At 48.4% G+C, this 72,089-nt stretch overlaps 1 protein-coding gene across 2 annotated transcripts; it reads right to left on the bottom strand.

The window, feature by feature from the left end:
• Positions 1-21,073: 21,073 nt before the first annotated feature.
• Positions 21,074-39,635, bottom strand: LOC149435328 (protein phosphatase 1 regulatory subunit 35-like). Of its 2 annotated transcripts, none has more exons than XM_089662781.1 (5): positions 39,439-39,635; positions 31,823-31,997; positions 28,572-28,776; positions 28,373-28,485; positions 21,074-21,373 (listed from the first exon to the last, which is right to left on the bottom strand). In XM_089662781.1, exons 2-5 carry the CDS (start codon positions 31,994-31,996, stop codon positions 21,194-21,196), a joined length of 672 nt encoding a protein of 223 aa, XP_089518907.1. In that variant the 5' UTR covers position 31,997; positions 39,439-39,635; the 3' UTR covers positions 21,074-21,193. The 2 variants fall into 2 exon arrangements, with proteins under 2 accessions (XP_089518907.1, XP_089518906.1); XM_089662780.1 differs by having other exon boundaries at positions 39,460-39,634.
• Positions 39,636-72,089: the final 32,454 nt, after the last annotated feature.

The raw sequence follows: 72,089 nt of genomic DNA, 5'->3' as shown, positions 1-72,089 counted from the left end.
TTACAATGTATCCCCCCCATGTTGTCATGTTACAATGTATCCCCCCCCAAGTTGTCATGTTACATTGTATCCCCCCCCATGTTGTCATGTTACAATGTATCCCCCCCCCCCATGTTGTCATGTTACAATGTATCCCCCCCATGTTGTCATGTTACAATGTATCCCCCCCCATGTTGTCATGTTACAATGTATTCCCCCCCCCCATGTTGTCATGTTACAATGTATTCCCCCCCCCCATGTTGTCATGTTACAATGTATTCCCCCCCCATGTTGTCATGTTACAATGTATCCCCCCCATGTTGTCATGTTACAATGTATTCCCCCCCCATGTTGTCATGTTACAATGTATCCCCCCCCATGTTGTCATGTTACAATGTATTCCCCCCCCCCATGTTGTCATGTTTACAATGGATTCCCCCCCCCCCCATGTTGTCATGTTACAATGTATCCCCCCCCCCATGTTGTCATGTTACAATGTATCCCCCCCCATGTTGTCATGTTACAAATGTATCCCCCCCCCATGTTGTCATGTTACAATGTATTCCCCCCCCCCATGTTGTCATGTTACAATGTATTCCCCCCCATGTTGTCATGTTACAATGTATCCCCCCCATGTTGTCATGTTACAATGTATCCCCCCCCATGTTGTCATGTTACAATGTATCCCCCCCATGTTGTCATGTTACAATGTATCCCCCCCCATGTTGTCATGTTACAATGTATCCCCCCCCCCATGTTGTCATGTTACAATGTATCCCCCCCCCCCCATGTTGTCATGTTACAATGTATGTATTGGGATTGGATGTGATGGACGGACACAAAGTAGCCCATCATTGTGAAGTGGAAGGAACATGAGATCTCCATCCATTTTTTGTCATTCTGGGTAATGTGGAGAGGAGGATGAAATCTCTGTGTCCCCACTAGAGGGATTCGTCTTCACTTCCTGTCCCGGTGGACACAGCAGGAAGTATTGTGGAATTTGATTTGTCGGTGGGCACACCTCTCCCCCCCCCCCCCCCACCACCCGAGGACCCTGCTTCCAGAGATCTTATCTGGGAAATGTGAATATCCATGTTGTGCAATCAGCGTCTGCTGAGACGTGACCCCCGCCCCGTTTTATATCTCCGCACTCCGATAGTGTCATCGTCACAGGTGACCCATCGACTCCCAGAGAGAATTCTGTACATTTTGTGACGTCGGCGTCTCCCTTCCACTTATTACACCTATTATCCTGTATGGTCTCCCCTAGTGTGCTACAATCATTCCCCGCTTCTAGTTTACTATATCTTCAGTTTGTAGCAGATTTGGGTACATTTCATAGTATTTTATTGGTGTTTTGTATGGGAAAAATAATCATTTAAAAATACATTTTACGTAAATTGCACATCATTGGTGGTCAGTGGTGCGAATAGTGCCCCATCATTGGTGTCAGTGGGAGGAATAGTGCCCCATCATTGGTGTCAGTGGGAGGAATAGTGCCCCATCATTGGTGTCAGTGGGAGGAATAGTGCCCCATCATTGGTGTCAGTGGGAGGAATAGTGTCCCATTATTGGTGTCAGTGGGAGGAATAGTGCCCCATCATTGGTGTCAGTGGGAGGAATAGTGTCCCATCATTGGTGTCAGTGGGAGGAATAGTGCCCCATCATTGGTGTCAGTGGGAGGAATAGTGCCCCATCATTGGTGTCAGTGGGAGGAATAGTGTCCCATCATTGGTGTCAGTGGGAGGAATAGTGCCCCATCATTGGTGTCAGTGGGAGGAATAGTGCCCCATCATTGGTGTCAGTGGGAGGAATTGTGCCCCATCATTGGTGTCAGTGGGAGGAATAGTGCCCCATCATTGGTGTCAGTGGGAGGAATAGTGTCCCATCATTGGTGTCAGTGGGAGGAATAGTGCCCCATCATTGGTGTCAGTGGGAGGAATAGTGCCCCATCATTGGTGTCAGTGGGAGGAATAGTGTCCCATCATTGGTGTCAGTGGGAGGAATAGTGCCCCATCATTGGTGTCAGTGGGAGGAATAGTGTCCCATCATTGGTGTCAGTGGGAGGAATAGTGCCCCATCATTGGTGTCAGTGGGAGGAATAGTGCCCCATCATTGGTGTCAGTGGGAGGAATAGTGCCCCATCATTGGTGTCAGTGGGAGGGATAGTGCCACATCATTGGTGTCAGTGGTGCGAATAGTGCCCCATCATTGGTGTCAGTGGGAGGAATAGTGCCCCATCATTGGTGTCAGTGGGAGGAATGGTGTCCCATCATTGGTGTCAGTGGGAGGAATAGTGCCACATCATTGGTGTCAGTGGTGCGAATAGTGCCCCATCATTGGTGTCAGTGGGAGAAATAGTGCCCCATCATTGGTGTCAGTGGGAGGAATAGTGTCCCATCATTGGTGTCAGTGGGAGGAATAGTGCCACATCATTGGTGTCAGTGGTGCAAATAGTGCCCCATCATTGGTGTCAGTGGGAGGAATAGTGCCCCATCATTGGTGTCAGTGGGAGGAATAGTGCCCCATCATTGGTGTCAGTGGGAGGAATAGTGCCCCCATCATTGGTGTCAGTGGGAGGAATAGTGTCCCATCATTGGTGTCAGTGGGAGGAATAGCGCCCCATCATTGGTATCAGTGGGAGGAATAGCGCCCCATCATTGGTGTCAGTGGGAGGAATAGCGCCCCATCGTTGGTGTCAGTGGGAGGAATAGCGCCCCATCATTGGTATCAGTGGGAGGAATAGCGCCCCATCGTTGGTGTCAGTGGGAGGAATAGCGCCCCATCATTGGTGTCACTGGGAGGAATAGCGCCCCATCATTGGTGTCAGTGGGAGGAATAGTGCCCCATCATTGGTGTCAGTGGGAGGAATAGTGCCCCATCATTGGTGTCAGTGGTGCGAATAATATCCCATCATTGGTGTCAGTGGGAGGAATAGTGCCCCATCATTGGTGTCAGTTGGAGAAATAGTGCCCCATCATTGGTGTCAGTGGGGGAAATAGTGCCCCATCGTTGGTCTCAGTTGGAGGAATAGTGCCCCATCATTGGTGTCCGTGGGATGAATAGTGCTCCATCATTGGTGTCAGTGGGAGGAATAGTGGCCCCATCATTGGTATCAGTGGGAGGAATAGTGCCCCATCATTGGTGTCAGTGGGAGGAATAGTGCCCCATCATTGGTGTCAGTGGGAGGAATAGTGCCCCATCATTGGTGTCAGTGGGAGGAATAGTGTCCCAGCATTGGTATCAGTGGGATGAATAGCGTCCCATCATTGGTGTCAGTGGGAGGAATAGCGCCCCATCGTTGGTGTCAGTGGGAGGAATAGCGCCCCATCGTTGGTGTCAGTGGGAGGAATAGCGCCCCATCATTGGTGTCACTGGGAGAAATAGCGCCCCATCATTGGTATCAGTGGGAGGAAGAGTGCCCCATCATTGGTGTCAGTGGGAGGAATAGTGCCCCATCATTGGTGTCACTGGGAGGAATAGCGCCCCATCATTGGTGTCAGTGGGAGGAATAGTGCCCCATCATTGGTGTCAGTGGTGCGAATAATATCCCATCATTGGTGTCAGTGGGAGGAATAGTGCCCCATCGTTGGTGTCAGTGGGAGGAATAGTGCCCCATCGTTGGTGTCAGTGGGAGGAATAGTGCCCCTTCATTGGTGTCAGTGGGAGGAATAGTGCCCTATCATTGATGTCAGTGGGAGGAATAGTAACCCCATCATTGGTGTCAGTGGTGGAAATAGTGCCCCATCGTTGGTGTCAGTGGGAGGAATAGTGCCCCATCGTTGGTGTCAGTGGGAGGAATAGTGCCCCATCGTTGGTGTCAGTGGGAGGAATAGTGCCCCATCGTTGGTGTCAGTGGGAGGAATAGTGCCCCATCGTTGGTGTCAGTGGGAGGAATAGTGCCCCCATCCTTGGTATCAGTGGAGGAATAGTGCCCCATCATTGGTGTCAGTGGGAGGAATAGTGCCCCATCATTGGTGTCAGTGGGAGGAATAGTGGCCCCATCATTGGTGTCAGTGGGAGGAGTAGTGTCGCATCATTGGTGTCAGTGGGAGGAATAGTTCCCCATCGTTGGTGTCAGTGGGAGGAATAGTGCCCCATCATTGGTGTCAGTAGGAGGAATAGTGCCCCATCATTGGTGTCAGTGGGAGGGAATAGTGCCCCATCATTGGTGTCAGTGGGAGGAATAGTGCCCCATCATTGGTGTCAGTGGGAGGAATAGTGCCCCATCATTGGTGTCAGTGGGAGGAATAGTGCCCCATCATTGGTATCAGTGGGAGGAATAGTGTCCCCATCATTGGTATAAGTGGGAGGAATAGTGCCCCCATCATTGGTGTCAGCGGGAGGAATAGTGCCCCATCATTGGAGTCAGCGGGAGGAATAGTGTCCCCATCATTGGTGTCAGTGGGAGGATTAGTGCCCCATCATTGGTGTCAGCGGGAGGAATAGTGCCCCATCATTGGTGTCAGTTGGAGAAATAGTACCCCATCATTGGTGTCAGTTGGAGAAATAGTACCCCATCATTGGTGTCAGTGGTGGAAATAGTGCCCCATCGTTGGTGTCAGTGGGAGGAATAGTGCCCCATCGTTGGTATCAGTGGGAGGAATAGTGCCCCATCGTTGGTGTCAGTGGGAGGAATAGTGCCCCATCGTTGGTGTCAGTGGGAGGAATAGTGCCCCATCGTTGGTGTCAGTGGGAGGAATAGTGCCCCATCGTTGGTGTCAGTTGGAGAAATAGTACCCCATCATTGGTGTCAGTGGTGGAAATAGTGCCCCATCATTGGTGTCAGTGGGAGGAATAGTGCCCCATCGTTGGTGTCAGTGGGAGGAATAGTGCCCCCATCCTTGGTATCAGTGGAGGAATAGTGCCCCATCATTGGTGTCAGTGGGAGGAATAGTGCCCCATCATTGGTGTCAGTGGGAGGAATAGTGCCCCATCATTGGTGTCAGTGGGAGGAGTAGTGTCGCATCATTGGTGTCAGTGGGAGGAATAGTTCCCCATCGTTGGTGTCAGTGGGAGGAATAGTGCCCCATCATTGGTGTCAGTAGGAGGAATAGTGCCCCATCATTGGTGTCAGTGGGAGGAATAGTGCCCCATCATTGGTGTCAGTGGGAGGAATAGTGCCCCATCATTGGTGTCAGTGGGAGGAGTAGTGCCCCATCATTGGTGTCAGTGGGAGGAGTAGTGCCCCATCATTGGTGTCAGTGGGAGGAGTAGTGCCCCATCATTGGTGTCAGTGGGGGGGAATAGTTTAGAAATATCCTTGTAACCGAGGTTCAATCTGTGGGCAGAGTGGATTCTCCTGCAGTGGCAGAACATGGAAAGCCCATAATGAGATGACATTCGTCCAGAAGGGGAAGTGGTCTAAAGAACATTAGTTTTTGCCCAGTTAGCACATTTGTTATGTACACGCCCCTTAAAGTGCATGTACCCTCAACAGTGACCGTCTGGGACTTGCACCCTTTTAGTCCCGTCATTATCCAGGTAGAAGGATTGTATTCCATCTATCTGGTATACAGTTCTATCTCTTCAATACATTTGATAAGATATCTGTTGGTCCTGCCAGAAATCCTGAGAGCTGATCACATTCTGCATTGAATTCTTATCAGTTACATTGCTTCCCTCTATGTTATAGAGAAGAGGGGAGGGAGGAGTTCTGTAGTCCTGTCCTAGGGTGGCAACGCTGCTTCTCTATAGATACAGTGAGAGAGCGTTGTCACCCCAGGACAGGAAGTGTGCTTTGTCCAGGATGGCCGGGGAAAATAACAGAAAACTCATACAGACACCACATGCAAGGACTTCCTCCGTGGTACTTCCTGGGAGCAGATCTAATGTCTGTTGTCACCCAGGAAGTGAAAACTTTGTATTTCCTGTGGGTGGACACCCATGTACTGATAGCTGTTGGCTCTGTTCTTCCTATGAGTGGAAGCAGGACCCGTTGTCACCCATGTAGAGGAAACCATCGGGTCCCCATTTCCTGTTAGAAGATGCAGCGCCTGTTGTCACCCGCGTAGTGAAAGTTGTTGACTGGCTTTTCCTGTGATTGGATACCGTAACCGTTGTCACCCATGTAATGACAACCATTGGGTCCATACTTCTTGGGAGGAGACGCCGTACCCGTTGGCACCCATGTAATGACAACCATTGGATCCATACTTCTTGGTAGCAGACGCCGTAACCGTTGTCACCCATGTAATGACAACCATTGGATCCATACTTCTTGGGAGGAGACGCCGTACCCGTTGTCACCCATGTAATGACAACCATTGGATCCATACTTCTTGGGAGGAGACGCCGTACCCGTTGTCACCCATGTAATGACCACCATTGGATCAATACTCCTTGGGAGCAGACGCCGTACCCGTTGGCACCCATGTAATGACCACCATTGGGTCCATACTTCTTGGGAGGAGACGCCGTACCCGTTGTCACCCATGTAATGACCACCATTGGATCCATACTTCTTGGGAGGAGACGCCGTACCCGTTGTCACCCATGTAATGACCACCATTGGATCCATACTTCTTGGGAGCAGACGCCGTACCCGTTGTCACCCATGTAATGACAACCATTGGATCCATACTTCTTGGGAGGAGACGCCGTACCCGTTGTCACCCATGTAATGACCACCATTGGATCCATACTTCTTGGGAGGAGACGCCGTACCCGTTGTCACCCATGTAATGACCACCATTGGATCCATACTTCTTGGGAGGAGACGCCGTACCCGTTGTCACCCATGTAATGACCACCATTGGATCAATACTCCTTGGGAGCAGACGCCGTACCCGTTGTAACCCATGTAATGACAACCATTGGATCCATACTTCTTGGGAGGAGACGCCGTACCCGTTGTCACCCATGTAATGACCACCATTGGATCCATACTTCTTGGGAGCAGACGCCGTACCCGTTGTCACCCATGTAATGACCACCATTGGATCAATACTTCTTGGGAGGAGACGCCGTACCCGTTGGCACCCATGTAATGACATCCATTGGATCCATACTTCTTGGGAGGAGACGCCGTACCCGTTGTCACCCATGTAATGACAACCATTGGGTCCATACTTCTTGGGAGCAGACGCCGTACCCGTTGTCACCCATGTAATGACAACCATTGGATCAATACTTCTTGGGAGGAGACGCCGTACCCGTTGGCACCCATGTAATGACCACCATTGGATCAATACTTCTTGGGAGGAGACGCCGTACCCGTTGGCACCCATGTAATGACCACCATTGGATCCATACTTCTTGGGAGCAGACGCCGTACCCGTTGTCACCCATGTAATGACAATCATTGGATCAATACTTCTTGGGAGCAGACGCCGTACCCGTTGTAACCCATGTAATGACAACCATTGGATCCATACTTCTTGGGAGGAGACGCCGTACCCGTTGTCACCCATGTAATGACCACCATTGGATCCATACTTCTTGGGAGCAGACGCCGTACCCGTTGTCACCCATGTAATGACCACCATTGGATCAATACTTCTTGGGAGGAGACGCCGTACCCGTTGGCACCCATGTAATGACATCCATTGGATCCATACTTCTTGGGAGGAGACGCCGTACCCGTTGTCACCCATGTAATGACAACCATTGGGTCCATACTTCTTGGGAGCAGACGCCGTACCCGTTGTCACCCATGTAATGACCACCATTGGATCAATACTTCTTGGGAGGAGACGCCGTACCCGTTGGCACCCATGTAATGACAACCATTGGATCCATACTTCTTGGGAGGAGACGCCGTACCCGTTGTCACCCATGTAATGACAACCATTGGATCCATACTTCTTGGGAGGAGACGCCGTACCCGTTGTCACCCATGTAATGACAACCATTGGGTCCATACTTCTTGGGAGCAGACGCCGTACCCGTTGTCACCCATGTAATGACAACCATTGGATCCATACTTCTTGGGAGCAGACGCCGTACCCGTTGTCACCCATGTAATGACAACCATTGGATCCATACTTCTTGGGAGCAGACGCCGTACCCGTTGTCACCCATGTAATGACAACCATTGGATCCATACTTCTTGGGAGCAGATGCAGTACCTGTTGTCACTCGTGTAGTGAAAGCCGCTGGCTTTGCATTTCCTGTGTTTGGATTCAGTACTGGTGTTCATGTCTCCTATGAGAAGATGTAGGTCTTGTCACCCATGTAATTAAAAACTGCTGGGTCAGTATTTTATGTCAGTGGACACGGTACCTGTTGTCACCCATGTAGTGACACCACTGGGCCCGTACTTATTGTAGGTGGATACAGTACTTATTCTTACCCATTAAATGAAAGCATTGGGTTCATACTTCCTATGAATGGATACAGTACCCGTTGTCACCCATGTAGTGATACCATTGGGTCCATACTCCCTACAACTGGACACAGTACCCGTTGTCACCCATGTAGAGAAACCATTGGGTCCATACTTCCTATGATTGGACACAATACCTGTTGTCACCCATTTAATGAAAGCATTGGGTTCATACTTCCTATGAATGGATACAGTACCCATTGTCACCCATGTAGTGATACCATTGGGTCCATACTTCCTACAACTGGACACAGTACCCGTTGTCACCCATGTAGAGAAACCATTGGGTCCATACTTCCTATGATTGGATACAGTACCCGTTGTCACCCATGCAGTGGAAACCATTGGGTCCATACTACCTATGACTGGACACAATACCCGTTGTCACCCATGTAGTGGAAACCATTGGGTCCATACTTCCTATGATTAAACACAGTAGCCGTTTCACCCATGTAGTGAAACATTTATGTCCATGCCCCCTATGATTGGACACAGTATCCGTTGTCACCCATGTAGTGGAAACCATTGGGTCTGTACTTCCTATGATTGGATATCATACCCATTGTCACCCTTGTAGTGGAAACCATTGGGTCCATACTTCCTATGACTGGACACAGTACCTGTTGTCACCCATGTAGTGAATTCATTGGGTCCATACTTCCTATGACTGGACACAGTACCCGTTGTCACCCATGTAGTGGAAACCATTAGCTCCATACTTCCTTTGACTGGACACAGTACCCGTTGTCACCCATGTAGTGGAAACCATTGGGTCCATACTTCCTATGACTGGACACAGTACCCGTTGTCACCCATGTAGTGGAAACCATTGGGTCCATACTTCCTATGACTGGACACAGTACCCGTTGTCACCCATGTAGTGGAAACCATTGGGTCCATACTTCCTATGACTGGACACAGTACCCGTTGTCACCCATGTAGTGGAAACCATTGGGTCCATACTTCCTATGACTGGACACAGTACCCGTTGTCACCCATGTAGTGGAAACCATTGGGTCCATACTTCCTATGACTGGACACAGTACCCGTTGTCACCCATGTAGTGGAAACCATTGGGTCCATACTTCCTATGACTGGACACAGTACCCGTTGTCACCCTTGTAGTGGAAACCATTGGGTCCATACTTCCTATGACTGGACACAGTACCTGTTGTCACCCATGTAGTGAATTCATTGGGTCCATACTTCCTATGACTGGACACAGTACCCGTTGTCACCCATGTAGTGGAAACCATTGGGTCCATACTTCCTATGACTGGACACAGTACCCGTTGTCACCCATGTAGTGGAAACCATTGGGTCCATACTTCCTATGACTGGACACAGTACCCGTTGTCACCCATGTAGTGGAAACCATTAGCTCCATACTTCCTTTGACTGGACACAGTACCCGTTGTCACCCATGTAGTGGAAACCATTGGGTCCATACTTCCTATGACTGGACACAGTACCCGTTGTCACCCATGTAGTGGAAACCATTGGGTCCATACTTCCTATGACTGGACACAGTACCCGTTGTCACCCATGTAGTGGAAACCATTGGGTCCATACTTCCTATGACTGGACACAGTACCCGTTGTCACCCATGTAGTGGAAACCATTGGGTCCATACTTCCTATGACTGGACACAGTACCCGTTGTCACCCATGTAGTGGAAACCATTGGGTCCATACTTCCTATGACTGGACACAGTACCTGTTGTCACCCATGTAGTGAAATCATTGGGTCCATACTTCCTATGACTGGACACAGTACCCGTTGTCACCCATGTAGTGGAAACCATTGGGTCCATACTTCCTATGACTGGACACAGTACCCGTTGTCACCCATGTAGTGGAAACCATTAGGTCCATACTTCCTATGACTGGACACAGTACCCGTTGTCACCCATGTAGTGGAAACCATTGGGTCCATACTTCCTATGACTGGACACAGTACCCGTTGTCACCCATGTAGTGGAAACCATTGGGTCCATACTTCCTATGACTGGACACAGTACCTGTTGTCACCCATGTAGTGGAAACCATTGGGTCTATACTTCCTATGACTGGACACAGTACCCGTTGTCACCCATGTAGTGGAAACCATTGGGTTCATACTTCCTATGACTGGACACAGTACCTGTTGTCACCCATGTAGTGAATTCATTGGGTCCATACTTCCTATGACTGGACACAGTACCCGTTGTCACTCATGTAGTGAAACCATTGGGTCCATACTTCCTATGATTGTTTACCATACCCGTTGTCACCCATGTAGTGAATCCATTGGGTCTGTACATCCTATGACTGGACACATTATCCTTTGTCACCCATGTAGTGGAACCATTATGTCCATACTTCCTATGATTGGACACAGTACGCGTTGTCACCCATGTAGTGGAACCATTATGTCCATACTTCCTATAATTGGACACAGTACGCGTTGTCACCCATGTAGTGGAACCATTGGGTCCATACTTCCTATGATTGGACACAGTACCCGTTGTCACCCTTGTAGTGGAACCATTATGTCCATACTTCCTATGATTGGACACAGTACGCGTTGTCACCCATGTAGTGGAACCATTATGTCCATACTTCCTATGATTGGACACAGTACGCGTTGTCACCCTTGTAGTGGAACCATTATGTCTGTACTTCCTATGATTGGACACAGTACGCGTTGTCACCCATGTAGTGAATCCATTGGGTCTGTACTTCCTATAATTGGACACAGTGCCCGTTGTCACTGAGAAGAGAACCTCTCTATGAATTGCCAACTTATTTTATCATTCTATTCAATTTATTGAGGTATGGATGCTGGCTGGACTCCAACCCTTGGCCAATCACCCCTGGTGTCCCCTTATTGGCTCTTGCCTTGTGAAGTGGCCCCATTGGGGCCCGCTGCAGTGCCGTAACACGTGTATGTTTATCGTGCGGTATCTTACATTGCGTTATGCGCCCATTCATTCCGCACAAGCTGCCGGAGCTCTGCAAAGCACCGTGGACCAATTTGCACCATGACGCAGTGCGTTGTGGCGCAACGTTCTCCTTCATCAAAGTCCATTGTAATAAGCAACCCATTCACTCCGCTGCATTGCCGTAACACCCCCACGTTTATCATGCGGTATCATGCATTGCATTACACATCCCATTCCTTCCGCACAAGCTGCCAGAGCTCTGCAAAGCACCGTGGACCCGTTTGCACCATGACGCAGTGCGTCGTGGCGCAACGTTCTCGTCTGTCAAGGTGCACTGTATTAAGCAGCTCAAACGGGATGGGCCGTGGATGCACCCCCGATGCATGAAAAAGAAAAAAGGTCCAAGATTTTGCTCGGCACAGGGCAATGCGCAGAGCGTCGCGGCGTGTTTGTAAGCGTCCAGTCGATGTGCGTTGGGGTGCTATGAAGGCTGCACTGTAATGCACATGTATGGGGCAGTACCCCGCACTGCGTGTATTCTGCATGGACGGCGCTCGGTGTGGAGGCTCACAGATCTTTATTGCACACAGTGTGGAATGCAGCGAGATGGGACTTGTCGGGACGGGCCCCGGGGATGGCGGAGATCCCAGCATCCCTCCTCGGGTGTGCGTTCTGTGAATGCGCTGTGCCCCTGCCAGCTGCTCCCCGGGGCTCTCGGCACACAGCGCCATTATCTGTGTGGGAGGAACTCTGGACAAGCAGCTGAAATCGAACTTCATGTATGGGAGCCTTTTTACCTGTCAACGCAATTGTATTGCCGTCCATCCAGTCCTGACATTGACACAGCTCTGCACAGCCAGCCTCAGTTTAACAAAGGTAGGTTGATGCACCTCACCTAGCCAGTGAAGCAGCAGCAGCAGACGGATGAGCTCCTCCTTCTGCTCACTTTGCTCTCTTCTCCTATCAGCAGGCTCCTCGTCAGCCTCTCTACATACAACACACCTGATTGGTCCCAAGTGCTGCCCCTCCCTCCCCCATGTATTACCGGGAGTTCAGCTTTAATGATCAGCAAGGGAAGTCCAATTCCAGGATCTGGGACTTCCACCTTTACAAACATCTGTCACAGAGACCTGCACCCGTCACGATGGCTGCCATTCCCAGCCTCCCTCTGAAAATGCTAGTTACCTGGCCACGCCTGTCTTCAAAATCCCTAAATGACCCCGCCCCCCCAGAGCAAGAATGCAGCCAGCGAATGTCAGAGAAAAGCGGGGATTCCTTATCAGTAGCTCCTTCTGGGTCACAGATCTAGCAATGAATCCGGAGTAACAGCGTGACAGCCAGGAAACACGCATTTTCAGGTGAAGAAAGTCTGCAATGCAAACCCTTTTCTCAGCAGGCATGTGGATTTTGAAGTTTCCCTCGTGACGGGTTCTCTTTATCTGTATTAATGTGTGTTTCAGTTCATGGCGGGGGAATGTGGAGCACACGTCAGCTCTGCGTTCTGCAATCCGACTCAAAGAAGCGACGTCACAATAATCCGCCATAACCAAGAGAGCCATCAGGGGGCGATGTGGTACACCTCACCGGAAAAATGTTCCAGTGAATCAAAAGTCTTCAGACGGGCGATCAGTCGCTGCTACAAATCGCTAAAGCCAACGATTGGCGGTGATTCGTAACTAGCAATTCAATTGCTGGCGGTTCATCAGAGTGATTTGTCACTCTTGCCACATCATTGGGAGGGTGTGCTCTGCTCTGGGCTGCTGATTTGGGGGGGGGGGGGGGGGGGGTTAGAGCTGGCCCTCCCCGAGAGCATAGAGGGGAAGTGGTATTTTCCCGGGGGCTCAGGTGGAGTATTACTGTGGGCCATGGCTCCTAGCAGTTGTAGTAAGGGTCCCTGGGCCCCACTAGTTCAGGAGGGCCCAGGTCAGAGAGAAGGCTTTTTATTTGTTTTTACTTTCAGGAGCAATTGACTCGGCTCCCGACAGTCACTCCTGACCCCTGAACTCTGTATGTTACATACACCTGAACTTTCATTTTGTATGGTACATACTCCTGACACCTACACTCTGTACGATACATACTCCTGACACCTGCACTCTGTACGATACATACTCCTGACACCTGCACTCTGTACGATACATACTCCTGACACCTGCACTCTGTACGATACATACTCCTGACACCTGCACTCTGTACGATACATACTCCTGACACCTGCACTCTGTACGATACATACTCCTGACACCTGCACTCTGTACGATACATACTCCTGACACCTACACTCTGTACGATACATACTCCTGACACCTGCACTCTGTACGATACATACTCCTGACACCTGCACTCTGTACGATACATACTCCTGACACCTGCACTCTGTACGATACATACTCCTGACACCTACACTCTGTACGATACATACTCCTGACACCTGCACTCTGTACGATACATACTCCTGACACCTGCACTCTGTACGATACATACTCCTGACACCTGCACTCTGTACGATACATACTCCTGACACCTACACTCTGTACGATACATACTCCTGACACCTGCACTCTGTACGATACATACTCCTGACACCTACACTCTGTACGATACATACTCCTGACACCTGCATTCTGTACGATACATACTCCTGACACCTGCATTCTGTACGATACATACTCCTGACACCTGCATTCTGTACGATACATACTCCTGACACCTGCATTCTGTATGTTACATACACCTGAACCTTCATTTTGTATGGTACATACTCCTGACACCTACACTCTGTACGATACATACTCCTGACACCTACACTCTGTACGATACATACTCCTGACACCTACACTCTGTATGATACATACTCCTGACACCTGCATTCTGTACAATACGTATTGCTGACATTTTCATTCTGTATGATACATACTCCTGACACCTGCATTCTGTATGATACATACTCCTGACACCTTCATTCTGTACGATACGTATTGCTGACATTTTCATTCTGTATGATACATACTCCTGACACCTGCATTCTGTATGATACATACTCCTGACACCTGCATTCTGTACGATACATACTCCTGACACCTGCATTCTGTATGATACATACTCCTGACACCTGCACTCTGTACAATACGTATTTCTGACATTTGCATTCTGTATGATACATACTCCTGACACCTGCAATCTATATGATACATACTCCTGACACCTGCAATCTATATGATACATACTCCTGACACCTGCAATCTATATGATACATACTCCTGACACCTGCATTCTATATGATACATACTCCTGACATCTGCAATCTATATGATACATACTCCTGACACCTGCATTCTGTATGATACATACTCCTGACATCTGCAATCTACAGTCAGGTCCATAAATATTGGGACATGGACACAATTCTAACATTTTTGGCTCTATACACCACCACAATGGATTGGAAATGAAACGAACAAGATGTGCTTTAACTGCAGACTGTCAGCTTTAATTTGAGGGTATTTACATCCAAATCAGGTGAACGGTGTAGGAATTACAACAGTTTGCATATGTGCCTCCCACTTGTTAAGGGACCAAAAGTAATGGGACAATTGGCTTCTCAGCTGTTCCATGGCCAGGTGTGTGTTATTCCCTCATTATCCCAATTACAATGAGCTGCTATAAGGTCCAGAGTTCATTTCAAGTGTGCTATTTGTATTTGGAATCTGTTGCTGTCAACTCTCAAGATGAGATCCAAAGAGCTGTCACTATCAGTGAAGCCATCATTAGGCTGAAAAAACAAAACAAACCCATCAGAGAGATAGCAAAAACATTAGGCGTGGCCAAAACAACTGTTTGGAACATTCTTAAAAAGAAGGAACGCACCGGTGAGCTCATCTCAGTAAAGTTTATCGTGTAGTTCTTCCTGTAAATACAGTATACAGTTGCAAGAAAAAGTATGTGAACCCCTTGGGATTACGTGGAGTTTTGCATGAATTGGGCATAAAATGTGCTCTGAACGTCATCTAAGTCACAACAATAGAAGAACACAGTCTGCTGAACATAATACTACACAAACATTAGATGTTGCCATGGTTTAATTGCACATAACATGTAAACATTCACAGTGCAGGGAGGAAAAAGTATGTGAACCTTTGGACTTAATAACTGGTTGACCCTCCTTTGGCAGCAATAACCTCAACCAAACGTTTCCTGTAGTTGCAGATCAGACCTGCACAACGATCTGGAGTCATTTTGGACCACTCCTCTTCACAAAACTGTTTCAGTGTAGCAATATTCTTGGGATGTCTGGTGTGAATCGCTCTCTTAAGGTCATGCCACAGCATTTCAATGGGGTTGAGGTCAGGACTCTGACTGGGCCACTCCAGAAGGCGTATTCTGTGCTGTTGCAGCCATTGTTTTGTTGAATTACTTGTATGCTTTGGGTCATTGTCCTGTTGCATCACCCATCCTCTGCGGAGCTTCAGTTGGCGGACAGATGGTCGTACGTTTTCCTGCAAAATGTCTTGATAAACTCTGGAATTAATTTTCCCATCAATGACAACAATCCGTCCAGGCCCTGAGGCAGCAAAGCAGCCCCAAACCATGATGCTCCCTCCGCCATGTTTCACAGTGGGGATGAGGTTTTGATGTTGGTGTGCTGGGCCTTTTTTTCTCCACACATAGTGTTGTGTGTTCTTCACAAACAACTCAATCTTGGTTTCATCTGTCCACAGTATATTCTGCCAGTAGTGCTGTGGAACATCCAGGTGCTCTTTTGCAAACTTCAAACGTGCTGCAATCTTCTTTTTGGACAGCAATGGCTTCCTCCGTGGTGTCCTCCCATGTACTCCATTCTTGTTTAATGTTTTCCTTATTGTAGATGTGTCAACAAAAATGTTAGCATGTGCCAGAGATTTCTGTAGGTCTTTAGCTGACACTCTGGGATTCTTCTTTACCTCATGCAGCATTCTGCGCTGTGCTCTTGCAGTCATTTTTACAGGACGACCGCGCCTAGGGAGAGTAGCAACAGTGCTAAACTTTCTCCATTTGTAGACAGTCTGTCTTACCGTGGACACATGAACATCAAGGCTGAAGGAGATACTTTTGTAACCCTTTCCAGCTTCATGCAAGTCAACAATTCTTGATGGTAGGTCTTCTGAGAGCTCTTTTCTGTGAGGCATGGTTCACATCAGACAGTGCTTCTTGAAACCAGTAAACCCAAAACAGGTGTCAGCAACACATCCAATATCATCACACTGATTGGAGTCAAGGTTGGCTCACTCTTGGCTCCAATTAGCTCTGGGAGAAGTCATTAAGCTAGGGCCTCACATACTTTTTCCTCCCTGCACTGTGAATGTTTACATGTTATGTGCAATTAAACCATGGCAACATCTAATGTTTGTGTAGTATTATGTTCAGCAGACTGTGTTCTTCTATTGTTCTGACTTAGATGACATTCAGAGCACATTTTATGCCCAATTCATGCAAAACTCCACGTAATCCCAAGGGGTTCACATACTTTTTCTTGCAACTGTATATTGTGTTACAACTGCCGCCGTTTTATTCTACAGGGCCGCTCTATTCAGGAAGTATAGAATGTTCTGCCAGTTTTTAAGTCATTTTATAGCCAAAAATACTGTTGTTACGTGTGTGAAACATGAAAATAATTGCTCAAGAGGCTCCTGAATTTCAGTCCACCAGCTAACGAGTGGTCTTTGGTGCTCCCCGCCTATCTGATGGGGCTATCCAGGAGAAGTAGGATGGACCGTGACCACATTCAGTCAGGAGAAGCAGATCTCAGCTTCTTTCTGCTCTGATGTCCTCAAGACACTCCTTGATTTCACTTCACTGGCCAGCAGGGTGGTCCTTGGTGCTCCTAGTCTATTCTAAGGGCCTATCCAGGAGAAGTAGGATGGGCCGTTACCACATTCAGTCAGGAGAGGCAAATCTCAGCTTCTTTCTGCTCTGATGTCTTCAAGAAGCTCTACACTTTCACTCCACCAGTCAGCGGCGTGGTCCTTGGTGCTCTTTGACATCCTCCTATGGGCCCATCTGGAAGTATGATGGGTCTTGACCACAACCATTCAGGAGGGGCAGATCCCATCTTCTTTCTGCTCTGATGTCCTCAATTGCACTCCACCAACCAGTAAGCAGCCCTTATTGTTCCTTGCCTATCCAATTGCCTTATCCAGGAGACGTAGGATGGGTCGAGACCACAACCAATTGGGATGGGCAGATCCAAGCTTCTTTCTGCTCTAACGTCCTCAAGAGGCTCCTCGATTTTACTCCACTTGCCAGTGGAGTGGTTCTTGGTGCTCCCAGACTTCTTCCTTAGGGCCTATCCAGAAGAAGTATGAGGATATATAAAGAGGATGAAGGAAGAATGACCCCAGGGCGTTGTACAGGACGTAATGATACTCAGGGCTATATGGAGACAGTGTAGAGCTCTAAAGGGAAGATGAATTAGGAGATGACCCCAAGATAATGGATGAGAAGTAATGGTACTCAGTGGTTGTATGGGGACAGTGCAGAGCTCTATAGGGAGGATGAATGATGAGATGACCCCAGAACAATGGATGAGAAGTAATGGTACTCATTGTTTGTATGGGGACAGTGCAGAGCTCTATAGGGAAGATGAATGATGAGATGACCCCAGAACAATGGATGAGAAGTAATGGTACTCATTGTTTGTATGGGGACAGTGCAGAGCTCTATAGGGAGGATGAATGATGAGATGACCCCAGAACAATGGATGAGAAGTGATGGTACTCAGTGGTTGTATGGGGACAGTGCAGAGCTCTATAGGGAGGATGAATGATGAGATGACCCCAGAACAATGGATGATAACTAATGGTACTCATTGTTTGTACGGGGACAGTGCAGAGCTCTATAGGGAGGATGAATGATGAGATGACCCCAGAACAATGGATGAGAAGTAATGGTACTCATTGTTTGTACGGGGACAGTGCAGAGCACTATAGGGAGGATGAATGATGAGATGACCCCAGAACAATGGATGAGAAGTAATGGTACTCATTGGTTGTACGGTGACAGTGCAGAGCTTCATAGGGAAGGTGAAGGAAGAGATGAACCCAGGGTGATGTATGAGAAGCAATAGTCATCATTGGTTGTATTAGGACAGTGCAGAGCTCTAAAGGTAGGAGGAAAGAAGTGATGACGCAAGAACAATGAATGAAAAATAATGGTACTCATTGGTTGTACAGGGGCAGTGCAGAACTCTGTAGTAGGAATGAAGGTAGCAATGACCCCATGATAATGGAAGAGAAGTAATGATACTCATTGGTTGCATGAGGACAGTGCGGAGCTCTATAGGGAAGATGAAGGAAGCGATGACCCCAGGGCAATGTACAAGAAGCAATAGTCCTCATTGGTTGCATGAGGACAGTGCGGAGCTCTATAGGGAAGATGAAGGAAGCGATGACCCCAAGATAATGGATGAGAAGTGATGGTACTCATTGGTTGCATGAGGACAGTGCGGAGCTCTATAGGGAAGATGAAGGAAGCGATGACCCCAGGGCAATGTACAAGAAGCAATAGTCCTCATTGGTTGCAAGAGGACAGTGCAGAGCTCTATAGGGAGGATGAAAGAAGAGCTCACCCCCAGAACAAAGGATGAGAAGGGGCTACGAAGGAAGAGACGTACTGGTACTCAGCGGTTCTACAGGGACAATGCAGAGCTCTAAAGAGGCTATGAAAGAAGATGACCCCAGGACAACGTATAAGTAATGGTCCACATTGGTTGCATGAGGACAGTGCGGAACTCTATAGGGAAGAAGAAAGAAGAGATGACCCCAGGGCGATATATAAGAAGCAATAGTCCTCATTGGTTGTATGAGGACAATGCGCAGCTCTAGAGGGAGGAGGAAAGAAGGGATTTCCCCAGAACAATGGATGAGAAGGGGCTATGAAGGAAGAGATGTACTGGTTACTCAGTGGTTCTACAGGGACAGTTCAGAGCTCTAAAGAGGCTATGAAGGAAGAAGATAACCCCAGGACAATGTATAAGAAGTAATGGTCCTCATTGGCTGAATGGGGACAGTGCAGAGCTCTACAGGGAAGATGAAGGAAGGGATGACCCCAGGACAACGTAGAAGTAATGCTCCTCATTGGCTGAATGGGGACAGTGCAGAGCTCTACAGGGAAGATGAAGGAAGAAGATAACCCCAGGACAATGTATAAGAAGTAATGGTCCTCATTAGCTGAATGGGGACAGTGCAGAGCTCTACAGGGAAGATGAAGGAAGAGATGACCCCAGGACAACGTAGAAGTAATGCTCCTCATTGGCTGAATGGGGACAGTGCAGAGCTCTACAGGGAAGATGAAGGAAGGGATGACCCCAGGACAAAGTATCAACCACCTAGAGGCCAGCACTGTGTACTGCATTCCTCCCACTAGTCGCTGTGCACCAGCTCCTCCTTGAGGAGGGCACTGTGTACTGCTCTCTCCATCTTTCCATTTGCCATTTACTTGTTCCACCTACAACCCAGGAGAGTTTACACCAGAAACACATTCCAAGTTTTATATTCTTTTTTTAAGCTTAGACATCTCATGCAGGAGCAGTGTTGGGACAGCTTCTGTTGCCTTTTAGCTTTCCTCCACATAAAACAAATCCTGGTGCCTGTGCAGTCCTTGGCTGTGCTCACAAATGTCTGTCACCAATCAGCCCCTGTAGCATCCTCTTGCTGCAGTCTTGGAGCCTGATCACTGGAGGAGGGGAGACTGAGGAGATGCTTTCTCCTGGCTGCAGCATACCGATGCCATCATCTCAGCCTAGGCAAAGTCACTGTTTGATAAAAGGTGGAAAGGACCTGATTAACGATTTCATTGCTGTAGTACTTATGACAAATGGGAAATGTAATAATGGAGATTGGTGAAGATGCCCTTAGTTTAACCCAGTGTTTCTCAACTCCAGTCCTCATGGACCCCAACAGGTCATGTTTTCAGGATTTCCCTCAGATGAAACAGCTGTGGTAATTACTAAGGCAGTGAAACTGATCAAATCACCTGTGCAAAATAATGGAAATCCTGAAAACTTGACCTGTTGGGGGTCCATGAGGACTGGAGTTGAGAAACACTGGTTTAACCCCCTACAAAATCCAACACTGGCCTTGCTGGTGCTGAAAGCTCGGCCTATAAACCTTTTCTGCCCTAGAGATCTGTGGGCAATTCTCTAAAATCACCAAACTTCATATTAAATGGTCAGACCACATGAAGCAACGCTACCTGATGTGAGCGCCCCCTGTCAGTGTTCTAGAGTTTGCCCCAACCCTGCAACCCACAGCTTGGATGGTCAGCTTAGTCTGGTACAAGTAGTGGATCAACAAACATATTTATCATTTTGCCTCCAGTTCCGCCTCAACATCTACACTCAACGTTATCATTGTGTTTTCCCATCTCATTGAGTTTCATTTTTAGCAAAACACCGTTCCCATATTATTTTGTTTTTTTGCACTTAAACCCTTTCAGTTCTCATTGGACCCGTAATGGGTTCAAATGCCAGAAGTGTCATGTGATTGGCTGTCACAGCGATCCCATGATCATAGCCTGGCCTACTATGTGACCAGGAGTGGTTGGTGATAGTGCTGGACATGTAATTGAGAGCAGTCCCAGCCCAGAATAGAGGGGCAGATATGCATGGCCATACAGAATACGGTCCACATCCATATGTATGGGCCAGGGGCAAGACAATAAAGAGTACTGAGTTTTTAGATGAGAAAGCACCAAAATGAAGCTTTTTTTTTTTTTGGAGCAGCCAATCAACCGGCCTCTCTTGACAATTTCTAGAAGCAGGCACCTCTTCCTAGAGCCTCTGACCTTCCAGGAATGACAGGACACAAATCTCATCTCAGTTTCTCTTTAATAGTTTAAAAAAAAAAAAATTATAAATAACTTTATTAATAAAAATAGTCAATACAAAACTGTACAAAGCATTGGCAGCCCTCCGTGAATGGTGGTCAATGCTAGGACGCCCATTCCCCCAGCTTATGGAACATGGTGAACGCAGTATGTGGAGGTCGGGTGCGGGACTTCAAGGTTAAGGGTGGCAGTCCTTCTACACTCAGGTGTGGAGTCTCCGTAAATCGCTCGGCGGCATCAGAAAAGGCAAAGATGTCTGGGCCATCCACTGCAGGGACCTGCAACTGAGGGAGGAAAGTGACACAGATAGATCAGGACATGTGACTGGAGTGGTGGAGGTGCTCTGCCAGCCAGGAAATAGAGAGCCTCTGTACAACAGGAAGAGGACATTTCCTCATCATTCTTACCATAAAATCCTTTTCTCTACATATATTGAAGGAAACAGATGTTGAGCAATTGGTTATAGCGCCACCCACAGGAGTGAGATACTAGATACAAACGATCAACTTGTAGACCCAGTTGTCTGAGACATGTGAAAACTACAGACCTGCCAAATCCAGAGGACGACCCCGACCTGACACCCTTCCCTCCTTGGTGAACTAGGCAGATTTGGGTTGTCAGGAGTGCTTTGAGCCCAAGGAGATGGAAGGCTTGGAGGACTTGATGGTTTTGTTGAATGACCTAGTTGGTCATGGCCACTCCTTGCAGAAGAAGTTTTTTAAAATAAAATAAAAAAAAAAGTTACATTTAGGGTAACGCCATTTTTCCAGGAGTCTCAGGACAGCACCTTGAGAGAGCCAAGGAAACACCTAAATCCAGAATAAAAATGCAGCCTCCCAACACCAGCCTCAGTTCATGACTTAGCACCTCAGGTCACCTGGCCTCAGTTCATGACTTAGCACCTCAGGTCACCTGGCCTCAGTTCATGACTTAGCACCTCAGGTCACCTGGCCTCAGTTCATGACTTAGCACCTCAGGTCACCTGGCCTCAGTTCATGACTTAGCACCTCAGGTCACCTGGCCTCAGTTCATGACTTAGCACCTCAGGTCACCTGGCCTCAGTTCATGACTTAGCACCTCAGGTCACCTGGCCTCAGTTCATGACTTAGCACCTCAGGTCACCTGGCCTCAGTTCATGACTTAGCACCTCAGGTCACCTGGGGAGAGAATACAAGACATAAGAAAAACCCTTACCTTATAACCAAATGCTACATGAGGGTGGGTAACTGGCACTGTCCCGAAAGACTCCTGGAAAAGGCGTTACTGTAACTTTGCTTTTTCCCCACCCCATCTTTCAGGACAGCACCTTGATAGGATACGCGAGCACTCACCCCTAGGGCAGGACCACCGCTTGCAGAACCTTGCATCCAAAGGCCTGCTCCTCTACCAAGACCAGGTCAAGTCTGTAATGCTTAACAAAAGGTGTTACAATTGAACCAGGTAGCAGCCCTACATATCTGTCTTGGGGTCGCACCAGCCATCTCAGCGTACGTGGGCGCCATGGCCCAGGTTGAGTGCACCACAATACCCTCCGGAACTTCCAGACCCTCAGATATACCTAATTGCCAGTCTCAACCACTTAGCTAAGGTGCTCCTAGAAGCTTTACAACCCCTCCTGAAAATGATACAAAAAGGGGAATCTGACTTCCTGATCCCTTCAATCCTATCTAAATAAAGAGAAAACACATCTTCTAACATCCAACATGTGATATTTCCTTTCTTGGTCACGCGAGGGGTTAGCATAAAAAGGTAAAGTAATTTCTCAGCCTCGATGTAAAATGAGGCAATCTTGGGTAAGAAGGCCAGGTCCATCCTCAACATTACTCTATCCGCAAAAATTTGGGGGAAGGGGGCCCTAACCGATAGGGCTTCCAACTCCCTCTCCTCGCTGTAGTAACCTCTACCAGGAATACGGTCTTGAGTGTCAGGATTGTGAGGGAACTTGAATCCAGAGGTTCAAACGGTGGGCCTGTCAGTACATCAAGCACTGTCGTCAGGTTCCACTTTGGAAAGGGCCTCTCTTACTGGCTTTTGTAAGATCAAGGATTTAAAGAATCTTGCCACCAGCTCATCCCTGGCTAAGGGAGACTCCAGGAATACACTAAGCGCCAACAGTTGGCCTTTCAGCGTACTCACCGCTAGCCACTTGTCGGCCCCCGCCTGCAAGAATTCCAGGACTGAAATTAAGCTTTATGCTTCCGAGGAAGTCTGAGCACACCATCTGTGAAGAGCTTCCAGACCTTTTTTTTTTTTTAAAAAGGGGGAGGAGGGTAGATAGAATGTGTCTCCTCTTTAGGAGGGTGGACACTACCCTAGCTGAAAACCCCTTGCTCCTCAGCAGCTATTCCTCAGAAACCAGGCCGCTAAGTTCCATCTGTCTACCTGGGGAGGACAAAAGGACCAGACCTTAAGAAAGAAAGTCCTCTCAGCACAGCAATATCCAAGGAGGGTAGACTGCTAGGACCGCGAGGGCCAAAAACCAAGCCCTTTGGGCCTGTGCAAGGCTATCAGGATCATGGAAGTTCGGATCTGAATTTCCTCAGAACTGCTGGCAATAAGGAGACTGGGGGGGAAGAAGACGCAACACAGGGGAAAGTCCCACCGCTGTACTAGTGAATCCACTGCCAAACACTCTGTCCCAACAGTTAGGGAGAAGACCGGGACTTTGGTATTCTGGCCTGATGCAGAAAAAAAAAAAGTTTATGAATGGGGACCCCCACGATGGCTTGGTAGATCTCCCAACTGAGCACCCATTTCAATTCCCTCAGCTGCCTTCTGCTGAAAAAGTCTGCCACTTCAGATCTCCCTTCAGGTGGGCAGCAGATAAGGCGGCTACATTGGTCTTGGCCCAGGTCAGCAGTTCCGAGGCCAGGGACCACAGTCTTGTTTCGAGTCCCTCCCTGTATGTTGACATACACCACAATGGAGGAGTTGTCGGAAAAAACCCCCACAGGTTGTCCCCATAGCTGCTCTGGAAGGCCACAAGGGCCCGCATACCACTTGGAGAGCTTTCCAGTTTGAGGATCTGTCCCCCCTCTTCTGGTAGCCAAGAACCCTGCGCCACGGACCCCTCTAGGTGCACTCCCCAACCTCTGGTGCTTACATCCGTTGCAACTTCCCTGGAGATGGGCAAAACTCACAACAGTCCCTGAGCCAAATTGGCTGATCTCCTCCACGACTAGAGGGTCCTCTTCACCGGGGGGCGGGTACTTGTACCAAAGAGTCCAAAGGCTCCCACCGGCGATCTCAGACATCCAGAATGAACAGCTTGAGGGGCTGCAAATACAAACCTGTCCACTGTAGCGCTGGGATGGACGAGGTTAGCAGGCCCAACACCGACATGGACTCTTAGGGACACAGTCTGGTTCCCTAGCAGCTGCCCGATTCCCCTGTCCAACTTCAGAAACTTTTCTACCCTAGGAGAAAATCCTAAAGGGTGGAATCCAGTTTGTAGCCTAGGTACACCATCCTTTGGGCCGGGACCAAATTTGGCTTGGCTAAGTTCATTAGCCAACCTAAGCTCTCCAGGTGTCTCATCACCAAAGTTGTGTCCCATGGCAGCTGTTCCTCTGAGTCTGCAAACAATAGGTCATCCAGGTAAGCCACCATTGAGACTCCCCTTAGACACAGAGATACCAGGGCCTCGGCCATGATCTTTGTGAAAACCCTTGGCGAGGAGGAAAGCCCAAAAGGGCAAGGCTTGGAACTGCAAGTGAAGGATTCCCCTGGGGGCCCGTACCGCTAACCTGAGGAATTTCTGAAAAGCATCCGCAATTGGAACGTGTAGGTAGGTGTCCCTTAGGTCTATTGAGGCCAGAAAGCAGTTGGGAGGAAGAAGAGACCTGCCCGAGAAAATGTAATCCATACGGAATCTCTTGTATTTTATGGTCTCACTCAAGGGCCTGAGGTTCAGTATGAGCCTGTACTTCCCTGAGGGCTTTCTGACCCCAAAGACATGGGAATAGAAACCCCGGCCGATCTCTGTGGAAGGGACCCTGATGACAACACTCTGCTCTTCCAATTCCTGCAAAGAAGCGAGCAGGGCCGAAGCCTTCTCTGCACATCTTGGGAGCTCGGTCACCAACAGCCTCTGTGGTGGTGGTCTCCGGAATTCCAGGGAGGTACCCCCTTTTCACTATACCCAGCATGAAGGGACTGGAGGACACCGCTTCTCACTGTGGGATGAAGACCCCCCCAATCTTCCTCCCACCGGGGGAACACCGTTATTGCAAATTTTTTTGTGGCTACACAGGAGGGCGGGGGAAATTAAATAATAATTTGCTCTTCCCCTGCCCCTTCCTTTCTACCCCAGGGCCTTTTCTGTACTTCTGGCCTGATGGCTTGTCCCCGCTTCTGGGGAATGAGATTCCCCTTTTGCCCCACAGTTGGAGCTTTTTCTTAAGGGGAAAGGCTTTTTTCCTGTCTGTGGTGCAATCCACCACTGTCTTGAGACCCGGGCCGAAAAGAAAACCCCCTGTGCAGGGAATGCCACAAAGTCTAACCTTGGAGGTGACGTCTCCCTGCCATGTCTTATGCTTCTTAGAGATACGAAGAGTATCCTCATCCTAAAGGTTTTCCTTCACAGACTTAAATACCAAGACCAGTTTTTTCTTCTAAATGATGGCTAGGCCAACATCGCCTCAACGCCTGCAGACAAGGTCGGTACAGGGAGTGCAGATGCATCCAAGACCACAGCTTCATCCTCCTCAATGTCAGCTGCCTCAGACAGGGAAGGGGGAGGTAGAGTATGCTTTCTGGAGGGTCTGTGGGAAAAGGCCCCCTCAATACATGAAACTAAGCCATCCATAGCAATGGAAAAGACTTCTAGGGGCATAAGATCATCCGGGGCCCCAGTGTCCAACGCAGAACCGAACATTTGGGACAAAGTGACAGACGCATAGGAGACACACGGCGGTGGAAGGTGTCCACACAGGGAAGTCCACAACTCTCACGAACTAAGGGAGACCCTTTACCCAACAGCTTCACAGAAAGGGAGCCAGCGGATCGCACAGTCATGTCAGCCACAACCGAGGCAACACCTGCACCAACTAAGGCTGTGCAACAAAAGGAGGGGAGCCCCAGAAGAGCCCCAGGTAGGTCCACAAACAGAGGCGTAACTAGAACTTTCAGGGCCCTGATGCAAAAAACCATGAAGAGCCACCCCAACCCATTCATTCCGAGACTCTTCCCTCTGGGCCCTGGATCCCAGAGCTCTTTAATCCTGTTGTGGGACCTTTATTACGGTCCTGCAGTGGGACCCTTTCACATGGTTCTGCAGCAGGCCCCCTTTTTGTGGTCTTGGGGTCCCCCCCCCACCAGGGCCTGGTCACAAGTGCAACCATTACAACCCTGGTAGTTCCACCACTAGACGGAATGCCCTGTAGTGCGCCTTCGGGACAGGCGGAATGCTTTGCAACACAGCACCTTCCTTCCCTCACACAGCTGGGTGCAGGACTGTAGGGGGAGGCAGAGAGCACAGCACTCAGGAAGATACATCTCCCGCTTTTGCCTTCACTTTGCTGAGAGTTTACTGTCTGACCAAGCTTGCTAATGCAACCCCTGCAACCCCTGTAGCTACCCCACTGTCCACAAGCCTAGCAGAGACAATTGCATCCATCAGTGAGCCTAGACCTCAAAAAACTGCCCCCTCCATGTGCCAGTGCTTACAGAACAGCAAAACAGTATGATGGCAATGATCTCCAGACAGGAGTAGTCCTCAAAATCCACAGCCTCAGGGGGAACCCAGCCAGTGGTGCCACTACAAGCCCAGTGCAGGCGCTACATAGGACAATGGCAGGTGCAAGCCTCAGAGCAAGCACAGGTGGCCAGGATAGGTGGACCTCTCCCCCAGTACCACACTTTCCACAGGAGTCCCCTGGATAACATCCTCTTGTGCAGTGAAGCCAGGACCTTGAGTGAGATGGCCAGGACCAGGCTGCTGCTGCCTGTGGAGGGACACTAACTGGGGGTCAGAAAGATCTCAGTTTTCTGTGTGTGGGACTGTCGCAGCCAAACCTGCTGTCACAGGTAACTGCTTGAACTCAATGGCAGGTCTGGGTGGACTACAGGATCTATATACATGCACATTGTCACTCAGCAGCAGGGACCACCCTTAGACAGTTTGTGTTCGTACCTAGCATCCTACTCTTGCAGGTGGCACTATAACCCAGATCTACAGATATTCACTGTGACTGGGCATCCTCCAGCCAGGAAATGAGGTGGGCTCTATAGGACACGCTGCAGTTTCTAATACCGGTCATTCCAATGCTATTCCTTAACATATGAGATTAACCTCTTCCCGTCCGGCCCGTGTATATAAACGGCCGAAAGGGAGCAGTGCAGGGGCGGGTTGCCGTTTATAAACATCCTCCCACATTCCCTGCCTGTGCGCGCTCCCTGGGAGTGCGAGGTCCCGATCATGTGATCACTGATTGGCCAATCAGTGATCACATGAATAGTAGTAAGCAAGATGTCACTCCCTGACATCATTTCTTACTACATGTGAATGATCACAGAGGTCACATGGTACAGGGCTATTCACAACAGCCTTGTACCATGTGACAAGCTGTGACCAATCACAGCTCACACAGTATCTCTCAATGGCTGTAAGAATGCAGCCAGAGAGAAGGAGAAATTATTGCTTTTACAGCCTTTATGGGTGTAACAGCAATCAGTAAAAAAAAAAAAAAAAAAAAATCCCAGTGGCGAATAAAAACCACCAAAATAAAGTTTTATCTGTCTCAAAAAAAAAAAAAAAAAATCATATGGGTAGTGTTGCATGACCGCGCAATTGTCATTCAAAATGTCATCGCACTGAGAGCTGGAAATTGGCCTGGACAGGAAGGGGGTGAAAGTGTCCGGACCTGAAGGGGTTAAGAAGAGGTATACCTTTCCTCTCATCGCACAATCAGTCCCTGTAATGAAATATGAAGCAGCAAACCGCAGGCATCCCCTCAGCCAAGCAACAACCAAAAACTCCATAATGATTGCAATTAAAAGGAGTACGCCATATTCTAGGCCATAGACTGCCTGAATTTGGCCAAGAGATCTGCGTGGAAGTCAAGGACAAGCAGTGGGCCAATAACAGGGGCAGCAAAAGGATTCTGGGAAATCCTGTCTATAACTGGGTACCGTTGCCATGGCTGCCCAAAACCAAAATGGTCATTGCGGGTTTTTTTTGGGTGGAGTTTGTTAAATAGAAGGCTTCTGTTGCCTTCACCCCACAACCACAGAAGCTGTATAAAAGGTGGAGTCTGGGTGCATTGACGTGATAGGGTGCTCACCTCTCTGTGCTCGGCCTTCCTCTGCCGGGCAGTCAGTCTTTGGAGATGTTCACTCGGCGGCTCCACACTCACCAGACCCCGGTACAGGTTCTGCTCCCGACACATGTTCAGGGCTGGAGGAAGAAAAAAAAAAATGGATATCAGAGAAACGCAGGACTCCTCCCACTCCACCAGCCAATCATTTCACCTCTTCCCTCACCTCTGGAGGCCTCGCTCTCCACACTGCGCTTCACTCGATAGGATCGCCCCAGCTCGCTCAGCACTGCACTCTCAGTATCAAACTCCCTCCGTGCCTGGACCCGCACTTCCTGCTTCAACACCTCGCTGCTGTGTATTCTGGGAGCCGCAAGGGAACCTGGGAAAGCGGCCTCCTCTGATGCCTCTTCATCTACGTCGAAGCGAACCTGGGGATGATAGTTAATAAGAATAAATGATCAAGTATTATGTATAAATGGAAAAAGAAAATAAAAAAAAAAAAAAAAAAAGTTTGTGTGTTATTTATTATTTTTAATAAATCTGAATAATAAATCCTAAAAATACAATATATAATAGAAATGAAAAACAGAAATAAATTACTAATAAAATAATGTAATGATAAAATAAAAAATGATATAAAAAGAAATAAATTATAAAAAAAATAAAACAAATAAAATTAATTCTAAAATAAATAAAATATATAATTAGTAAAAAATAGAAAGTTAATTACTAATAAAAAGACAACATAAATAATAAAATAATATTTCTTGACCTTCACATTGCTATGTCTTATTTTGTACTATACAGTGGGGATGGAAAGTTTGGGCACCCCAGCTAAAAATTTGTATTAATGTGCATAAAGAAGCCAAGGAAAGATGGAAAAATCTCCAAAAGGCATCAAATTACAGATTAGACATTCTTATAATATGTCAACAAAAGTTAGATTTTATTTCCATCATTTACACTTTTAAAATAACAGAAAACAAAAAAATGGCGTCTGCAAAAGTTTGGGCACCCTGCAGAATTTATAGCATGCACTGCCCCCTTTGCCAAGCTGAGACCTGCCAGTGTCATGGATTGTTCTCAATCATCGTCTGGGAAGACCAGATGATGTCAATCTCAAAGGTTTTAAATGCCCCGACTCATCTGACCTTGCCCCAACAATCAGCACCATGGGTTCTTCTAAGCAGTTGTCTAGAAAACTGAAACTGAAAATAGTTGACGCTCACAAAGCTGGAGAAGGCTATAAGAAGATAGCAAAGTGTTTTCAGATGTCAATATCCTCTGTTCGGAATGCAATTAAGAAATGGCAGTCATCAGGAACAGTGGAAGTTAAAGCAAGATCTGGAAGACCAAGAAAAATATCAGACAGAACAGCTCGCAGGATTGTGAGAAAAACAATTCAAAACCCACGTTTGACTGCACGATCCCTCCAGAAAGATCTGGCAGACACTGGAGTTGTGGTCACTATTCCACTATAAAGAGATACTTGTACAAATATGGTCTTCATGGAAGAGCCTTCAGAAGAAAACCTCTTCTACGTCCTCACCACAAAAATCATCGTTTGAACTTTGCAAATGAACATATAGACAAGCCTGATGCATTTTGGAAACAAGTTCTGTGGACCGATGAGGTTAAAATTGAACTTTTTGGCCGGAATGAGCAAAGGTACGTTTGGAGAAGAAGGGGCACAGAATTTAATGAAAAGAACCTCTGTCCAACTGTGAAGCATGGGGTTGGATCAATCATGCTTTGGGGTTGTGTTGCAGCCAGTGGCACAGGGAACATCTCACGAGTAGAAGGAAAAATGGATTCAATAAAATTTCAGCAAATTTTGGATGGTAACTTGATGCCATCTGTGAAAAAGCTGAAGTTAAAGAGAGGATGGCTTCTACAAATGGATAATGATCCTAAACACACCTCGAAATCCACGGGGGATTACATCAAGAGGCGTAAACTGAAGGTTTTGCCATGGCCTTCACAATCTCCTGACCTCAACATCATTGAAAATCTATGGATAGACCTTAAAAGAGCCGTGCGTGACAGACAGCCCAGAAATCTCAAAGAACTGGAAGACTTTTGTAAGGAAGAATGGGCAAAGATACCTCAAAAAGACTCTTGGCTGGCTACAAAAAGCGTTTACAAGCTGTGATACTTGCCAAAGGGGGCAGTACAAGATATTAACTCTGCAGGGTGCCCAAACTTTTGCAGACGCCATTTTTTTGTTTTCTGTTATTTTGAAAGTGTAAATTATGGAAATAAAATCTAACTTTTGTTGACATATAAGAATGTCTAATCTGTAATTTGATGTCTTTTGGAGATTTTTCCATCTTTCCTTGGCCTCTTTATGCACATTAATACAAATTTTAGCTGGGGTGCCCAAACTTTCCATCCCCACTGTACATTTTTGGTATCTGCCATCTGGCTCTGTATGTGTGAGATCACACACACACACACACACACACACACACACACACACACACACACACACACACACTTTGTTAACCTCCCTAGTGGTATGGTGTCAATATTTCGGTGCTCAAAGCGGTACATTTTTTGCATGGAAAAAATTTTTTGTTTTTTTATAAATTGTCGGCCTGTCATTTTTAGGAATAACTCACTGAAATCTGTCCGAACAAGAGTCTAGTAAACATCCCGGGGATGATAAAATTTTAAACCATAAATTTATTAAATAATCATAAAAAATATAATAAAATGTAATTCAATAATATAATCAAACCAAAAACCCTGAAATGTGAAATAGAGCGCCAAGTTCGCACATCGCTGAGCTCAGTCGCAGAATCGTTTTCAGTGTCTGATGATGAATTTCCCCCACCAATCATTATCACTCAATTCTGCAAGTGGTTCTGATTTACTATCGCTGTTCTCTAGCCGGTCTAAAACCGCGTCTGACCTAAAGGGACGCTTTTTGGACGCCATGGACGTTTCTCAGTTTCCAGGCAGAAAGAACAGTAAAAATGCAGGCAGGGCGCCGGACAAAGCACTCGGGACAAAATGTATGTGAAATGGTTTGATACAGGAATAGAATACTATGCGATTTTAGTGTATTGAGTGAATGACACGCTTTCACATTTTTAAATTTCCCGCCAGTTCCATCCCCTGTACGTCCTGACATCGCAGGGACTGGAACCCGGAATCGGCCGGGGACGCTGCAGGGGGGAAAATTGCGGGAGCGCAGGACAAGGTATGTGATCGAGGGATCCCGGAGCAACACTGCAAGGTAATCCCGGGTGTAGCTCGGGGGAGGGGGGGGGGTTACCGCTGTTGGCACTGATAATTAACCCCGAGCTGCACTTGGGAATACCGCCAGGGGGGTTAAAGAAAAAATTTATAAAATAAAAAAAATTAAAAAATCATAAAATGTAAAAGCAATCCTATTATTATGGTGGTGATTGAGAACAATATAAATTGTACCCTCATTGGAGTTCTGCTTTACCAAGTTTGTGGCCTCACCTGCCGTGGTCCCTTCTTCCTCCCGGAGGGCTCTCTGCGCAATATCCCGCCTCCTTTGTCTGGTGTCAGGGAGATGTCCAGCAGTGGGTGAGCCTGTGCCAGATCGGGGGCCAGTGAGAGGGGCTGAGGGGCCCGGTGAGCCGGAACAGCGCTGTCTTCTTCACATGCCGACATCCTGTGAAAGGAAAGAGAATTGGAAGACTCATTTGATGGAGATGACAGAAGAGAAGACTCTGTTTTTGCTCTCCGATCCGCCATGTTGGTCATGAGCTTCCCCAAGGAATCAGTCCTGGTTCTATGAAGCATCCTAGTCCAACAGTAAGGCTGTACCCAGGGTCTCAAATTCTGCCCAAATCGGAGCCTCGCCTATGAAAGGTTAGAATTTCAGTGGACAGAAATGATGTCCAACAATTAAATGGCAGAGGTGGGACTGAATCCTGACTCAGGCAGAAGTCTACGATGGTGTCATCCCAGGTCCAATGGGGTTGGTGACAGCCTGGACTCAATGGAGATAAATGTGGATGGAGGGGGGGCAGGGCTAACCTTGACTTAGAACACACGATGGCAGACAGAGAGACTCTTCAACCCTGTATAAGCCAACTGGGCCTCAGTGGCGGAAGGGGTGATTCAGCATCCAGAGCTCTGACTCCCAGCTCCGGGGTTTGCCTCAGGTGAAGTATGGTGCACAGCCAAGTCCATAATACTGGAGGGGCCATTCTCCAGAGACTCTCATCCAGCGAATCACCTATGGTGTCACTCTTAATGAATTGGTGCGGTTACCTCCCAGGTGGTCAGGAAATAAACAGCTGTGCTTGGTCAGTGGTGTGACATGACGTCCCAAACATACCGGACCTGACGTTTTCTGGAAAGACGCGATTGACTTGTCCCTTCATGTGTGCGACGTACGCCAGACCGAGGGGACCTACGCCAGACCGAGGGGACCTACGCCAGACCGAGGGGACCTACGCCAGTCCGAGGGGACGTACAGTTGTGTTCAAAATATTAGCAGTGTGTTGAAAAAAGTGACTAAAGCTGAAAATCCTAATAGCTTTTATTTCCATCCACACAAATGCATTGGGAACAGGACACATTCCATTCCAAATCACAACATGAAGAAAAATACATCAAATTTGTGTTGTTCCTCTAAAAAAATGGAAGAAAAGTGAATATTAGATGGTTCAAAAAAAAAAAAAAAAAAAAAAAAAAAAAAAAAAATCGCAGTGTTTGTATTCTTTACAAACTCAAACATTCACTATATACAGTGGGGCAAAAAAGTATTTAGTCCCCACCAATTGTACAAGTTCTCCCACTTACAGAGATGAGAGAGGCCTGTAATTGGCATCATAGGGAGACCTCAACTATGAGAGACAAAATGAGAAAACAAATCCAGACAATCTCATTGGCTGATCTGGAAAGAATTTATTTGCAAATTATGGTGGAAAATAAGTATTTGGTGAATATGAAAAGTTCATGTCAATACTTTGTTATATATCCTTTGTTGGCAATGACAGAGGTCAGACGTTTCCTGGAAGTCTTCACAAGGTTGGCACACACTGTTGCTGGTATGTTGGCCCATCCTCCATGCAGATCTCCTCCTCCATGCAGATCTCCTCTAGAGCAGTGATGTTTTGGGGCTGTCGCTGGGCAACACGGACTTTCAACTCCCTCCAAAGGTTTTCTATGGGGTTGAGATCTGGAGACTGGCTAGGCCACTCCAGGACCTTGAAATGCTTCTTACGAAGCCACTCCTTCGTTGCCCGGGCAGTATGTTTGGGATCATTGTCATGTTGGAAGACCCAGCCACGTTTCATCTTCAATGCCCTTGCTGATGGAAGGAGGTTTGCACTCAAAATCTCACGATACATGGCCCCATTCATTCTGTCCTGTACATGGATCAGTCGGCCTGGTCCCTTTGCGGAGAAACAGCCCCAAAGCATGATGTTGCCACCCCCATGCTTCACAGTAGGTATGGTGTTCTTTGGATACAACTCAGCATTCTCTCTTCTCCAAACACGATGAGTTGTGTTTCTACCAAACAGTTCTATTTTGGTTTCATCTGACCATATGACATTCTCCCAATCCTCTTCTGGATCATCCAAATGCTCTCTAGCAAACTTCAGAAGGGCCCCGGACATGTACTGGCTTTAGCAGGGGGACACGTCTGGCACTGCAGGATCTGAGTCCCTGGCGGCGTAGTGTGTTACTGATGGTAGCCTTTGTTACGTTGGTCCCAGCTCTCTGCAGGTCATTCACTAGGTCCCCCCGTGTGGTCCTGGGATTTTTGCTCACCGTTCTTGTGATCATTTTGACCCCACGGGGTGAGATCTTGCGTGGAGCCCCAGATGGAGGGAGATTATCAGTGGTCTTGTATGTCTCCCATTTTCTAATTATTGCTCCCACAGTTGATTTGTTCACACCAAGCTGCTTGCCTATTGCAGATTCAGTCTTCCCAGCCTGGTGCAGGTCTACAATTTTGTTTCTGGTGTCCTTCGACAGCTCTTTGGTCTTCACCATAGTGGAGTTTGGAGTGTGACTGTTTGAGGTTGTGGACAGGTGTCTTTTATACTGATAACAAGTTCAAACAGGTGCCATTGATACAGGTAATGAGTGCAGGACAGAGGAGCCTCTTATAGAAGAAGGTCCAGGTCTGTGAGAGCCAGAAATCTTGCTTGTTTGTAGGGGACCAAATACTTATTTTCCACCATAATTTGCAAATAAATTCTTTCCAGATCAGCCAATGAGATTGTCTGGATTTGTTTTCTCATTTTGTCTCTCATAGTTGAGGTCTCCCTATGATGCCAATTACAGGCCTCTCTCATCTCTGTAAGTGGGAGAACTTGTACCATTGATGGTGACTAAATACTTTTTTGCCCCACTGTAAACTGAGAAATGTTTGAAGATTTTGCTTTCCTTTGAATGACTTCATGAATATTTGGTTGTAGTCGCACTGTTTCTGAGAACTGCTGTACATCTGTGTTGCATGGAGTCCCCCAACTTCTGGCCCCTGTGATCAGGTATTCCAGCCCAGGATGATTGGACCACATTCCACAGTTCTTCTCTATTTCTTGGTTTTGCCTCAGAAACGGCATTTTTGATGTCACCCCACAAGTTTTCTATTGGATGAAGATCCGGGGATTGGGCTGGCCAATCCATAACGTCCATCTTGTTGGTCTGGAACCAAGATGTTGCACGTTTACTGGTGTGTTTGGGGTCGTTGTCTTGTTGGAACACCCATTTCAAGGGCATTTCCTCTTCAGCATAAGGCAGCATGACCTCTTCAAGTATTCTGATGGATTCAAACTGATCCATGATCCCTGGTATGCGATAAATAGGCCCAACACCGTAGTATGAGAAACATCCCCATATCATGATGCTTGCACCACCATGCTTCACAGTCTTCACAGTGTACTGTGGATGAATTCAGTGTTTGGGGGTCGTCTGACAAACTGTCTCCGCCCACTAGACCCAAAAAGAACAATCTTACTTTCATCCGTCCACAAAATGTTGGGTCATTTCTCTTTAGGCCGGTCAATGTGCTCTTTGGCAGATTGTAACCTCTTCAGCACACGTCTTTTTCCCAACAGTGGGACTTTGCGGGGACTTCTTGCAGATAGCTTGGCTTCACATCGGCGTCTTCTAATTGTAACAGTCCTCACAGGGAACGTCACACCTTCTTTCATCTTCCTGGAGCTGATTGTTGGCTGAGTCCTCACAGGGAACGTCACACCTTCTTTCATCTTCCTGGAGCTGATTGTTGGCTGAGTCCTCACAGGGAAGTTCAGTCATCATTTGTTAGACGCATTTCTGCTGAATTTGTTGTTGTATTGTAACACTGAGAGACAGAATACATCAGACATTCGATTTTTAGACCGATCATTTCTGTGTGAGGGGCAAACATTCAACATCAGCCGGGGAGCAAATACACATTACCTTCACTGTATATGAAAGCGCTAGGACATACACTATTTTACCAAAAGTATTGGCCCCGCCCCCCAAATCATGTGATTCAGGGGTTCCAATCCCCTCCATATCATGCGATTCAGGTTTTCCAATCCCCTCTATATCATGTGATTCAGGTGTTCCAATCCCCTCCAATCATGTGATTCAGGTGTTCCAATCCCCTCCATATCATGTGATTCAGGTGTTCCAATCCCCTCCATATCATGTGATTCAGGTGTCCCAATCCCCTCCATATCATGTGATTCAGGTGTCCCAATCCCCTCCATATCATGTGATTCAGGTGTTCCAATCCCCTCCATGGACACAGGCGTATACAATCAAGCCCCTAGGCATGCAGACGGCTTCTACAAACATTGGTGAAAGAATGGGTCGCTCTCAGGAGCTCAGTGACTCCAAGCGTGGTCCCGTGATAGGTGGCCACCTGGGCAATAAGTCCATCCGTGACATTTCCTGGCTACTAAATATTCCACGCTCAACTGTTAGTGGGATTATAACAAAGTGGAAGCAACTGGGAACAACAGCCACTCAGCCACCAAGTGGTAGGCCACGTCACATGACAGGGCGGGGTCAGCGCATGCTGAAGCGCACAGTGCGCAGAAGTCACCAACTGTCTGCAGAGTCAATAGCTAAAGACCTCCAAACTTGGTGTGACCTTCAGATGAGCCCAACAACAGTGCGTAGAGAGCTTCATGGAATGGGTTTCCATGGCCGAGCAGCTGCATCCAAACCTTCCATCACCAAGTGCAATGCAAAGCGTCAGATGCCGTGGTGTAAAGCACGCTGCCACTGGACTCTAGAGCAGAGGAGACTTGTTCTCTGGAGTAACCAATCACACTTCTCTGTCTGGTAATCCGATGGACGTGTCTGAGTTTGGCGGTTGCCAGGAGAACAATACTTACCTGACTGCATTGTGCCAAGTGTAAAGTTTGGTGGAGGGGGGATTATGGTGTGGGGTTGTTTTTCAGGGGTTGGGCTTGGCCCCCTAGTTCCAGTGAAGGGAATTTTTAAGGCGACATTTTCATGCTCCCAACTTTGTGGGAGGAGTTTGGGGATGGCCCCTTCCTGTTCCAACATGACTGCCCCCCAGTGCACAAAGCAAGGTCCATAAAGACATGGAGGAGCCAGTTTGGGGTGGAGGAACCTGACTGGTGTTGTTTCGGTTTGACCTCCAATTATATGGTTTTTGGTAAATCTAAAGAAAAATTCTCAAGAAAATTGTATAATGTATGGCCAGCCTAAGACTGGGAGACCATTGAAGGTCATGTGTGTGGAAAGGGCGGCGACCAATACTGGGGGCAATGTAGTGTATATCAGACCCCCGAGATATAGATGACCCCCCAGGACGTAGATTAGACCACCAGGGTAAAGATTGGGCCTACAGGACGTAATTGGAAACCCCGGGACAGAGATCACGCAGTCTTCCCCCCCCCCCCAGGACAGAGATCACGCAGTCTCCCCCCCCCCCCCAGGACAGAGATTACGCAGTCTCTCCTCCCCCCCCCCCCCAGGACAGAGATTACGCAGTCTCTCCTCCCCCCCCCCCCCAGGACAGAGATTACGCAGTCTCTCCTCCCCCCCCCCCCAGGACAGAGATTACGCAGTCCCTCCTCCCCCCCCCCCCAGGACAGAGATTACGCAGTCTCTCCTCCCCCCCCCCCAGGACAGAGATTACGCAGTCTCTCCCCCCCCCCAGGACAGAGATTACGCAGTCTCCCCCCCCAGGACAGAGATTACGCAGTCTCCCCCCCCCCCAGGACAGAGATTACGCAGTCTCCCCCCCCAGGACAGATTACGCAGTCTCCCCCCCCCAGGACAGAGATTACGCAGTCTCCCCCCCCCAGGACAGAGATTACGCAGTCTCCCCCCCCCAGGACAGAGATTACGCAGTCTCCCCCCCCCAGGACAGAGATTACGCAGTCTCCCCCCCCCAGGACAGAGATTACGCAGTCTCCCCCCCCCAGGACAGAGATTACGCAGTCTCCCCCCCCCAGGACAGAGATTACGCAGTCTCCCCCCCCCCAGGACAGAGATTACGCAGTCTCCCCCCCCCAGGACAGAGATTACGCAGTCTCCCCCCCCCAGGACAGAGATTACGCAGTCTCCCCCCCCCAGGACAGAGATTACGCAGTCTCCCCCCCCCAGGACAGAGATTACGCAGTCTCCCCCCCCCAGGACAGAGATTACGCAGTCTCCCCCCCCCAGGACAGAGATTACGCAGTCTCCCCCCCCCAGGACAGAGATTACGCAGTCTCCCCCCCCCCAGGACAGAGATTACGCAGTCTCCCCCCCCCAGGACAGAGATTACGCAGTCTCCCCCCCCCAGGACAGAGATTACGCAGTCTCCCCCCCCAGGACAGAGATTACGCAGTCTCCCCCCCCCAGGACAGAGATTACGCAGTCTCCCTCCCCCCCCCCAGGACAGAGATTACGCAGTCTCCCCCCCCCCCCCCCAGGACAGAGATTACGCAGTCTCCCCCCCCCCCCCCAGGACAGAGATTACGCAGTCTCCCCCCCCCCCCCCCAGGACAGAGATTACGCAGTCTCCCCCCCCCCCCCCCAGGACAGAGATTACGCAGTCTCCCCCCCCCCCCCCCCAGGACAGAGATTACGCAGTCTCCCCCCCCCCCCCCCCAGGACAGAGATTACGCAGTCTCGCCACCCCCCCCAGGACAGAGATTACGCAGTCTCCCCCCCCAGGACAGAGATTACGCAGTCTCCCCCCCCCAGGACAGAGATTACGCAGTCTCCCTCCCCCCCCCCAGGACAGAGATTACGCAGTCTCCCCCCCCCCCCCCAGGACAGAGATTACGCAGTCTCCCCCCCCCCCCCCCAGGACAGAGATTACGCAGTCTCCCCCCCCCCCCCCAGGACAGAGATTACGCAGTCTCCCCCCCCCCCCCCCCCAGGACAGAGATTACGCAGTCTCGCCACCCCCCCCAGGACAGAGATTACGCAGTCTCGCCACCCCCCCCCCCCCAGGACAGAGATTACGCAGTCTCGCCACCCCCCCCCCCCCCCCCAGGACAGAGATTACGCAGTCTCGCCACCCCCCCCCCCAGGACAGAGATTACGCAGTCTCGCCACCCCCCCCCCCAGGACAGAGATTACGCAGTCTCGCCACCCCCCCAGGACAGAGATTACGCAGTCTCCCCCCCCCCCCCAGGACAGAGATTACGCAGTCTCCCCCCCCCCAGGACAGAGATTACGCAGTCTCCCCCCCCCCAGGACAGAGATTACGCAGTCTCCCCCCCCCCAGGACAGAGATTACGCAGTCTCCCCCCCCCCAGGACAGAGATTACGCAGTCTCCCCCCCCCCCAGGACAGAGATTACGCAGTCTCCCCCCCCCCAGGACAGAGATTACGCAGTCTCCCCCCCCCCCCAGGACAGAGATTACGCAGTCTCCCCCCCCCCAGGACAGAGATTACGCAGTCTCCCCCCCCCCCCAGGACAGAGATTACGCAGTCCCCTGGGACGGGTACCGAGATAGATATCACCCCCCCCGGGACGTCTGGTTCTGGTTTCCTGACCTCCAGAGAGACAAACATGAACAGGAATATAACCAGCGATATGTATACAGATAGAATGACACTGTCACATTATAGTCTCCCCTCCCCCAGACATGACACCCCTGTACCGCACGGTACGGTAATCTCACCCCCTGTACGGTATTTCTCACCCGCTCTCCTCCTCCCGGGCCCGGCGACGTTTCTGTCACAGATTCAGCAGCTCAACACGGGCGTCTCCTTGGAAACCTCCGGCAGCCATCTTGCTCCTCCAGTAATTCCGCTTCACTCGTTTTATTTACAATTCGCCGCCATTTTGCTAATCTCAGCGCGAACAAAACAGGACGATGGATAGAATCACGTGATCCAACGACCAATCCCTATGGCCGCCTCTCAGCACTAGAGAGAAATGAAAGGTGACCCTCGCGTTGTCTGACTACGAGGGGCGGAGCCATTCTCTACTACTTTCCTGCAGGAGGAAGTCTTCGGGAAAATGGCTTCCCTCCGGTAAGGGGCGGGGACTTCTTCGCCATCTTTGTACTCTCCTGCCACATCTCTGCACGGTGTAGAAACGTGGATTACGTTTTGTTTCTTTTTATTTATTTTTTAGTCTTTTTGTTGATGTTTGACCCCTGAAAGGTTATTGAGGATGCGATGGGAGGAATATTTAACGCCCGGCTCAGATTTCTATATATAAATGAAATGCTGGACAATAACGTGTCATTAATCCACGGAGGGCCCCAGAAAGCTCAACAAAATGAATACAAATCGCTCTGAATATATCAAAATAAATGAAGTGCTGACAGATGTGTCATAAATACATCCAGGGACATGAAATATATATATTGAGTAGAATGAGTGGCGTCAGCCCCAGGGCCACTGATGGGGGGGGGGGGGGGGGGGGGGGGGTGCTGGCTGTCCTGCTGGACCAGGCCTGGGACCCATTGGGTCAGCAGAGGGGCCCAAACCTGGCAGGGGCTATCTGTATACCATAGTGGTCTCCCACGTACTCCCCACCCTCTCCCTGTGAGTTGGCACTTTGCCCTGACCAAACATGGGAACGATGACTCTCACGCCAAGTAACCCCCTCACCATGGCAATTAACCGCTCATCACCCTGGCAACCAACCACCTCTTCACCCTAGCAACCAACAACCCTGTCACCCTGCTAACCCACCACCCCATCACCCTTGCAACCCACCTCCTCATCACCCTGGCAACCAACCACCCCGACACCCTGCTTACCCACCATCCCATCACCCTTGCAACCCACCACCCTGGCAACCAACCACCCTTCCCCCTGGCAACCAACCACCCCGACACCCTGCTAACCCACCACCCCATCACCCTTGCAACCCACCACCCTGGCAACCAACCACCCTTCCCCCTGGCAACCAACCACCCCGTCACCCTGCTAACCCATCACCCTTGCAACCCAGCACCCTGGCAACCAACCACCCTTCACCCTGGCAACCAGCCACCCAGTCACCCCGCTAACCCACCACCCCTTCACCCTGGCAACCCATAACCTCGTCACCCTGGCACCGAACCACCCTTCACCATGGCAACCAACTTCCTCATCACCCTGGTAAACAACCATCCCCATGCCTGGCATCCCTGCACATTCCCACTGCACTCCCTTGCCCTGGAAGCCTGTGTGGTCCCTGGTGCATGTACACTGGGGGGCCCCTCCTGTCCTTCCCAGACCTGGTGGAGGTGGGTAGGTGCAGGCAGCGCACAGTCAGGTGAGAGGGGGGTAGACAGTGTGACAGTAGTGGGGTCCCGGACAATGTTGGAAGCAGGGGCATGGCGATAGGCATCAAGGCATCAGGCCTTGTTTATTTAGGCAGTTGAGGGGCTGTTGATGTGTGGTTTCATAATTGAAGTCCATGGGACCGCGTCTCAACCCAGACGCTTGGCCTGCACCAAGGAGCTGCCCAGCTCCAATAGAAACATAGGAGGTCATAGGCTGTGAGTGAGGTTCATTCAAAGATGGAGGTGGAGAGGCGGAGAGGCGGAGAGGCGATGCCATGGTCTCTAGCTCATCCAGAGAACTCTTTGCATTCATTGAGAAATGCAATGTTCCCTGCATGGCACCCGTGAGCGAGTGAACCTCTGTGTTCAGTAAGCAGCAGGTCAGTTGCTCGGCACGGGACGTGGAAGCTGGTGGAGATCGCGGAAGTAGTGGTGTAGTAGCTGTGCCTGCTACAATGATTTCCATATTCCATGGGGATCCCACAGGCATGGCCAGGGCATTTTTTTTCTCAGAGAGCAGGTGTAGGAACACCCCCTTTCGGAGTCACCCCTTGTCTCCGCCCCTTACATTTGGGTGCAGCGTTGCATGACCGCGCAAATGTCAGTTAAATTAACGCAAAAAATGTCCTGGTCAGGAAGGGCGGTAAATCCTCAGGATGGTGCGCCGCTTCTGGTTTGTTAATCTCTATGCGTGGCATATGATGTGAGTGGAATATAGTCTTTTATCTGGAATATTTAAATAAATGGTATTATACTACGTCGCTACATTTTTTATTCCCTATGAGCGCCTAAATTCTTGACCGCCGTATACGATCATCCTCATGATTAAAGGGATATATCCACATCGTGGAGGACTACAAGTGCCAGCCATAGCGGGATTTTTCATTAGACTCTAATCCAAGAGTCACTAACTGAGGCATTTTTTCTGGGCATACAGCATTCGGGCTCTAATGTCAAAATTATTAACTGGGCTGGAACATAACCACGTTCCCCTGTGAGATTTCCTCCTGCAAACTGCACTCCTCTGATCTACGTGTCATTTTCACACCACATTTATGAGGGTGGCTGGACTTTGAGCTGTTTTTGATCCTTGTTGGAACTTGAGATCCTTCATTTTGCATTAGTGATTGAGGTTTCTTACATCTCTAATGCCCTACTTTAGATGGTTACATGTATTTGATTTTTAATCTCAGCTCTGCATTTACAAGGATTTATCCCCTATGTTATATCTCGACTCTGCCTCCATGCATCTTCATTTTTTTTTTTTTTTATATATATCTTTTATTACATTTTTCCAATACAAAAAGAGCATCGAATGCACATAGAAATAAAAAAAAAACGTCACCAATACATAAATCCCATTTGCATCGTCTTATCCCCTGCCCCCCACCCTCACCCCCTCCAATTACCCCAGACTTTTTTTTACTTTTTTTTATTATTATATCTTTTATTACATTTTTCCCATTACAAAAAGAGCATCTAATGCACATAGAAAAAAACCCCAAAAACTTCACCAATACATAAATTCTATTTGCATCGTCTTATCCCCTGCCCCGCCCTCACCCCCTCCAATTACTCCAGAAATTTTTTTTTTCTTTTCTTACATCTTTTATTACATTTTTCCAATACAAAAAGAGCATCTAATGCACATAGAAATGGAAAAACTTCACCAATACATAAATTCAATTTGCATCGTCTTATCCCCTGCCTCCTTCAATTACCCTAGAATTTTTTTTTCTGTTATATATTTTATTACATTTTTCCAATACAAAAAGAGCATCTAATGCACATAGAAATAAAAAAAAATTCACCAATACATAAATTCAATTTGCATCTTCTTATCCCCTGCCTCCTCCAATTGCCCCAGAATTTTTTTAATTTTTTTTTATATATCTTTTATTACATTTTTCGAATACAAAAAGAGCATCTAATGCACATAGAAATAAAAAAAAATTCACCAATACATAAATTCCATTTGCATCATCTTATCCCCTGCTCCACCCTTCCTCCCACCCTCACCCCCTCCAATTACCCCAGAATGTTTTATTATTATAATTATTATTATTATTATTATTATAATAATATCTTTTCTTACTTTTTTCCAGTACAAAAGAGCATCTACTGCACATAGAAATAAAAAAACTTTCACCAATACATAAATTCCATTTGCATCATCTTAACCTCCGCCCCACCCTTCCTATCAATTAAAAAAACATGAAAAAAACAGATGTAAACGTATGAAAAACATGAAAAACCAGATGAAACAACGGATGTAAACAGATGAAAAACAGATAAAAAAACAGATAAAAAAACGAATGTAAGCTGACAAAAAACAGATGAAAAAGACAAAAAATGGATGAAAAACATGAAAAAACGGATGTAAACGGATGAAAAAACAGATGTCAACAGATGTAGATGGACCAAAAACTGATGTAATTGGATGAAAGCGGATATAAAAATAAAAAATGATTGTAAACCAATGTAAACGGATGAAAAATGGATGTAAACGGATGAAAAAGTGAAGGAAAATGGATGTAAATGGATGTAATCAGATGAAAAACGGATGAAAAACATGAAAAAACGGATGTAAATGGATGAATATGGATGTAAATGGATCTATAAGGCTGAAAAACGGATGTAAACAGATGGAAAATTATTGTAAACCGATATAAACAGATGAAAAACATGAAAAAAACAGATGAAAAAACGGATGAAAAACAGACAAAAAAACGGATGTCAACAGATGTAGACGGAGCAAAAAGGGATTAAAACGCATGTAAACGGATCTAAATGGATGAAAAACGGATCTACCCGGGTCATTCATTAGTACCTTTCCCCCATAAACACTTTTTTCAGTCCATAGTTTTGACCCGCACCTAACCGGTGAGTTAGTGAATGAAAAAACTACGAGGGGCGACTGAAAAGTTCTCGGCCTACCCATGAAGCATTTGTCTTCGCTCAATTTTATTTTTGCTCCTCACCTTTGCGAGGTTCCATAACAAATTTCTCACAAATAGATTTTTCTTTGTTTCAGTTATTGAAGACTGAAGTTCAGAAGGCAGTGGCGTCACTAGGCAGGTGCAGGGGGTGCACGGGGGTGGTGGATAATCCCCTTAAAGGTTGGTGGTCAGTGGTGTACGCCCCTCTTAAAGGTTGGTGATCAGTGGTGTACGCCCCTCTTAAAGGTTTGTGGTCAGTGGTGGATAACCCCCTGAAAGGTTGGTGGTCAGTGGTGTACGCCCCTCTTAAAGGTTGGTGGTCAGTGGTGTACGCCCCTCTTAAAGGTTGGTGATCAGTGGTGTACGCCCCTCTTAAAGGTTTGTGGTCAGTGGTGGATAACCCCCTGAAAGGTTGGTGGTCAGTGGTGGATACCCCCTGAAAGGTTGGTGGTCAGTGGTGGATAACCCCCTTAATTGTTGGTGGTCAGTGGTGGATAACCCCCTGAAAGGTTGGTGGTCAGTGGTGGATAACCCCCTTAATTGTTGGTGGTCAGTGGTGGATAACCCCCTGAAAGGTTGGTGGTCAGTGGTGGATAACCCCCTGAAAGGTTGGTGGTCAGTGGTGGATAACCCCCTGAAAGGTTGGTGGTCAGTGGTGGATAACCCCCTGAAAGGTTGGTGGTCAGTGGTGGATAACCCCCTTAATTGTTGGTGGTCAGTGGTGGATAACCCCCTGAAAGGTTGGTGGTCAGTGGTGGATAGCCCCTGAAAGGTTGGTGGTCAGTGGTGGATAACCCCCTTAATTGTTGGTGGTCAGTGGTGGATAACCCCCTGAAAGGTTGGTGGTCAGTGGTGGATAACCCCCTGAAAGGTTGGTGGTCAGTGGTGGATAACCCCCTGAAAGGTTGGTGGTCAGTGGTGGATAACCCCCTGAAAGGTTGTTGGTCAGTGGTGGATAACCCCCTTAATTGTTGGTGGTCAGTGGTGGATAACCCCCTGAAAGGTTGGTGGTCAGTGGTGGATAGCCCCCTGAAAGGTTGGTGGTCAGTGGTGGATAACCCCCTGAAAGGTTGGTGGTCAGTGGTGGATAGCCCCCTTAAAGGTTGGTGGTCAGTGGTGGATACCCCCATTTAAGGTTGGTGGTCAGTGGTGGATACCCCCATTTAAGGTTGGTGGTCAGTGGTGGATAGCCCCTTAAAGGTTGGTTATCAGTGGTGGATAGCTCCTTAAAGGTTGGTTATCAGTGGTGGATAGCTCCTTAAAGGTTGGTGGTCAGTGGTGGATAGCTCCTTGAAGGTTGGTGGTCAGTGGTGGATGCTCCCCTTAAATGTTATCAGTGGTGGATAGCTCCCAAAAGGTTGGTGGTCAGTGGTGTATACCCCCCTTAAAAGTTGGTGGTCGGTGGTGGGTATCCCCTTAAAAGTTGGTGGTCAGTGGTCATCGTCCCCTCAAACATCAATGATAAGTGCCCCATAAACCATTTGTGGTCAGTGCACCCCAAAGGTTGATGGCCATTGGTGAGTAACCTGTTAAAAGGTGGTCAGTGATCAGTTAAACAGTGGGGGTCAGTGTACCCTGCAGAATGTGTGATCAGTGTCCTCTGCAGAATTAGTGGTTATTGGCCCCTGCAGCATTGATGGTATGTGCCCTCTGCTGCATAGGTGGTCTCAGCCCCCTTTAGCACTGGTGGTCAGTGCCCTCGATATGGGGACAAGGTGCTCTGGGGGCCCATAGCACCCCCCCATGTTGAGGGCATGTGGTTTGATATGGTTCAGGAGGGGTCGGGGCAGGACCCTCCCTTTTTCTTGGCCTGCCAGGCTGCATGCTCGGATAAGGGTCTGGTATGGATTTGAGGGGCACATTTTTTTTTTTTTACTGTTGGGGTTCCCCTCAAAATGCATACCATACCTAAGGGCTTGTGGAAAGGGGTGAACCCCACGCTGTTTTTTTTAAATAAAGTTTTCATTGCCGGCAATTGTTTTTTTTCCATTCAGTTGTCAACGGGGAACTTCATTGCTAAGGACATGGCAGCCGGCTCACTGGCCAGCTCCTTGACAACCAGCTGGTTGTTAAGGACACTGGCGGTCGCCGCTACTTGAACAACACTAACTCTCCTAAACACTTTTTTTTTGCAAATGCTCCTAAACACTCCAAAAACACCAGCAAAAACGCAAATATTATTATTTTTTTTTTTAGCCGGCGTTTTTTTCTAGTGCTTTTCGAGCTGCTAGTATCCATGGAACCTATGGAAGCGCCGTTCCTTGCAGCACCTTCCTCAGGATCACTGGGGATCCATGGCTGAACACATAGGAGAGGGAGAGTCTCCATGGGGTAACCGGGCTTCTTTATTCAATACAATCAGCACCAGCAGAGCATGTACACCACTCCTTCTCCTCCTCCTCCTCCTCCTCCTCCTCCTTCTCCTCCTCCTTATCCTCTTTCTTCTCCTCCTCCTCCTTCTCCTCCTACTCCTTCTCCACATCCTTCTCCTTTTCCTTCTCCTCCTCCTCCTCCTTCTCCTCCTCCTTCTCCTCTTCCTTCTCCTCCTCTTCCTTCTCCTCCTCCTTCTCCTTCTCCTCCTCCTCCTCTTCCTTCTCCTCCTCCTCTTCCTTCTCCTCCTCCTTCTCCTCCTCCTTCTCCTCTTTCTCCTCCTCCTTCTCCTCCTCCTTCTCCTCCTCCTTCTCCTCTTTCTCCTCCTCCTTCTCCTCCTCCTTCTCCTCTTTCTCCTCCTCCTTCTCCTCCTCCTTCTCCTCCTACTCCTTTTCCTTCTCCTCCTCCTCCTCCTCCTCCTCTTCCTTCTCCTCCTCCTTCTCCTCTTCCTTCTCCTCCTTCTCCTCCTCCTTCTCCTCTTCCTTCTTCTCCTCCTCCTCCTCCTTCTCCTCCTCCTTCTCCTCTTCCTTCTCCTCCTCCTTCTCCTCTTTCTTCTCCTCCTCATCCTTCTTCTCCTCTTCTTCCTTCTCCTTCTCCTCCTCTTTCTCCTCCTCCTTCTCCTTCTCCTCCTCCTCCTTCTCCTCTTCCTTCTCCTCCTCCTCCTTCACCTCCTTCTCCTATTCCTTCTCCTCCTCCTTCTCCTCCTCCTCTTCCTTCTCCTCCTCCTCCTTCTTCTCCTTCTCCTCCTTCTCCTCCTCCTTATCCTCTTTCTTCTCCTCCTCCTTCTCTTCTTCCTTCTCCTCCTTCTCCTCTTTCTCCTCCTCCTCCTTTTCCTCTTCCTTCTCCTCCTTCTTCTCCTCTTCCTCCTCCTACTCCTCCTCTCCTCCTCCTTCTTCTCCTCCTCTTCCTCCTCCTTCTCTTTCTCTTCCTCCTCCTTCTCCTCCTCCTTCTCCTCCTCTTCCTCCTCCTTCTCTTTCTCCTCCTCTTCCTCCTCCTTCTCCTCCTCCTTCTCCTCCTCTTCCTCCTCCTTCTCTTTCTCCTCCTCTTCCTCCTCCTTCTCCTCCTCCTTCTCCTCCTCTTCCTCCTCCTCCTTCTCCTCCTCTTCCTCCTCCTTCTCCTCCTCCTCTTCCGAGCTCCTGAAGAAGTCCAGAAGCAGTGGGCGGAGTCAGTGATGTCATTGTGTACGTTGGGCTGCCCTTCCCTCTCTCGGAAGGCCATTGTGTGCATTATGCTGGTATACCACCACTGACTGTAACATCTCCTTCACATTGTCCTCATTTTTTTTTTTTGCTGAAGTTTTTCTTTTTTAAAAATAAATAAAATGAAGGACACAAATACATTTTTATTTTTATTTAATTTTCTTTATGTGAAAATAGCATAGAAAAAACACAGGAAAACAACTTTTAGGATCACGATCGATCCCGGAAAACCGTCTTCAGGCCACTGCCCCCGTTGTCTCCAATATCAGAGTTTACCGGTAGAGAGCGATTTTAGTTTTTTTCTTTTGGATGAATGAATTGGGGCCCCTCATGCAGTTCCATACAGGGCCCAGCGGGTGGCAGTGCAGACCAGGAGGTTACAGGCTGCTCAGTAATGTCTTCATTGAAATGTCTTTCTTTACCAATTGGATGGTGGGGGGGGGGGGTCTGATCAGCAGAAGGACCTGTGTGTGTGACTTGTCAGAGCGATTCGGCCAATGAGTAAGAAATCTGTCAAAACTTTGTGTTGTATAGATGACGGGCAATCGAAAGGAGATTGTACAATCTGATTGTATAGTTTATGGTCATCTTACACCCTATACTCCTACAATGTGATTGTACAATCTGATTGTATAGTTTATGGTCATCTTACACCCTATACCCCTACAATGTGATTGTACAATCTGATTGTATAGTTTATGGTCATCTTAAAGCTGGTTACGCCCTATACGATCTGATTGTACAATCTCCATACAATCCGGTCTTCATGTAATATTTCCATTACAGTATATAATATGAAGACAAATGTAAAGCAATAATTCGATTTGTACCCACCAGGCAGACCTTCACATTTTCTGGACGAACGTCACAAGCAGTCACCCTGCTGTCACCCCGCCGTCACCCCGTCGTCACCCCGCCATCACAAGCAGTCACCCCGTCGTCACCCCACCGTCACAAGCAGTCACCCTGCCGTCACCCCGCTGTCACCCCGCCGTCACAAGCAGTCACCCCGCTGTCACCCCACCGTCACAAGCAGTCACCCCGTCGTCACCCCGCTGTCACCCCACCGTCACCCCACCGTCACAAGCAGTCACCCTGCCGTCACCCCGCTGTCACAAGCAGTCACCCTGTCGTCACCCCGCTGTCACCCCACCGTCACAAGCAGTCACCCTGCCGTCACCCCGCCGTCACAAGCAGTCACCCTGTCGTCACCCCGCTGTCACCCCACCGTCACAAGCAGTCACCCCACCGTCACAAGCAGTCACCCCGCCGTCACCCCGCCATCACCCCACCGTCACAAGCAGTCACCCCGCCGTCACAAGCAGTCACCCCGCCGTCACCCCACCGTCACAAGCAGTCACCCCGCCGTCACAAGCAGTCACCCCGCCGTCACCCTGCCGTCACCCCGCCGTCACCCCACCGTCACAAGCAGTCACCCCGCCGTCACCCCGCCGTCACAAGCAGTCACCCCGCCGTCACAAGCAGTCACCCCGCCGTCACAAGCAGTCACTCCGCCGTCACCCTGCCGTCACCCCGCTGTCACCCCGCCGTCACACCTCCGTCACCCCATCGTCACCCTGTCGTCACCCCGCTGTCACCCCGCCGTCACAAATGTTTGGTTTAATACAGAGGTTTCCTGCGGTCATCAGCTCCATCTAGTGGCTATAATGTGCTATTTTCCTGATTGAGGTATCTCAGAAAAAAATACCACATTATGGCCACTAGATGGAGCTGATGATCATAGGAAGATCTCAGTATGATGTAAAATTCGGTCAGGATTCATGGATTATGGGTGATGGCTTGTGATGGTCATCCAGCAGATTCTGTGATAATAGACCCTTTGGTGTTAGATCGTCCCACATCAACCTTCTGCCGCTCGCTTCTGATTTCAGGCTAAGTGGTTAGTGCCTCCACCTGGCAGTACTCGGGTCGTTGGTTCGAATCCCAACCACGGCACCTCCTGCCTGGAGTTTGCATGTTCTCCCTGTGCCTGTGTGGGTTTCCTCCGTGTACTCTGGTTTCCTCCCACACCCCAAAGACATGCTGGTAGGTGAATTGGATCCTGTCTAAATTGTCCCTAGTATGTGTATGTATGAATGTGAGTTAGGGACCTTAGATTGTACGTTCCTCGGGGGCGGGGCCTGATGTGAATGTACAATATACATGTAAATTGTCAGAGCTATAAATAAAATATGAAAATAAATAATACATTTTTTATATTCGTACGTCAGAGTTTTGAGGTTTTTTTCTTTTTTTTAGGATTTATTTTTTAATTAATGAAAAAAAAGTAAAATATAAAAATGTAAATATAATTTAACATTGGAAAGCATCAGGACACATGACATCAGGACACCATGACACCATGATATCAGGACACCATGACACCAGGACACCATGACACCATGACATCAGGACACCATGACACCAGGACATCAGGACACCATGACACCATGATATCAGGACACCATGACACCATGATATCAGGACACCATGACACCAGGACACCATGACACCATGACATCAGGACACCATGACACCAGGACACATGACATCAGGACATCATGACACCAGGACACCAGGACACCATGACATCAGGACACCATGATATCAGGACACCATGACATCAGGACACCATGACACCAGGACACCAGGACACCATGACATCAGGACACCATGATATCAGGACACCATGACATCAGGACACCATGACACCATGACATCAGGACACCATGATATCAGGACACATGACATCAGGACATCAGGACATCATGACACCATGACATCAGGACACCATGACATCAGGACACCAGGACACCATGACATCAGGACACCATGACACCAGGACACCATGACACCAGGACACCAGGACACCATGACACCAGGACACCAGGACATCAGGACACCAGGACACCATGACATCAGGACACCATGACATCAGGACACCATGACATCAGGACACCAGGACACATGACATCAGGACACCATGATATCAGGACACCAGGACACCATGACATCAGGACACCATGACACCAGAACACCATGACACCATGATATCAGGACACATGACATCAGGACATCATGACACCAGGACACCATGACACCATGACATCAGGACACCATGACACCAGGACACCAGGACACCATGACATCAGGACACCATGACATCAGGACATCATGACACCATGACATCAGGACATCAGGACACCATGACACCAGGACACCATGACATCAGGACACCATGACATCAGGACACCATGACACCAGGACACCATGACATCAGGACACCAGGACACCATGACATCAGGACATCATGACCCCATGACATCAGGACATCAGGACACCAGGACACCATGACATCAGGACACCATGACATCAGGACACCATGACACCAGGACACCATGACATCAGGACACCATGACATCAGGACACCAGGACACCATGACATCAGGACACCAGGACATCAGGACACCATGACATCAGGACACCATGACACCATGACACCAGGACACCATGACACCAGGACACCATGACACCAGGACACCATGACATCAGGACACCATGACACCAGGACACCATGACATCAGGACACCTTGACACCATGACACCAGGACACCATGACATCAGGACACCTTGACACCATGACATCAGGACATCAGGACACCATGACACCAGGACACCATGACATCAGGACACCATGACATCAGGACACCTTGACACCATGACATCAGGACACCATGACACCAGGACATCAGGACACCATGACATCAGGACACCATGATACCAGGACACCATGACACCATGACATCAGGACACCATGACATCAGGACACCATGACACCATGACATCAGAACACCATGACATCAGGACACCATGACATCAGGACACCTTGACACCATGACATCAGGACACCATGACACCAGGACATCAGGACACCATGACATCAGGACACCATGACACCAGGACATCAGGACACCATGACATCAGGACGCCATGACACCATGACATCAGGACACCATGACACCAGGACACCATGACATCAGGACACCATGACATCAGGACACCATGACATCAGGACACCATGACACCAGGACATCAGGACGCCATGACACCATGACATCAGGACACCATGACACCAGGACACCATGACATCAGGACACCATGACATCAGGACACCATGACACCAGGACACCATGACATCAGGACACCTTGACACCATGACATCAGGACACCATGACACCAGGACATCAGGACACCATGACATCAGGACACCATGATATCAGGACACCATGACATCAGGACACCATGACACCAGGACACCATGACATCAGGACACCATGACACCAGGACACCATGACATCAGGACACCTTGACACCATGACATCAGGACACCTTGACACCATGACATCAGGACACCATGACACCAGGACATCAGGACACCATGACATCAGGACACCATTACACCATGACATCAGGACACCATGACATCAGGACACCAGGACATCAGGACACCATGACATCAGGACACCATGATACCAGGACACCATGACATCAGGACACCATGACATCAGGACACCTTGACACCATGACATCAGAACACCAGGACACCATGACATCAGGACATCAGGACACCATGACATCAGGACACCATGATACCAGGACACCATGACATCAGGACACCATGACATCAGGACACCATGACACCAGGACACCATGACATCAGGACACCATGACACCAGGACATCAGGACACCATGACATCAGGACGCCATGACACCAGGACATCAGGACACCATGACATCAGGACACCATGACATCAGGATGCCATGACATCAGGACACCAGGACATCAGGACACCATGACATCAGGACGCCATGACACCATGACATCAGGACGCCATGACACCATGACATCAGGACACCATGACATCAGGACACCATGACACCAGGACATCAGGACACCATGACATCAGGACACCAGGACACCAGGACACCATGACACCAGGACATCAGGACACCATGACACCAGGACACCATGACATCAGGACACCAGGACACCATGACATCAGGACGCCATGACACCATGACATCAGGACGCCATGACACCATGACATCAGGACACCATGACACCAGGACACCATGACACCAGGACATCAGGACACCATGACATCAGGACACCAGGACACCAGGACACCATGACACCATGATATCAGGACACCAGGACACCATGACACCAGGACATCAGGACACCATGACATCAGGACGCCATGACATCAGGACGCCATGACATCAGGACGCCATGACACCATGACATCAGGACGCCATGACATCAGGACACCATGACACCAGGACATCAGGACACCATGACATCAGGACGCCATGATACCATGACATTTTTATTTTTATTCAATTTACAATTTTATATTTTTTTTAATACAAATTTTATACACAATTTTTTTTTTTGCACAAAGTAATAAAACAACTCAGGACAATTTGAATCGTACGATAGCATGTCAGTCCCCTTGAAAACCGTCTTCATCTCAACGTCCCCATTGTCTCCAATATTGTTTTTTTTTATTTTGGATAAATGGCTCCCATGCAGTTCCACACAGAGCCCAGCAGGTGGCAGTGTGTAGCAGAATTTGAAGGCCGCTCAGTAATATCTTCACATCCCATTGAAATGCCTTTTTTTTAAATTTCAGTATCTCCAGGAAAACTGTTGTTTTCCTAAAAAATATATATATATAAAAATCACTTTAGTATAGAATGTGAGGAAATTGAAATGTCCCCTTTTTTTGACATTGCAGTATCTCCATGAAAAACCTAATTTTTCCCCTAAAAAAAATAAAAATAAAATAAATATATATATATATAAATAAAACACTTTAGTACAGAATGTGATGAAATTAGTAGGAAGCTGAGTTCCCGGTCTGTACACTCTGTGCCCATTATGAGGGGTTCCCACCATCCCTGTGCCCATTATGAGGGGTTCCCACCATCCCTGTGCTGAGTTCCCGGTCTGTACACTCTGTGCCCATTATGAGGGGTTCCCACCATCCCTGTGCCCATTATGAGGGGTTCCCACCATCCCTGTGCTGAGTTCCCGGTCTGTACACTCTGTGCCCATTATGAGGGGTTCCCACCATCCCTGTGCCCATTATGAGGGGTTCCCACCATCCCTGTGCTGAGTTCCCGGTCTGTACACTCTGTGCCCATTATGAGGGGTTCCCACCATCCCTGTGCTGAGTTCCCGGTCTGTACACTCTGTGCCCATTATGAGGGGTTCCCACCATCCCTGTGCTGAGTTCCCGGTCTGTACACTCTGTGCCCATTATGAGGGGTTCCCACCATCCCTGTGCTGAGTTCCCGGTCTGTACACTCTGTGCCCATTATGAGGGGTTCCCACCATCCCTGTGCTGAGTTCCCGGTCTGTACACTCTGTGCCCATTATGAGGGGTTCCCACCATCCCTGTGCTGAGTTCCCGGTCTGTACACTCTCTGTGCCCATTATGAGGGGTTCCCACCATCCCTGTGCTGAGTTCCCGGTCTGTACACTCTCTGTGCTCATTATGAGGGGTTCCCACCATCCCTGTGCTGAGTTCCCGGTCTGTACACTCTCTGTGCCCATTATGAGGGGTTCCCACCATCCCTGTGCTGAGTTCCCGGTCTGTACACTCTCTGTGCTCATTATGAGGGGTTCCCACCATCCCTGTGCTGAGTTCCCGGGTCTGTACACTCTCTGTGCTCATTATGAGGGGTTCCCACCATCCCTGTGCTGAGTTCCCGGGTCTGTACACTCTCTGTGCCCATTATGAGGGGTTCCCACCATCCCTGTGCTGAGTTCCCGGTCTGTACACTCTCTGTGCCCATTATGAGGGGTTCCCACCATCCCTGTGCTGAGTTCCCGGTCTGTACACTCTGTGCCCATTATGAGGGGTTCCCACCATCCCTGTGCTGAGTTCCCGGTCTGTACACTCTGTGCCCATTATGAGGGGTTCCCACCATCCCTGTGCTGAGTTCCCGGGTCTGTACACTCTCTGTGCCCATTATGAGGGGTTCCCACCATCCCTGTGCTGAGTTCCCGGGTCTGTACACCCGCTGTGCCCATTATGAGGGGTTCCCACCATCCCTGTGCTGAGTTCCCGGTCTGTACACTCTCTGTGCCCATTATGAGGGGTTCCCACCATCCCTGTGCTGAGTTCCCGGTCTGTACACTCTCTGTGCTCATTATGAGGGGTTCCCACCATCCCTGTGCTGAGTTCCCGGGTCTGTACACCTGCTGTGCCCATTATGAGGGGTTCCCACCATCCCTGTGCTGAGTTCCCGGTCTGTACACTCTCTGCTCATTATGAGGGGTTCCCACCATCCCTGTGCTGAGTTCCCGGGTCTGTAAAGCAACCTTTGGGACCATTTTAATCCCCTCGCAGCCTTGAAATCCGTCTTCATTCTCCGTCCCCATTGGTCCAATATCAGATTTGTCTTTTATTTCGGAATGAATGGGCCCCGGTGCAGTTCCTCATAAGGCCTGGTAGGTGGCAGTGTAGATTATGGCTTGCAGGCAGCTCAGCATTTTTTAAATTGATTTTAGCAGCTCCAGAAAAACGTTATTTTCTCCTTTTTGGACGGAGCGGGTGGAGGAATCCCACGTGGCGGAGATCCTGAGCCTTCCAGGTTCCGTCAGAGACATGCCCAGTGATCTGTATACACATCAGACCTCACCAACCAGATCACAGGAGAGGAAAAGATTTGCCTTAAAGGGTCACTCCACCCCAAAGTTATATTGTTGTTATAGGTGGGGCCTGGCGGGCTCCTGACTGTATGGAGTGTGCAGATTGTAACATATACATTTGTATCAACTTCTCACACGTATTACTTTTTTTTTTTAAATCTATCTAAAGATTACCCACATGGAAGAAAAATATATTTGAAATGCTCCAATTTTGGCCGTATTCAATATATTTCAAAATATACTTCAATATATATATATATAGTTGTCACCATCAGGAAAAACGCCCCCTGCTGGAGTGCATGTACACAGGAAGTGGCTGCAAAGAGGCTGCAGGGAGATCAGCAGCGCAAAGGATGCCAAAAAAAGGCTAAGCCAAGATTTTACTTTACAGACGGTAGTCATGCTGATGTACAGTGCGGACAGAGAATGTTACCCAGTCAGGGATTTACATATTGATGTGACATTCACCAAACATTCACCAGCCGTGAATCAGTCGACACATGCACCTGGAAGACTGATCAGCAGCGAATGTTTGGTGAATGTCACATTCACTGCTTTATGCGTACACCCCCATGAGTAAGAGGATACAAAGCCAGCAGATGGTGAGAAGGAACCAGGGGCGGACTGACAACTCATGGGGCCCCCGGGCAATAGGGGATCATGGGGCCCCCGGGTAATAGGGGATCATGGGGCCCCTGTGTCCTTGCCCACACTCAAAAAAGCCTATGAAAAAGGTACCAGGGCATCTCATGGGGCCCCCGGGCAATAGGGGATCATGGGGCCCCTGTGTCCTTGCCCAAACTCAAAAAAGCCTATGAAAAAGGTACCAGGGCATCTCATGGGGCCCCCGGGCAATAGGGGATCATGGGGCCCCTGTGTCCTTGCCCAAACTCAAAAAAGCCTATGAAAAAGGTACCAGGGCATCTCATGGGGCCCCCAGGCAATAGGGGATCATGGGGCCCCTGTGTCCTTGCCCACACTCAAAAAAGCCTATGAAAAAGGTACCAGGGCATCTCATGGGGCCCCCGGGCAATAGGGGATCATGGGGCCCCTGTGTCCTTGCCCACACTCAAAAAAGCCTATGAAAAAGGTACCAGGGCATCTCATGGGGCCCCCAGGCAATAGGGGATCATGGGGCCCCTGTGTCCTTGCCCACACTCAAAAAAGCCTATGAAAAAGGTACCAGGGCATCTCATGGGGCCCCCAGGCAATAGGGGATCATGGGGCCCCTGTGTCCTTGCCCAAACTCAAAAAAGCCTATGAAAAAGGTACCAGGGCATCTCATGGGGCCCCCTACTGACCCCGGGCCCTCGGGCAGTGCCGAGTTTCCAAATGGTCAGTCCGCCCCTGGAAGGAATTCTTCACTGGAGGACTTCTGGGCTTCATTTAGAGGGCGGTAAAAATGTGCGGTTGAGCTGCGTTTTTGCTGCCCACCAACCCCCCCCCCCTCCTTAAGCTGCAGTAGGTAGCTGATGGGGGTGTTTAATTCCGCGTTTGCAATGCTTCGCTTTGTGTCTGCAGCAAAGTCAACCCAACATGTAGCAATTGTTGGGCAGCAGGCCGCTGAGGACGACACATTCAGGCAGATGCGTAGGTTCCACAAAGATTGGGTTAAAGCGGGGTGAGGAGGAGTCACGCTGCTTCCTCAATGCCTCTGAAGTGCGACCCGAAAGCGGATCATGACTCACAGCAAAGACGCACATTTCTATCTACGCCTAATGCTAGAGATGAGATCATTTTACAGCTTTTGTTCCTCCGAAATTTTGGAGAAAAATTGGGAAGTTTTGACACAAATGTTGCCATTTGGAGTTGCATTGGAGTTAAGGGGAAGGAAAAATGAGCCCCACCCCCCACCCCAGCATTCCTATAAACACTTCGGGAATGATCGGCGATCATGTGACCACCGCCACAGTGATCACATGATTATTATACAGGATTTATATGGCGGCAGAAGGTGTGCTCAGCGCTGTACATTACAGAGGGGGACAGAACATGAGACAATACAGAAACAATACAATACACGAGGGATTGAGGGCCCTGATCCTTGGAGCTTACAATCTAGGAGGGAGGGGGTAGTGGTACGGGAGGAAGTGGCTGTGGGGGATGGAGTGGTAGGAAGAGTGGAGGAGATCGGCTGTTAGGTGAGGGCGGGGTAGGCTTCCCTGAAGAGGTGGGTTTTCAGGGTGCGCCTAAAGGTGAGGAGGGAAGGTGACAGTCTGATGGATTGGGGTAGGGAGTTCCAGAGGATGGGGGAAGTCCTGGAGAAGTCCTGCAGTCGGGTGTGAGAGGTGGAGACCAGGGAGCTAGAAAGTAGGAGGTCTTGTGAGGAGCGAAGATTACGGGTTGGGTGGTATTTGGGTATCAGGTCGGTGAGGTAGTTTGGGGCGGAGTTATGAATGGCTTTGTATGTCAGTGTTAGAAGTTTGAATTTAATGCGTGGGGCAATCGGGAGCCAGTGGAGGGAATGACAGAGGGGGGAGGAGGACACTGAGTAGAGGCCAGTGGAGGGAATGACAGAGGGGGGTGGAGGACACTGAATGGAGGCCAGTGGAGGGATTGGCAGGGGGGGTGGAGGACACTGAGTGGAGGCCAGTGGAGGGAATGACAGAGGGGGGTGGAGGACACTGAATGGAGGCCAGTGGAGGGAATGACAGAGAGGGGTGGAGGACACTGAGTGGAGGCCAGTGGAGGGATTGGCAGGGGGGGTGGAGGACACTGAGTGGAGGCCAGTGGAGGGAATGACAGAGGGGGGTGGAGGACACTGAATGGAGGCCAGTGGAGGGATTGGCAGGGGGGGTGGAGGACACTGAGTGGAGGCCAGTGGAGGGAATGACAGAGGGGGGTGGAGGACACTGAATGGAGGCCAGTGGAGGGATTGGCAGGGGGGGTGGAGGACACTGAGTGGAGGCCAGTGGAGGGAATGACAGAGGGGAGTGGAGGTCAGTGGAGGGAATGACAGATGGGGGGGCGGAAGCGGAGCGGTTGGTGAGGTGGATGAGTCTGGCCGCTGAGTTCAGGATAGACTGAAGTGGGGGATAGCCTGTGATGAGGTAGGCTGGTGAGGAGGGAGTTGCAGTAGTCCAGACGTGAGATAATAAGGGAGTGTACGAGTAGTTTAGTGGTGTCTGGGGTGAGGAACGTATTTTGGAGATGTTGCGGAGGTGGAGCCTGCATGAGTTTGCCAGCGCTTGGACTTGGGGCTGGAAGGACAGATTGGAGTCTAGAGTGACACCTAGGACTTTGGCTTGCGGGGTGGGACTGATGGTGGCATTGTTGGTCCTGATGGAGAGGGTGGGGGAGGGGGGGGGCGCGGGCTGGGGGGAAGACCAGGAGCTCGGTTTTGGAAAGGTTCAATTTGAGGAAATGGAGCGACATCCAGTCTGATATGTCGTTCAGTAGGTGGGTGATACGGGCGGAGACATGATTGGAGGTTGGTCTCGCGACCGACTAACTATGTTTGGACCAAGAGCTGTCTTTGACAGAGGCTGGTAAAACCCCGCGGTTGAGCCACATTTTACCACCCCTTAACCACTTCCCCTTTTAGCTGGAATGGCGGTAGCTGGGGGGTGTACACATGCTGTGGCTGCAGGAATTGTTCTTGGTGGACACTATCACCCTCCGAACGCAACCCATTCAAGTGATTGGGGGTCACGCTGCAACCACCCTCCAATTGCATGGGTAGTCTGGCATTTAGGGGGTTAAAACAGGTGGTGAGGAGGTGATACCACGCCTCCTCAACGCCTGTCAAATGCTCTCTGAAGAGCGATCCGAAAATGGATCGCTCTTTAGCGGGCAACACTAATGTAAACGAGGTCCTAGGGTGCTCTTCAAAATGAATGGAACCACAACGCAGGATAGCGACTCCAAGAGGTAAATGGCCACTTAAGAAGGCAGTACATAAGTAAGGATCAAAAAAGAAACAATTAATAGAAAAAGAACTTAATGATATAAACTACCCCCCCCCCTAAAAAAATAAAATACCCCCCAAAAAAATAAATACCCCCCCAAAATAAAAAATAAATAAGCCTTCCCCCAAAAATGAAAAAACAATATAACTCCTACCCCCCAAAAAAACTAAAATACCCCCCAAAGAATAAAAGCCGAAATAACCCCCCTACAAAAAAAATGAAATACCCCAAAAATAAAAAAAACTAAGCCTTCCCCCCAAAAATTAAAAAAACAAAATAACTCCTACCCCCCCAAAAAAACTAAAAAACTAAAATACCCCCCAAAGAATAAAAACCAAAATAACCCCCCTAAATAAAAACTAAATACCCCACCAAAAATAAAAAATTAAATAAGACTTCCCCCCAAAAATAAAAAAAAACTAAATACCCCCCAAAAAAACGAAATAAGCCTCCCCCCAAAATAAAAAACTAAATAACCCCCACCCCCCCAAAAAAATAAAAAAATAAAATACCCCCCCCCCAAAAAAAAAAAATTAAAAACGAAATAACCCTTCCCTCAAAAATAGAGAACTAAATACCCCCCAAAATAAAAAAACTAAATACCCCTCAACAAAAAAACCTAAATAACCCTTCCCCCAAAACAAAAAAAAAAACCTAAATAACCCTTCCCCCAAAACTAAAAAAAAAAACCTAAATAACCCTTCCCCCCCCCAAAAAAAACAACTAAATAACCCTTATCCCGAAAAAAAAACCCTCCTCCCAAAAAATAAAAAAAACCCACCCAAAAATAAATAAATACCCCCCCCCCCCAAAAAAAAACACTTATAAACTAAAATACCCCCAGCCCAAAAAATAAAAAAACAAAATAACCCTTCCCCCAAAATAAAGAACTAAATACCCCCCCCCCCAAAAAAAAATTAAACACTACATAACCCTTTCCCCCAAAATAAAAAAACTAAATAACCCCCAAAACAAAAAACCTAAATAACCCTTACCCCGAAAATAAGAAAAAATCCTCCTCCCCCCCAAAAAAACACCCAAAAATAACATAAATAAATAAATACCCCCCCCCCCCCCAAAAAGAATAAAATAATCCTCCCACCCCTCAAAAAACCCCTCTAAATATACAGAGTTAGGTTTGGATCCACAAGTCAGTGAGGGGCGGTGACCTCGGAGCCGGAGGTTGGGGTTCCTCCTGTCTTTCTGTTTCCATGCATGGGGCTGATTTGGGGGGAGGATCCTGAGATAACATCCAGCAGAGCAGCTCTTCTCTGTCCATTAAACTGACCTCATAAAAGTCATTTGTTTGCCGAGTTCTTACACTTGTAGCCTCGTAATCTGCACATGAATGAGCCCATTTCCCTCCTTACCTGCCACTCAGCAGTCCTTAGAGGCCTCACATCCATAAACAGAGCTGAGAAGAGGCTGCTTTATGGCCCCTGCAGTGAATTACACCTCCAGCCTCCATTGTGAAGCCTCTGTTTCCTGTCTGGTAGTTTATTTCCACCTCCATAAACTCTGCAAACTGTTTACCTTATTGTGTCTGCACCCAGAACTTCAAACAGTCCCATCACCTTGGGAGCTGGTCTAGGGGTCGGACTTCAAGGTCCATCCAAAACAGGGGCCACACCTCAGATCAGTCAATACACTTCCTGGGCTGAAAGAATGGGGCTCTGTGTCTGTATCGTTTGCATTAGAAATTGGGTTTTCCAGGTAGAGATAGGGAGTATTGTCCTGTTCATGGGGTCCCTAGATGTGACACTACATCCCCAACATGGCCAACCACTGACCATGACCATAATACTGTACAACCCCAACATGACCCCCCCACTGAACATGACCATAATACAACCCAACATGACCTACCACTGAACATGACCATAATACAACCCAACATGACCTACCACTGAACATGACCATAATACAACCCAACATGACCCCCCACTGAACATGACCATAATACAACCCAACATGACCCCCCACTGAACATGACCATAATACAACCCAACATGACCTACCACTGAACATGACCATAATACAACCCAACATGACCGAACACTGAACATGACCATAATACAACCCAACATGACCGAACACTGAACATGACCATAATACAACCCAACATGGCAAACCACTGGACATGACCATAATACAACCCAACGTGGCAAACCACTGGACATGACCACAATACAACCCAACATGGCAAACCACTGGACATGACCACAATACAACCCAACATGGCAAACCACTGGACATGACCATAATACAACCCAACATGACCGAACACTAGACATGACCACAATACAAGCCAACATGACTCCACACTGGACACAACCATAATACAACCCCAACATGACCAACCACTGGACACGACCATAATACAACCCCTTCATGACCCACCACTGAACATGACCATAATACAACCCAACATGACCTACCACTGAACATGACCATAATACAACCCAACATGACCTACCACTGAACATGACCATAATACAACCCAACATGACCCCCCACTGAACATGACCATAATACAACCCAACATGACCCCCCACTGAACATGACCATAATACAACCCAACATGACCCCCCACTGAACATGACCATAATACAACCCAACATGACCTACCACTGAACATGACCATAATACAACCCAACATGACCCCCCACTGAACATGACCATAATACAACCCAACATGACCTACCACTGAACATGGCCATAATACAACCCAACATGACCGAACACTGAACATGACCATAATACAACCCAACATGACCTACCACTGAACATGACCATAATACAACCCAACATGACCCACCACTGGACATGACCATAATACAAGCCAACATGACTCCACACTGGACATGACCATTATACAACCCAACATGGCAAACCACTGGACATGACCATAATACTGTACAACCCCAACTTGGTCCCACACTGGACATGACCATAATACAACCCAACATGACCCACCACTGGACACAACCTTAATACAACTCCAACATATCCAACCACTGGACATGACCATAATACAACCTCAGCATGACCAACTACTTGACATGATCATAATACAACCCTACATGACCTACCACTGGACATGACCATAATACAACCCCAACATGATCCACCACTGGACATGACCATAAAAGAACTCCAACATGACCAACCACTGGACATGACCATAATACAACCCCAACATGACCAACCACTGGACACGACCTTAATACAACTCCAGCATGGCCAACCACTGGACACGACCTTAATACAACTCCAGCATGGCCAACCACTGGACACGACCTTAATACAACTCCAGCATGGCCAACCACTGGACATGACCATAATGCATCTCCAGCATGGCCAACCACTGGACACCATCATAATACAATTCTATTACACTCTAAACATAGAACACTACCCCCCCGATATCACATAGTCCTGATCCCTGCACCCTATCCACTATGTTGTACATTACATGATGCTAACCCCTGCACCCTATATACTTTGTTATACTGTACATTATGCACTCCTGACCTTGTATGTTATGTAGTTGTTTATTTAGGTAATTGTGTCCTCTACACTCCTCATGTTGTATCATACAACCCCGGTTCCAAAGTTGGGACAGGGCCATGTTTAGTACACTGCAGCATCTCCTCCTCTCTTACCAACACTGTGTAAAGGTCTGGGAACTGAGACCAGCCTATTGTTGTCCCATTCTCACCTGATTTAGAATTCTAACTGCTCAGCAGTCCCAGATCTTCTCTGTCATATTTTCCATATCACCATGCACCAGATATTTGGTGAAAGGTCTGGACTGCAGGCAGGCCATTTAAGCACTCAGACTCTTCTACTACAAAGCCATGCTGTGGTCATAGATGCAGCATTGTCCTGCTGAAACATGCAAGGCCTTCCCCGAAAGAGACATCATGTGTATGGGAGCATATGCTGCTCTTAAACCTGGATATATCTTTCAGCGCCTTTCCAGATGTACAAGCTGCCCGTTTCATATACACTAATGATCCCCCCCCCCCAGACCGTCAGATATGCCGGGTTTTGAATTGAGTCTCAATAACAAGCCGAAAGGTCCTTCTCCTCTTTAGTCCGGAGGAAAAAGAATGCCAAATTTCCATTCGTCTGACCACAGAAGAGTTTTCCACTTTGCAACAGACCATTTTAAAGGATAAGTTCACCTTTTAAAAAAAAATAGTAAATGCACATTTTTTTGCAGGTAAAAAAATGTGCATTTATTATTTTTGTCTGCAGGAGCCTGGAAAGCATTGCACTAGCAATCAGTATATCGTTGATGCCATGCAGGTCTCCTGCAGACCTGTCAGTTTATCTTCTTACATGTACGAGATATACAGGATGCACGGGATGTACGGGATGCATGGGGTGTATGGGATGCACGGGAAGTACGGGATGTACGGGATGCATGGGGTGTACGGGATAAACGGGAAGTACGGGATGTACGGGATGCATGGGGTGTATGGGATGCACAGGAAGTACGGGATGCATGGGGTGTATGGGATGCACGGGAAGTACGGGATGTATGGGGTGTATGGGATGCACGGGAAGTACGGGATGTACGGGATGCATGGGGTGTATGGGATGCATGGGATGTACAGGATGCATGGGGTGTATGGGGTGTATGAGATTCACGGGAAGTACGGGATGCATGGGGTGTATGGAATGCACGGGAAGTTGGGGATGTACGGGATGCATGGGGTGTATGGGATAAACGGGAAGTACGGGATGTATGGGATGCATGGGGTGTATGGAATGCACGGGAAGTATGGGATGCATGGGGTGTATGGGATAAACAGGAAGTACGGGATGTACGGGATGCATGGGGTGTATGGGATAAACGGGAAGTACGGGATGCATAGGGTGTATAGGATGCATGGGAAGTACGGGATGCATGGGGTGTATGGGATAAACGGGAAGTATGGGATGTATGGGATGCATGGGGTGTATGGAATGCACGGGAAGTACGGGATGCATGGGGTGTATGGGATAAACGGGAAGTACGGGATGCATGGGGTGTATGGGATGCACGGGAAGTACGAGATGTACGGGATGCATGGGGTGTATAGGATGCACGGGAAGTACGGGATGCATGGGGTGTATGGGATAAACGGGAAGTACGGGATGTATGGGATGCATGGGGTGTATGGAATGCACGGGAAGTACGGGATGCATGGGGTGTATGGGATAAACGGGAAGTACGGGATGCATGGGGTGTATGGGATGCACGGGAAGTACGAGATGTACGGGATGCATGGGGTGTATAGGATGCACGGGAAGTACGGGATGCATGGGGTGTATGGGATAAACGGGAAGTACGGGATGCATGGGGTGTATGGAATGCACGGGAAGTACGGGATGCATGGGGTGTATGGGATAAACGGGAAGTACGGGATGTATGGGGTGTATGGGATGCACGGGAAGTACGGGATGTACGGGATGCATGGGGTGTATGGGATGCATGGGATGTACGGGATGCATGGGGTGTATGGGGTGTATGAGATTCACGGGAAGTACGGGATGCATGGGGTGTATGGAATGCACGGGAAGTTGGGGATGTACGGGATGCATGGGGTGTATGGGATAAACGGGAAGTACGGGATGTATGGGATGCATGGGGTGTATGGAATGCACGGGAAGTATGGGATGCATGGGGTGTATGGGATAAACAGGAAGTACGGGATGTACGGGATGCATGGGGTGTATGGGATAAACGGGAAGTACGGGATGCATAGGGTGTATGGGATGCATGGGAAGTACGGGATGCATGGGGTGTATGGGATAAACGGGAAGTACGGGATGTATGGGATGCATGGGGTGTATGGAATGCACGGGAAGTACGGGATGCATGGGGTGTATGGGATAAACGGGAAGTACGGGATGCATGGGGTGTATGGGATGCACGGGAAGTACGAGATGTACGGGATGCATGGGGTGTATAGGATGCACGGGAAGTACGGGATGCATGGGGTGTATGGGATAAACGGGAAGTACGGGATGCATGGGGTGTATGGGATAAACGGGAAGTACGGGATGCATGAGGTGTATGGGATGCACGGGAAGTACGAGATGTACGGGATGCATGGGGTGTATGGGATGCACGGGAAGTACGAGATGTACGGGATGCATGGGGTGTATAGGATGCACGGGAAGTACGGATGCATATCTTTACTTCTGAGACACTCTGACTCTCTGAGATGCTCTTTTTTATAAAAATTGTATGAACCCAATCATGTTGCTGACCTGTTGCCAAATCAGTCGCAAAATGTTCTTCCGGCTCTTCCTTGTTAGTACCACTTACTTCGCCAGCTTTGCGTTGCCCTGTCCCAACTTTTTTGAGACGCCATCAATTTCACAAGGACCTGATTTTTTTTTCCCAAAATTGGTCCATTTTCTCAGTTTAAACATTTTGATATGTTTTCTGTTTTCTGTTGTGAATAAAATAGGGTTTTCTGAGGTTCCCAAATCACGGGATATCGTTTTCATGTACTTCTTCTTGGATTTGGGGTCGTGTATTGGTGCACCCTTGATCTCTCCGGCGATCTGCAGACCATCGCACCTTCCTATCGCTCTCCTGACAGCTGCTTGTTGATATACCTTCAGACATTGCTCTGTCCCGACTGACAACTCATAGGGCCCCCGGGCAATAGGGGATCATGGGGCCCCTGTGTCCTTGCCCTAACTCAAAAAAGCCTATGAAAAAGATACCAGGGGCATCTCATGGGGCCCCCTACTGACCCCTGGCCCTCGGGCAGTGCCCGAGTTTCCAAATGGTCAGTCCGCCCCTGCTCCGTCCCATCACCCCATACAGGTACACATCGATCTAATCTGCAGGTGATCGCGCCTGTACTCCTGCGATCAGGTAGGTGATGCTCTGCAGAGGGGGGGGGTCTGCTCTAAGCCTCCAGAGGACCGGGGCTCTGGAACCTGTTGGTCTGGTTTGTCCAGTGCACAGGGAGAGCGGTTTTTATTTCAGGGACGAACTATTTAGGATTAGTATAAGAACAGAAAAAGTAGCTGTTTAAATGCAGGTTAATGACACCAATCCTGAAACCCAGCCGGGGTCCCCCGGGGACAAAGGATTAGGAGAGGTTTGGACCTCGGGATATATGAATTGCTCTCTGTTGTTGGGAGCCGACTCCTAGGATATGGGGATTAAATGACGGTTCCTGCCAAAGAGCTGAAACACAGATACAGGAAATATTCTACCTGCCAAAAGATTTGTAAAGTAATCCGCAGGCTCTTGTTATCACCCCCCTCCCCCGCATAGAGCTAGGAAAAGTGTTCTGCTCACTTGGTGTCACTGCCCCGCCTCTCAGGGATTATGGACTGCTAGCATACCAGTGACACCCACCCAGGACTGTCCTCCCTCCAGTAAGCCCTCTAAAAGAACATCTAAACCCAAGAACAAAAATGTAAAGTGTTGCATCACAATATTTCGTCCTTAGATGTGATGGCTGCATTTGTTTTCTTCTTTCATTTTTTTTCCCTGGTGATCCTGCCAGTAACACACTTCCTGTGCTAGGGTGACAACGCTCATTCACTCTACTGTATCTATGGAGAAGCACTGTTGTCACCCTAGGACAGGGGTGTCAAACTGGCGGCCCTCCAGCTGTTGCGAAACTACAAATCCCATCGTGCCTCTGCCTTTGGGAGTCATGCTTGTAACTGTCAATCTTGCAATGCCTCATGGGACTTGTAGTTTGGCAACAGCTGGAGGGCCACCAGTTTGAAACCCGTGCATTAGGACATGAAGTATATTAGGCAGGGGCGGACTGACAACTCATGGGGCCCCCGGGCGATAGGGGATCATGGGGCCCCTGTGTCCTTGCCCACACTCAAAGCACACCCAAAAAAGCCTACAAAAAGGTAGCAGGGGCATTTCACAGGGCCCCCTACTGACCCCGGGCCCTCAGGCAGTGCCCGAGTGCTCGAATGGTCAGTCCGCCCCTGATATTAGGACTACAGAACACCTCTTCTTCCCATCTCCATTACATGGAGGGAGATGTTCTGTAGTCCTCTGAGATAACTGGAAACAATGTAACCGCTGTTTTCAGCTCCCTGGGTTTCTGGTGGGATTATTCAAGGCTTTCAATGGTGGATTTAACAAACCAAATAAGAGAAGGCCATTGTTAAGGTGTCATAAATGTTATTGTTTCACGTTGAGATGTTTCATTCTCATCAGTGAAGGATTATGAACGCTCAACCTGGGGGAGCACACACAATTGGTTTTGCCCTTTTTTAACAGTTTTCAAAGTCATTTTTGTGAAATGGCCATTATGTACATTGTATGGCCGAGAGCATGTGGACTCCCCTCCAAAAGACTGAGCTCGGGGGTCTCCAGTGAAGGGTCCTGTTAATACTACATCATACAAAGACATTGTAGACAATTGTGTCTTCAAACCTTGCAGTAACAGTTTGAGGAAGACCCTTTTCTGTTCCAGCATGACTGTGCCCTATGTACAAAGCCAGCTCCATAAAGACATGTTTTGACCAGTTTGGTGTGGAGAAAGTCAAGTGATCCCCATAGACCCCTGACATCAACCCTACTGAAAACCTTTGGGATGAACTGGAATGCCAATTGTGAGCCATGTCTTCTCATCCAACATCAGTACCTGATCTCACAAATGGGCACAAATTCCAAAGACACCCTCCAAAATTGTGTGGAATTCCTTCCCAGAGGAGTGGAGCCAGCTGCACAAAGACATGGTTTGACCAGTTTCATGTGTAGGAACTCAAGTGGCCTGAACACAGCCCTGACCTCAACAATACAGGTCTTCTTCCAATATCAGTACCTGACCTCACAAATGGGCACAGATTCCATAGACACCCTCCAAAATTGTGTGGAATTCCTTCCCAGGGGAGTGGAGCCAGCTGCACAAAGATATGGTTTGACCAGTTTCATGTGTAGGAACTCAAGTGGTCTGCACAGAGCCCTGACCTCAACAACACAGGTCTTCTCTTCCAACATCAGTACCTGACCTCACAAAGGTTCTTTTAGATGATTGTACAGAAATTCCCACAGACACTCTCCAAAAATGTTGTGGGAAGCCATCCTAGAGGAGTGGAGGCAGCTCCATAAAGACATGGTTTAACGAGCTTCGTGTGGAGGAACTTGAGTGGCCTGCACAGAGCTCTGACCTCAACCCTACTGCATACCTTTGGGATGAACTGGAGCATCAATGGTGAGCCAGATCTCCTAATCCAACATTTGTACCTGGCTGATTGTACACAACTTCCCACAGTGACACTTCAAAAATTTGTGGGAAGCCTCCCCAGAAAACTGGATGCAGCCTCATAAAGAATTGTGAGGTGGAACTTGAGTGAACTGAATAAAGCCCTGACCTCAGCCCTACTCAACACCTTTGGGATGGAACACTGATTGTGAGCCAGGTCTTCTGATTCAACATCAGTATTTGACCTCACAGATGGACATACATTCCTCAGACACACTTCAGAAATATGCAGAATTCTTTCCCAGAAGAGTGGAGCCAACTGCAAAAAGACATGGTTTGACCAGCTTGGTGTGGAGGAACTCAAGTGGTCTTCACAGAGCCCTGACTTTGACTCTACTGAAAACATTTGGGATGAACTGTAACACCAATGGGGAGCCAAGTTTTCTCATCCAACATCAGTACCTGACCTCAAAAAATTCTGACTGATTGGACACAAATTCCCACAGACATACTACAACAATTTGTGAGAAGCCTTCCCAGAAATAGTGAAGCTAATTGTAAAGCGCTGAGCAAACTGTTGGCGCTATATAAATCCGGTATAATAATAATAACATCAGTAGCTGACCTCACAGATGGGCACACATTCCACAGACACCCTCCAAAATTGTGTGAAATTCCTTCAGAGAAGAGTGAAGCTAGCTCCATGAAGATATGATTTGATGAGTTTCATCTAACCTGAGTGTTCTGCACAGAGCCCTGACCTCAACCCTACTGAAGACCTTGGGATGAATTTTAACACCAATTGTGATTCAGGTCTTCTCATCCAGTATCAATACCTGACCTCACAAATGGGGTACATTCCTACAGACAAACTCCAGAATCTTGTGGGAAGCCTTCCCAGAGGAGTGTATCCAGCTTAATAAAGATATGGTTTGACTACTTAGATGTGGAGCAACTCAGGTTCAACCTGACCTCAACCCTACTGAACACCTTTGGGATGAATTGGAATGTTGATTGTGATTTAGGTCTTCTCATCCAACATCAGTACCTGACCTCACAAATGGACACAAAGTCCCACAGACATCCTTCAAAATGTTGTTGAAAGCCTTCTTAGAAGATTGGAGGCCGTTATACAAGGTCAACTCTTATTAATGGCCATGGTTCTGAAACGAGATGTCCAACAAGCTCATATAGATGAGATGGCCCACAAATGTGTGGTCATTTAGTGCACATAGACAGTGGGCACCAAGGAGGATTGTTGAATGATCAATGTACGATGGCGGGATTATGCATTATTGCTTTATGACCCAACACCTATTTAATTCAGACACAATGATTCTGCTGGTGAACTCCATGTTAAATTTATATCTGAAAGTGGTTCCTTTGGTCGCCAATGGTCCTCCAAGACTTTGTGTGGTGAAGTCTGGATCCTTTATGAATGTGGGATAGTCCAGCCAGTGGTGTTTTGGCGCTCGCTTCTGGCTGTATGCTCGGCACAGAGGCATGGACATGGGCAGCAAGTTGGCGACTGACTGACACTTATTGTTTAAGGTTCCTGGACCCTCCGGTCAGGATGTGACCTCTCAACAGCCTGCAAAAACAATTCCATCACAGCTCAGCTAGGACCAGGGAGACACAGAGGCGTCACTGTCATGTGTGTAAGTCACAGCACCAAGTGTCACCATTATCTCTTTTAGTGTCAATATATACACTGCTGTCCATCCAGCTGTATGATGTCACCACAGATGGTCTGTGTCACCAGAAAACTGGGGGGGGGGGTTGGGTTTAAAGGACAGGCACATCAGTCTGAGCACCAGAAGAGCTTACACTCTAATGTCACCCCACAGTCACAGTATTTATATAGCTCTGACATACAGTTGTGTCCAAAATTATTCAACCCCCACTGAAATTGAGTGTTTTGGCCAGTTTGACATTGCTTTTGATCATTCAGTCATCTTGCTTACATTTACATTAAAGAGGCACTTGTAGGTCAGACAAATATAACATAACAGTTATAATGAAATAACCACAAATGTCTTTTCTGTGCTCACAGCATTATCAGTTTTATTCAACCCCCAAGTGACATTCAATCTTAGTACTTAGTACAGCATCCTTTTACAGTTATAACAGCTTTTAAACGTGAAGCATAGCTTGACACAAGTGTCTTGCAGCGATCTACGGGTATCTTCGCCCATTCTTCATGGGCAAAGGCCTCCAGTTCAGTCACATTCTTAGGCTTGCGCACTGCAACTGCTTTCTTTAAGTCCCACCAGAGGTTCTCAATCGGATTTAAGTCTGGTGACTGCGATGGCCACTCCAAAATGTTCCAGCCTTTCCTCTGCAACCATGCTCTAGTGGACTTGGAGGTATGCTTGGGATCATTGTCCTGTTGAAAGGTCCAACGTCTCCCAAGCCTCAGGTGTGTGACGGACTGCATCACGTTTCCATCCAATATCTCCTGGTACTGAAGAGAATTCATGGTACCTTGCACACGCTGAAGCTTCCCTGTACCTGCAGAAGCAAAACAGCCCCAAAGCATGATTGACCCTCCACCATGCTTCACAGTAGGCAAGGTGTTCTTTTCATCATAGGCCTTGTTCTTCCTCCTCCAAACATAGCGTTGATCCATGGGCCCAAACAGTTCTAATTTTGTTTCATCAGTCCACAGAACACTATCCCACAACTTTTGTGGTTTGTCCACATGGCTTTTGGCATACTGCAGTCGACTCTTCTTATTCTTTGGAGACAGCAAGGGGGTACGCCTGGGAGTTCTGGCACGGAGGCCTTCATTACGCAGTGTGCGTCTTATTGTCTGGGCTGAAACTTCTGTACCCACATCTGACAAATCTTTTCTCAGTTCCTCAGCAGTCACACGGGGACTTCTCTCCACTCTACGCTTCAGGTAGCGCACAGCAGTCGAAGTCAGCATCTTCTTTCTGCCACGACCAGGTAGCGTTTCAACAGTGCCCTTTGCCTTGAATTTGCGAATGATGCTTCCTAAGGTGTCTCTTGGTATGTTTAACATCTTTGCAATCTTCTTATAGCCATTGCCCTTCCTGTGAAGAGAAATCACCTCTTCTCTTGTCTTCCTGGACCATTCTCTTGCCTTCACCATGTTTGTAACCACACCAGTAAATGTCTAGAAGGAGCTGAGTATCACAGTCATTTTAAAGCTGCCTAATTGGTGCTTATTATGCTTGATTGCTGCTCGGTGACATCCACAGGTGTTTTCAATACCTGATGGAAAGCACCTGTATGAACCTCTGTTCTTCAGAGTGGTAGTCTTTAAGGGGTTGAATAATTGTGGCAATGAAGAAACCACATAAGAACCATTTACTACTGTATTACATAAACAATTGATGTCATTTTAGTTGCATTTGGGTAGTTACAACGTCCTTGTAGGATTTGATTCTGAATACAATTCCAAATGTACACTATAGTCCCTAAACCCCTTTACAGCATTGGGGGTTGAATAATTTTGGACACAACTGTATGCTGCAGTGCTGTACAGAGAACACTGGGCCGGTCTCAGTCATGCAGTAGATCAGACACACAGGGCAGAGCTGGAATCCATTGTTGTACAGTAGGAAGAGTGCGGAGGGTTTGCATTGTATAATTATTTCCATACTGACCCCTGTGGCTTCCGTCTCCCCCGCTAGTTTCTGTCTGATGAGATCATTTAACCCTCGAATTCCACAGTTGACCCTTT

Source organism: Staurois parvus, unplaced genomic scaffold (genome assembly GCF_062004578.1).
Source record: "Staurois parvus isolate SC_StPar_1 unplaced genomic scaffold, SC_StPar_1.0 ptg001541l, whole genome shotgun sequence".
Classification (NCBI taxonomy): Eukaryota; Metazoa; Chordata; class Amphibia; order Anura; family Ranidae; genus Staurois; species Staurois parvus.
The sequence above is the reverse complement of the archived record's forward strand: the minus strand, read 5'-3'. Positions and strand labels throughout refer to the sequence as shown.

Excerpts from the sequence above, each read along its gene's own strand:
- LOC149435328 (XM_089662781.1), bottom strand. The coding sequence starts at position 31,996 with ATGTCGGCATGTGAAGAAGACAGCGCTGTTCCGGCTCACCGGGCCCCT. Across the intron at positions 28,486-28,571 it reads GGAGAGCGAGGCCTCCAGAG|CCCTGAACATGTGTCGGGAG; the intron begins GTGAGGGAAGAG and ends TTCTTCCTCCAG. Across the intron at positions 21,374-28,372 it reads GGAAGGCCGAGCACAGAGAG|TTGCAGGTCCCTGCAGTGGA; the intron begins GTGAGCACCCTA and ends TTCCTCCCTCAG.